Source organism: Pan troglodytes, chromosome 14, assembly GCF_028858775.2.
Source record: "Pan troglodytes isolate AG18354 chromosome 14, NHGRI_mPanTro3-v2.0_pri, whole genome shotgun sequence".
In the NCBI taxonomy this organism is placed as follows: Eukaryota; Metazoa; Chordata; class Mammalia; order Primates; family Hominidae; genus Pan; species Pan troglodytes.
In genome coordinates, this window is record NC_072412.2 from 50,826,744 (window position 1) to 50,898,832 (window position 72,089).

Genomic DNA, 72,089 nt, shown 5'->3' on the forward strand with positions numbered 1-72,089 from the left:
TTTTAGAAACCTCCATACCATATTCCGTAATGGCTGCACAATTCACATTTGCACCAACAGTATGAGTACTCTTTTCTCCACGCTCTTACTAAAATGTGTTACGCTTTTTTTTTTTATTATAGCTATCCTAATTGATATAAGGAGGTATCTAAAAGAGTTTTGGATTTGTATTTCCCTGATGATTAATGCCAATGAAATGTGGAATATCTGTTCATATACCAGTTGATTATTTTTATGTCTTCTGTGGAGAAATGTCTATTCAGGGCCTTTGCCCATTTTTTAATCTATTTATCTATTTCTGAGTTGTATAAAATCTTCATAAATTTTGAATATTAACCCCTTATCAGATATATGGTTTGCAAATATTTTTCCCGATATGCAGGTTGCTATTTTATTTTGCTGAGTGTTTCCTTTACTGTGCAGAAGCTTTTTAGTTTGAGGTAATCCCATTATTTATTTCTGCTTTTGTAGCCAGAGCATTTGGTGTGATATTAAAAAACCATTGCCAACTCTAATGTCAAGGAGTTTTTCCCCATGTTCTCTTCTAGGAGTTTAATGATTTCAGGTCTTAAATTTAGGACTTTCTTACATTTTGAATTTATTTAAGTGTACGGTGTAAGACAAAGGTCCAATTTCATTCTTTCGCATGAGAACGACCAGATTTTCTGGCACCATTTATTGACGAGACTATTTTTTCCCTACTGTGTCCTCTTGGTGCCTTTGTCAAAACTTATTTGGTCTTTTATGCTTAGATTTATTTCTGAGCTCTCTGTAATAGATTATGTTTCTCGAGGGAAATGATCACACTTTCTTCTTACCAAATCTCTTGGTATAGAAAAGATGCTCATAAGGTTTTTTGTGGGTCGCAGCATGGCTGCTTGCCAATGTATTAGCAATCAGCAATGGCCCTGATTTTTCTCGTCATTCTCATGTACGTTTTGAATGCAGAGGAAAGAGTCTCTCCAACTCTTTGTGGCACCACACTTCTGAAAAATGTCTGTGTTCCTCCACTGTCTTGACTCAAAACCACCTTGGTTTTCACCTCGGGTATGAGTAATCAATAAAATGGGATGCTTCTCTTGCCTTTCCTCTTGCCTTTTTTTATTGTGTTCAATAGCACAGTTATTAAAATACTTTTGGAAAAGCTTATCCACCAACAGACAACCTTCTTTTTTTTTCTTCTTCTGTATTACTTTTTCAGGGGTGCTAGGATAGTTTTAGAATCATTTAAGTAGAATGCAGAAAGAATGGAGGCATTGCCCTGGAAAAGGACAAACTGAAAGGAGACTCTTAAAGGTGGAAAAATATATAGATTAGGCAGGATCTATAGTTTTATGACCATAGAACTATTTATTGATACACTATCATTTGAAATAACATTTGTAAGCAGTATAAAGTCTTCTACTGCTAGTTGTACTGAAATAGCAACTGCTTACGATAATAAGAATACTATGATGTTAAAAATAATTTAACAAATAAATGTTTATAATACATATATTGTGGTAAGAAAATATAAGATCTACCCTCTTTTTTAGGGGGGCGTGGCAGACAGGGTCTCTCTCTGTCACCCAGGCTGTAATGCAGTGGTGTGATCTCAGCTCACTGCAACCTGCACCTCCTGAGTAGCTGGGATTACAGGTGTGTGCCACCATGCCCTGATAATTTTTATATTTTTAGTAGAGATGGGGTTTTGTGATGTTGGCCAGGCTGGTCTTGAACTCCTGGCCTCAAGTGATCCACCTGCCTCAGCCTCCCAAAGTGCTGGGATTACAGGCTTGAGCCACTGCATCCAGCCAGATCTACCCCCACAACACATTTTTAAGTGTACAATACATTGTCATTGACTTTAGATACCATGTTATACAGCAGATGTCTAGAGCTTATTCATCTTGTTTGACTGAAAATGTATGCCTGTTGATTAGTAATTTTCCACTTCCTCTCCTCCCAGAACCTGGTTACCACAATTTTACTCTGATTCTACAAATATGACTACATGGATACCTCATATAAGTGGTGTCATGTGTTACTTATTTTTCTACGACTGGCTAGATACATCCTTGCTCTTGTGTTTTGAGCGCTATCCTGCATATATTTCAAATGTTATTCTCCAACAGGGCAAAACTGAAAGTTAGCAGGACGTTTTCATTCATCGCCTCTAGTTTAAAGAGAATCTGGTTTGTTCTCACCGGCAAGTCATTTCCATCATGCAGAGGTCTCTGTTCTGACTGTCTTCATCATACAATGCTCACTTGAGTAGTGTGCACTTTACGTTCAGAGAGTAAATATGTACATATAAATATCTGCTGAAGGAGTCAGTAATGCACTCACAGCAATTAGTTTCATGTGCTCCCTTTGGGCACACAGTTGGAAAATCGCGTATCTTCCTGGATGAAATACAACCTGCATCCTCACCAGGCACAAATCTGGCTTCAAAATTGAGATTAAGAGCGTAAAACAGGCTCTCTCCCTTTAACAAATAAACAGAATGTAAAATTATTTCATCAACAGTAGCTTTTAAATATTCTGAAGGAGAAGAAGCTTGATTAAAGGCCAAATCAAAGTAGCACTTGTGATTTTCATCACGCGGACTGTGAGCAGAAAACTACAGCTCTAAGATTGCTTTGAAGTGGTGCAGCCGTTTGCATGCCTATTAAAGATTTCAAAACTTCAAGTCCTGTACAGGGTCCGGGTAGTCTGGGTAAACCTTTGGCCATTCTGCTCCATACATATAACAATTTACTGTCAATGGAGCATGGCACGTTTTTAAATATTCCTTTCAGTTTCTCTCCATAAACTTCTGCCCATTACTAATACTGAACTCCACAAATGAGATCCTATAATTGTCTACTGGACATATTTGCAAAAACAATAAGAAACGCCTTTTTTTCCCTTTGTGTACATCCATTGATCTTTCAGGAATCATTCATGTAATTGTCCTAATTAGATATATTACCTATCCAACTGATCTGGTGTTCAGATGGATGCACATATCCATGAATCCTGAGTGAATTTAAGAAAAGAATTCTCCGTAAGCAAGATCAAGTGTCTCAAAAACTTTTGCTAAGGTTAACTTTAGTAATGATTTAAAACCTTTAACCACACTTTTGCCTCGGTAAGAGCTCAGGAAAGGCTGCCCCAAAGTACTTTGAACTGAAGGAGATTGGGAGGTACCCCAGGAGCAAGGTCACTCTGATCTTCCCTGACCTTTCTTTGTGAGCGCTGGTCATAAAGAAATTATCTGGCTTATCTTGCCTGAAATTAGGTCACAAGATCCTCATTCTAGAGGGGTCCTTTCCTGTTCCCAGGGGTGAAGAAATTCTACACAAAGGAGTCAAGGAGACTCTGAACACAGAGGCTTTGCTAAGTTTCCCTGCTCAGTCTGTTACCATTGGATCATACCCTTTTGTCCGATCACATTTCAAAATGGCTGTTTGTTCTTCACCAAAACTAAGCAGAAAAATACACAGTTTTCTATATAGGAAAAGGGGCTGAAAAACAAATAAAAACGAAAAAATAAAATAAAGCACATGCTTTTCTCTGGGTCTTTGCATCTTCATTTCTGAAGGCTCCTGTGTCAAGTAAAACTTTGATAAACAAATTTGTTATGCTTTTCTCTCATTAAACTGTCTTTCATTCTCGGAGTGTCAGCTGTGACCCTTATGATGGGTGAGGAAAGGTTTTTGTCACACCTTTCTGCCCCTATACCTCCAAATACTACATTACAAGAGAATGCTCTTCAATGTCAACTTTAATGCTTTTCAGCTATTATGATTCTGGTGATGTGGTATTTAATTAGGAGAAAGAAAATCTTTAATTAAACAACAAAACTAAGGTAATCCTGTTTAACCCTTAAAAACTCGTGAATCTTTTTTTTTTTTTTTTTTTTTTTTGAGAGGAATCTTGCTCTGTCACCCAGGCTTGAGTGCAGTGGCGCGATCTCGGCTCACTGCAAGCTCCGCCTCCTGGGTTCACGCCATTCTCCTGCCTCAGCCTCCCGAGTAGCTGGGACTACAGGTGCCCGCCACCATGCCCTGGCTAATTTTTTTGTATTTTTAGTAGAGACAGGGTTTCACCATGTTGGCCAGGCAGGTCTTGAACTCCTGACCTCAAGTGATCCTTCCGGCTTAGCCTCCCAAAGTGCTAGGATTGCAGGTGTGAGCCACCGCGCCTGGCCAAACTCATGAATCTTTAAATGAATCATTAAATCTGCTGCTCTGCACTCCTCGGTGTCTATCAGAATCATACACACATGTGCACAGACAAGCATGCGCACACGCATGCACACGCACACACACATGCACACATGCACGCACACACACGGACACACAGGCATGCACACACACATATGCAGACACACAGGCAGACACGCGCACAGATGCACACAAACACACACTTGCATGAACACATGCGCAGAGCTTAGAATGGTCTATTATGCATGCAGGATACACATTCTGAACAAAGTAAATACTCGTTAACCCAATATAAGTTAGCACCCAGAAATATACACTCTCTCGAATGAAAAATATCTTTAATAAAGGACCTTTAATTAAAAGTTCTTTAATCGTCTCAATCCAGAATCATGTGACCCAAATTTTTCTTGATTAGTCCATTCAGCTCCTGTAAGAATACAACTGTTGCACTCACTAAATATGTTGTTTAAGTAAATATAACTTAGGAATATACAGTATGTCTGATTTTCATATGCAAATCTTTTCCATAGATACAGATTAAGAAAAATAAAGTGTGACACTTTTCAGAAAACATTTTTAATATTGTCAGATTCATTGAGATCTGAGGGTAGGAGTGGTCAGAGAGAAACATCAATTAGTACTAGAAAGAGAAAGTAACTGAAGGTATAGTGTAAATTCTTTCAATGTGTACATGATCCCAGAATCTAAATAATGATTAGGTTTTAAAATACATAGTTGACTATATGAGATCCATTTTTATGGCAACATTTCTGGCCTGTAATTGATATTCTCTCCAAAAAATTTAGTCAAAGAATTAGACAAACTCCATCTGTGATTTGAAAATATTAAATTTTGAATAGAAACACAGAATTTTAAGGTCCAGTTTTAAATTTTGGTTGGCCTTACATCATTTTCCCAAACACAACCTTTTTGCTTTTTTTGAACTCCTGGGTGATCCTGAAATAAGAATATTATTACATGCTCATTTGAAGTTCTGAATAAAATTAATGGAGAAGTGAATATTTATAAAAGTGTATTTAAAATATGCAAAATAATTATAATTTTTTCATAATATTTATAATTAAAATATTTGGATGCAATAATTTCAGCTGCAAGCATAGAATATTTTCCATATTACTGGAAGAGAGGCCTAAGGACTAGACCAGTTGTTTACCTTTTAAAATATATATATATATATATATATTTTTTAGGTTTCAAGAACAGGTGATATAATCCACACCCTGTATTAGGTATTCGTGACTCTAATACATTTTATATTTTGATACTGAGAAGAGCTTAATTCAATGTTTAAAACAGCAACAACGACAAGGGAAAACTTACACTTGCTTTGTGTGCTGCTCCTTGGTAGTGATTTATAGGAAATTTCACATTCCTGGGACACACTGATGTCATCTAGAGCAACGGTAGCATTTGATGACAAAACAGTAGCTTCCAAAATTAACTATAATTACAGAAAGATAAAACTGTTAAAAACACATCACAAAAGTAATGTCTTACAATCATATTTCTTTGTGTAGAGGAACCCTATTTACATCTGTCCCATTCTCCAATCTAATTTTAGAAAACTGTTCTGACCAGAACATCCTAATTTAAATTTATAAAACCATAACTGCTTTGACAGCGTCTTTCGTACCTTAATGCCAAAGGTAACCTTGTTTCAATTAAAGTGGTAACATTCATCACGAGTGAAGGGCTCTCTTCTCATTGGAGCCATTAAGAGTCATATGCATTTATAATGAGCTCTTTGGGGCAATCAACTGTGTGACTTACAACTCAATTTAATTGAGATATGAATTGATTTGTAATCAGTGTGCTGAAGGCAATGATTTATTTCCATATTAAAATATTTAAATATTATATACATTCATACAAACATAATATATATTATATACATACACAGAAACATACTCACTGTAGTAAAGCACACATCAATAACCACATACAGTGGTTGATAATATTCATATGCTGAAGCACTCAGAGACATCTATTTAATTTTAGTTTATTCTAAGGCTGAATAATGACTGATATAATTTGTTTTCTTTCTTGTTAATTACTCATATTATGTTGTTATTCCAAGAAGAAAAAAAGAGAGAGAGAGAGAGAAAGGAGGAAAAGGAAGAAGTAATTTATGCCAGGAATCTTATGAACCTGCATAGTGGACCACCAGTCCAGGACACAGACAGAAGGTACATTTCTATCCTATCAAGGAGGGTCTCCAATCTCAAGGATCATTAAATTTACTTGTGCCAGGGCTCAGAACATGCTATCTCAAAATACAACACCTTGGAGTCAGAACATGCTCTCCCAAAATATAGCACCTTGGAGTCCCTCTCTGCCTTCCCCTCTCTTTCCTTTGTGAGAGCCAGCCATAAAGGAATTATCCGGCTTACTTCTCCTCAAAATAGGTCATAAGAACCTCATTTAACTGGTGTCCTACCCTATCTATACCTGGATGAAAGAAACACTACACAGAGAGGCCCATAAAGATCTTTGCTGAGTTCTCTCCAAGTTTTTACAATGAGATCATATTCTTTCTGTCCATTTGTATTTCTTCATGATTGTCCATTCATTGTTGAACTTAAGCATAAACATAGAGAGTTTTCCCTGGTCTTCAGGCCTTTGTTTTTGAAGGCCCCTATGTCACATAAAATGCTAATAAATTTGTTATTTTTTTTCTTTTTAACCTCTCTTTTGTTATAGGGGTTCCAGCCATATCCCTTGTGATGAGTGAGGAAACGGTATTACTTTTCCTCTCCTACACTTCGTATGATACATTCACTACCCTACATCATAAATGCTGTATAAGAAATAAGTATAAGATACTAGGAGACTCAAAGAAGACACTTCATTATTTCTGCCAATAATGAGAGTTTGGGAAAACATTTGGTGGAGAAGTAATAGTAAGCCTCCATGATACCAAATTTTGTTGGGCAAAACATTTTACCTCGAGAAACTGAGGCAGCAATCGCAGCAAAAACACAGAGATGAGAAAGTGTATGGTGTGTTTAGAAAATGTTGATGGGTGTTAACGGAGTATAAGATTTTAAGAGAACAACAAATTAATCAGATAATAGATGGAGAGGAAAATTCCATGAGTTGGTACAGCTCAATTGGAGAGAAACTAGATAGCATTTGTTAAAAAGAAAAATTGCATAGACTATAAAAATTGAGTTAATTTCTTGGCATTTATCCTAGTGAGACACTCAAAGGTATACACATGAAGGCTTGTGCAGGAATGTTTATTTCAGTGCTGGTTTTGATGACAAATGACAGGAAAGAACTTACATGTGAATGAATCAATCAACAGTGAGAAATACTATACCAGTTAAAAATAATATCTGTCGCCATGTGTCATTATGGAAAGAAATTCAACATGTGTTTTGGAGTAAAAAAATTAAGTTACAGAAAAATGTTATAGTATAATATTACTTAGGCTGAAAACATACAATGGTTTAGATTTCCAAGTATATGTGGTACATTTATACATATTAAGTAAATAGAAAATGGACTGGACGTAAAAATAAACTGGTATCTAAAGATACTCAAGATAAAATCTATAGTGGGTGATGAGGGTGGTCAGCAGGGACTGTTGCTTTATTTGCAATTTTTGATATTTTAATGTGATGTACATAATACTTTTTTAAGATTCTGATTAGAGATGATTTCTGTAGAATCTTAAACTAAGAAATTTAGCCTTCATTCCAGAGGCAGAAAATAACATAGGTTTTGAAGAAGGATCTTGGTAAAATATACACAAGTATTGTACTTTAGAAATATATTGTGTTTAATACCATTAAGTGACTGTGATTTTTTTGGACAGCTTAACTTTTGAAAGAGTTTTTCTATATTCATTATTATAATACATCTTGCATTGATGTCAATTAAAATAGATGTTTAATTCTTCAGACTCATTAGACAAGCATTTGTTGACCATCATATTTGAAGGTCTGTGCTACTCAGAGAAAACTGGAGAAAAAAAAAACGACAGTTTGAGGCACTTCTCTATGCTCCTAAAGAGGTACACGCTCACATTATTTGAATGGAATGGGTGGGCCCTGGGATGAGGTGAAGTAAAATCCTGAGGTAGTCTTTAAAATGTGGTTACATTATTTTACCTGAAGGGACCCACCAGGTTCCTTTAGATATTCATATTAAAATGGAAGGATAAATCCAACTTCAAAAGCCAAACAAAAGTAATATTAGGTCATCTATATTTTGCTTGCTTACTTCTACATAGTTAAATTCATAATTATACAATTAGAAATTGTAATTCTACCATTAATTAAAATCATACGAATTTTAAAATACAAGCAATTACTTCCTTCAAAAAATGTCTGTTACACCTGTAAATAATGACCATCTCATGGTTTCAAAATCACCTTGGCTGTTCCTATTTTTTATTGCTGGTTTTAACCAAACTGATATATACATATACATATACATATATATATGTATATATGTGTATATATGTATATGTATGTATGTGTATATATGTGTATATATGTATATACATAACCAAACTGATATATATACACATACATGTATATATGATATATATACATATATGTGTAAATATATATGATATATATATCACATATATGTATATATCATATATTATGATATATATCATATATATCCGTATATACGTGTATATATGTATATATGTGTATATATGTATATATGTAACCAAACTGATATATATATACATATATGTATATATGATATATATATCACACATATGTGTATATATATCATATATTATATGATATATACGTATATACACGTATACATACGTATATACGTGTATATATGTATATATACACACATACACACATATATGTGTGTATATATATACACACATAGACATATATGTGTGTGTATTTATATACACACATAGACACATATATATGTGTGTGTGTGTATATATGTGTGTGTGTGTGTATATATATACATATATATATGTATATATATACATATATATATAAATATAAAATGTTGTGACCAATTCCCTTTCGGAACTACAGTCAGCATCAATTAGTAATCAGTAAGTGAGAAAGAGGTCACTCAGAAGAGCTGTTTCAACCACAGATGGAGGAAGAGTGAAAACCTCATTTGATAAGATTCTCAAGGTAATTGAATAATTTACATTTTAAATTGAATTAGATGACTCACTCTTCTAAAACTATTTTTTGGGATCTTGTTGATTTTTGTTTTATTCAATTATATTATTCCTTCTATGAACAAAATAATTTCTTGCTTTTAGGAACCACAAAAATTCATAAATGTTCATAATCAAGTGATTACTTTTTACAAGTGCAAAACTCAGGTGCTTTTCCAGACAAATACGCAATTAACATAGAAATATTGTTTTCAAAAAAAATAACAGGAGCAAAAAATGAATATGAATCCAAGAGAAAATAGAGATATAGTAAGAAGGAGTAGAGAGTAGTAGGAATATATTAATTTTTGAAGAATGATGATGGTATCAATAATAGGAGCAGCAGCCACCTTTTATTTAGCACTTACTATATGCCAGTCACATTCACTTGTTTTAATCCTGTGAAGATGATGCTATTTTCATCTTATTTTAAGGTGAAAGAAACAGAAGATTAGAGAATAGAAGTAATTGGTTGAATGTCACATGTCAAGTAAGAAAAATATGTAAGCTGAGCCATTAATGATTATACTATCCTGCATCTCTCTAATGAAATAAAGAGATAACTGGGCTTTAGTGGATGCTGCAGAATAGGGCTGTCTGGAGAAACAAGATTTCATGCAGCTCTAGATTAAGCAGGCCAAGGACACAGCAACTTTACGGAGACTCGATCACCTTTTACTTTTGTGTTATGAATCTTACCCTTCACTGAATCGTCAAATAATGTCAGGAAATTGTTATTGATTTATATCATTGACTCCGATAAAGAGCGAACATGGTATCCATCATTGTGTGAAATTTCACAAAAGGTTCATTTCAAAATGAAATCTAAAATATGATACAATTACATTTTAATAGGAAGCTCGAAGAAAGTAGAGCAACTTGAAATCAATGGACTACTCAGAAAAAGTGCCACCTTGAGATACTAAAACAGCACAACAGTTGGGGGGAAAAGAAATATTAAAAGAATCTATTTGTGTGAAAAGCTGAACATAGCAAGTGAGCAGGTCAAGTTAAAACAGATTTGAAAAATACTATTAACTCTTTGACCTAAATTTTTCCAATAAACTCTCACAAGAAATAGAGGGAATATTGAAATGTCATTAATTTGCTGTTCTTACAGAGAAAACAGTAAACCTAATTCTTTGCCAGCAGGAAGAGCAAATGCCCTACCTAACTAGGGGTGCTTATTTGCTATGAAACCCAAAGCAATCTGTATTCTGTTATACTGTCTACAATTGACATCAAAAGAACCACACTGAATCAGAATTTCATGGCTAAAAGGGAACACAGAGGTCACGTGATTTGATGTCTTTCTTCTTTCCAATATTTGGACTGGATTACACTGTACTGTATAAATATGTTCAGAGCTTAGTCACGTAGAACTGAAAGCTAGACAATGACTAAGGTCACCCTTAAATGATTCAGGCTACTAATCTTAAATCCTAACCTATATCCAAGAAGACAAACTTTAAATATTTGAATATTTAAAAAGCTAGATTAACTATTTGTAGGTAGAATATCTTTTTCATTTGTTGTCGATAAAAGAACAAAGTAGAACTGTACCTAGCTAGAATCCTCATGTATATTTTCATATCTTTAAAAATACACTCAGAGAAATCAGGTTAAAGCCAGCATAATATCAGCATCTTTTTTTTTTCTGCAGAGGATAAGAAATGGGATGGAGAGAGATACAAGGAAGACAAAAGTTGCATCTTCATAAGCAAACAAACTTTAACATTATAAGCAAACAAAATGTTAACATTAGTTAATCCTGAGCTGTATTTAGGTATTTGTTTCTCTCTGTTTTAACTACTAGTTAGAAATATTTAATAGTAAATATATGCAATACTCATGGATTTAATATTACCATGTATGTATCTGTGCAAGTGTATCTATTTTTATATATTGTGTATGTATAAAATCCAGACTGATTCACAGCAGAACATCAATGCAAGTCCACAGTTCCTTATCTAAAGTCTTTGGGGCCAGATGAGTTTTGAAATGTGAATAGCTCAGAGCTGAGAATGGTAACATAACACCGAGAGTGTTTATTACATGACACCCTCTGGGAGATTGGGGGCAGCACTGTTTAATCAAACCTATCATGAAATCAGCTGTCTAAAGGCCTCACAGTGGTTCAGGGCAGCTTGGGTTTTGCCTCTAAACTCATTTTTAAAAAGCTTATTGCTTTCCAAACTTAATTTTCTAAATTGCTGATTGGATATTATAGGGCTGTCATGGGCTTCTTGAGAGTGAAATGTGAGGGGATGTTTTTTTCTTATTTTTCTTTTACTCATCTCTAGTTTCCAAAATAAATGTGTGCTATAGCCAACTCATAGGCAGATTAAGTGGGGAGGCACAGAGGAAAAGTCTTAGCTTCTCTGGGGTGAATTCAATGTGACCGAGGCCTCGAAAGAACTCAGCATTGAGGCTGATTGGAGAGAAAAAGCAACACAAGGTGCTGAGCCACCAGCAGGGGGATGAAGGGAGAGGGAGGAGCAGGGCTGAGTTAGAAACCCTCACACATCCATTGCAGCCAAATCACAGAATCTAACCAAACCACTGCCCATCTACAAACTAGTTAATATGCCCCCAGATAATAAGGGATTGTCTCCATTTGCACTGCAAAGCAAAACCATTACTATATCCAAAAAGGAGAACATTAAAGAGAAAACAAAAATTGCATTCACTGAAACTCTTCAGTAATGCTGATGGGTCCATGAGAGCTTCCAGCTGTAGACAGAAATGGCATGTGTTTCAACTCATATTTCTAAATTACTTACTGCTAGAAAGGACATTCTATTTTCTTCTCAATATGTCAATTAATGACAAACTCTGAACGATCTTCTTGGTGAGTTTCATTCTAACTAAAAGCAAACCGAATGAAAACAATTTTCTATAGAATGTAGAATATAAATGCAGGAGGCAAAAGATCAAATTGTTCTGATTTCATTGCCCTGCTACTTGCAATGGAGATTGACACCAAAATGATTCCATGACCAGCCTTTGTGTCAAATGCTTCCCAATTAAGAGCTGCTAGTATTCATGATGTCTTTGTCCATTAAATATGAGAATAGAATAAATTGATCTTTGAGAAGGGACGTTGGGGACCTTCACTGAGTAAAGAAGCCTTTAATGATCAAGCCTAGAGTTCTGATCAAGCGGGAATTCCCTTTATAAAACAGAGAACACTAAGATTTATTGAGTGTCTACTATTTCCAGACAATATCCAAGGAATAACTACAGCAATAAAAACAGCTGAATTCTGTGTTTGTGCCAGATTTGCTTCCATGTGCTTTACAAGTATACACCATATAATCCTCACAATAACTGTATAAAGTAGAGAACAGTAATTGATTACAGTTGATGCTTATGCCCTAGTCTTCCTGCTTTCATGGGGAGGTGGTTCACTGTAGTAACATTGCTGTTACTTACCCCTCACTCCGTGGGAGGAGGAAGATTTACCCGACTGTGAAGTTAGAAGAGTAACCTGGGGGAGCTCGATTCATCCTCTTCTCCCATTCAACACCCACTATTGGGAGCCAGCCTGTCCTCAGGAGGCATGCACACTGATATTATCTCTGGCTAAAGGTAAGAGACTTCGCCTAGAGTATGAGCTCTATATTTCTCCAGCACAGTCAATTGTCCTCTGGGTAATTCTATTTATTCTAAGATCAAGCATTATTTTAAATAAGTGACTCTACATTCTAAAGCCATCTGCTCCAAAATATGTATTCTCTACCTGTTTAACCTCTATATTTATCTCAATTTGTTCAGAAATGAGGATGAGATGACCTTAAATCCCCAACTATTATCCTCACACCCTACTAATGAAAGAGGCATAGAGGGCTTCGGTAACTTCCCTATAATCATACACTTTTTTGTTTTTGTTTTTTAAAGATGGAGTCTCACTCTGTTGCCCAGGCTGCAGTGCAGTGGCGCCATGTCGGCTCACTGCAACTTCCACCTCCCAGGTTCAAGTGCTTCTCCTGCTTCAGCCTCCAGAGTAGCTGGGACTACAAGCACGTGCCACCATGCCCGGCTAATTTTTTGTATTTTTTGTAGAGGTGGGGTTTCACCGTGTTACTCAGGATTGTCTCGATCTCCTGATCTCGTGATCCACCCGCCTCAGCCTCCCAAAGCGATGGGATTACAGGCATGAGCCACCACCCCCAACCCTTTAACTTGAACCCAAGTTTCCAGAGCCCATGTTCATGGCTGCCATTTTAGCTATATTATCTTTAATATTCAGACTCCCCTGGAATATTGTTTTTATCATCACTGGTTTTCACACATTAGGAAATTTGATGCACAAAGACAATATTTACACAGTCACTTAGCAACCAATGAGCAGAGCAGAGACTAAAACTCAGACCACTGACTCCAAAACAGTGTGCTTTCCACCATATTCCACTCCATCCAATCTAGTTTCCAAAATAGCTCTTTTCAAATGTCATCCAGAAGACTTATATACAGGAAGGTAGAAAGTAGAACACCCATTTGACAAGATACAATTGCCTTCTTTTATTATTATATTTTATTAATACATAGTAGTTGTACATATTTATGGGGTAAATGTGATATTTTGATACATGCATATAATGTGTCACTATCAAATAAAGGTAATTGGGATACCATCTCCTCACACACTTCTCATTTCTTTGTGTTGGGAACGCTCCAAATCTTATCCCCTAAATATTTTGAAATACACAATAACTTGTTATAATTGCCCTACTGTGCTATCAAACACTACAGCTTATTTCTTCTATCTAACTAACTACATTTTTTAACCATTAACAAATCTCCCTTCCTAACCTCCTCCTCCCCACCTTTCTCAGCCTCTAGTAACCACCATTCTCCTCTCTACCTCCATGAGATCAACTTTTTAGTTCCCACACATGAGTGAGAACCTGCCATATTTGTCCTTCTGTGCCTGGCTTATTTCACTTTGTATAATGTCCTCCAGTTCCCAAAGGTGGATAACATTCTCAATGTTACCAGGCAGCAGAAAGTGAGGCAATAGGATTAAAATATTACAGCCCACGTCAGACTTTTTTTCACTAGATCATATAATCCAATGTCTTCACTTAGAAATGATTTTAAGTTACTCTTCTCTCTGCCATCTTATTCATTTCTTATCTCCATTTTTGCTACTATTCTACACATGTCTTGAGTGCATAGTCAAAACAACCTCTCTACTCATCACAGATCATGTGTTTGATCTCTGAATGTGTTTGCTTCATTAATATTGAATAAATTCATGAGCTGCGTGTGTTATTTTGTTATCTGAAAGGATTAGCATTAAATAAGTGTCTTCTGTTGCATTGTATTAATTTCATATGTGCTCACCTGAAAAGGTATGAGCTATGTGTGTTATATTGTTATCTGAAAGGATTAGCATTAAATAAGTGTCTTCTGTTGAGTTGTATTAATTTCGTATGTGCTTACCTGAAAAGGTAGAGTAGATTCTCCCGCTTCTGCAATGAGATCAATTTTTGCGTGGCTCCACTGAGATTCGGAGAATCTGATTATTTTGCCTTGCTTTTGCAAGTTTCCATCTAGAGACGTTCTTGTAAAAACTGAGAGATTTGAATGTTGAGACAAATGATACCAAAACTGCACCTGTTGAAAACATGTTTTCAATGATATAAATATTCCATTGACCTGTCTCTGGTAGTTTTTCCTATAATTTGAAATATTCCTCACCTCAGGTGATCTGCCTGCCTCGGCCTCCCAAAGTGCTGGGATTACAGTCATGAAACACCATCTCTACTAATAATACAAAAAAATTAGCCGGGTGTGGTATTGCATGCGTGTAATCCCAGCTATTCGGAAGGCTGAGGTAGAAGAATCACTTGAACCCAGAAGGCGGGGAGGTTGCAGTGAGCTGAGATCACGCCATTGCACTCCAGCCTGGGCAACAAGAGCGAGACGCCATCTCAAAAAACAAAACAAAACAAAACAACAACAACAACAAACAACAACAACAACAAAACAACAACAACAAAATATATATATATATATATATATATATATTCCAAACAACTTCTGTGTTGAATATAATCTTCTCAATTCTCCTTTCCCGCAGATGTGTAACCCAGTCATGGGCAGTACCACTGTTTCCATGGAAGTTTCCAGAATCCTTCTCTCTGGCTTCTTACAAATATGAGAGGTACACGTTGAGACTCAACGTTACAAAATCAAGTATTACTATACAAACTTGATGTTTCAAACAAGAAAAACTTTCCTTAAAAATTATTTTCTTAGGTTAATTTTACAAACTGTAATTAATACTTTATATCAATTTAGTCTCTGTGGTAGCATTAACAAATAATGGGGAAGCTCACAGGATACTCTTCATCAATAATTGAGCCAAGTAAGACAACATTCTTTGAGGGTAGGGAGGCTTAATCATTTCACTTCCTATTCACCATCAATAATGACACCATCTAAAGGTTTGATGGCTTAACTACATAGTGAAGAGAATAGAGAGGATTATGCCAGGTGCTGATAGCAGTAGCCCTAACATGAAATTGCGTACTGTTATTGATTCAACCAAAATTTACTGACCACTTTCTAAGTACCTGGAGCTGTGTGAGGCAAAAATTAATTCCCTCAATGTTGTCTGGATGATTCATTCTGTAAAATATGCCCACAAAACCTCCATTAAAACAAGTTCAGGTACGCTGCAGTCAAATTTTTTTGCTTCTTCTCATTATCATATAACAGGTCCTAAGGCTGTATGTTTTAAAGAAAAACCCAACATTTAAAGATGAGGTCCCACAAAAGTGGAATACTTCTCTTTAGATTCAGTGACATTTTTTCAGGTCCATTATATTTTAAATTCTTTTTTAAAAATGTTTTCCCATTCATCATTGTGCTTTTATACTGATACATGGACAGATACTAGTGTATGTATAGGCAAGCCATGTATTTCACTGTTGGGACCCAATTCCAGTGATGAATGTTGACCAAAAAAATGTTTTAAATGCTTTTTTAAAAAAATTGTTCATTTTAAAACACCAAGCATCTATTTGGTACACATTTTTATCAATGTCTACTTAATTGTGACCACCTGATTTAAAAATTCTGATTGTTTATTTCATTTCAGATTTTATTACTGTGCTTACCTTAATTCACACCTTGACAGGTGAGTTAGAAACAAAAATAATGGAAAGGTTTAATTAAATTCCATGGAAAGAGAGGATTCATGTTTCTCAACTGCGATTACATTTTAGATCCCTGCTGTAAGTTTCACTGTGTCCCAAGCTTGTAAATATGCAAAACAGAGCTTTAAACCTAGTTGTACAAGAGATGTGCATGTCCCATCAGAATTTTGAGCTGTCAAACTGTCACTCAGTACATCACCAGTGTGAAGTTATTTTAATAGTGTATTAAGTATAAATGCCAACGGGATCCATAGTCAATGGGATAAGAGCTCAGAACTTATATTTAATTTACTTTTTTTTATAGAATTTGCATTATGCAGACTTAAATTCTTAAGTTATTAAATACCAAGGAATGTTCCATTATATTTTGAATTTTTGAGGGTGAAATCACTGAACAAAATTTATTGATACAGCCCACAAATTTTTTTAATTCATTGTTTTCCCTTTTTACTTTTATTTTAGGTTCGGGGTACATGTGAAGATTTGTTACATAGGCAAACACGTGTCACGGGGACTTGTACAGATTATTTCGTCACCCAGGTACTAAGCATTGTACCCAATAGTTATCTTTTCTGCTCCTCTCCCTCCTCCACCCTCCCCCCTAAAGTAGACCCCCGTGTCTGTTGTTTCCTTCTTTGTGTTCATTGTTTTTATTATTTAGCTCCCAACTTGTAAGTGAGAACATTCGGTATTTGGTTTCCTTTTCCTGTGTTAGTTTGCTAAGGATAATGGCCTCCAGCTCCATCCATGTTCCCACAAAAGACATGATCTTGTTCTTTTTTTATGGCTGCATATTCCGCAGTACATATGTACCACTCTTTCTTTATCCAATCTGTCATTGATGGGCATCTAGGTTGATTCCATATCCTTGCTATTGTAAATAGCGCTGCAATGACCATTCACATACATGTGAATGTATCTTTATGATAGAATGATGTCTTTTTTTTTTTTTTTTTTTTTTTTTTTTTTTTTTTAGACAGGGTTTCACTCCAGTTGTTCAGGCTGGAGTGCAGTGGCATGATCACGGCTCACTGCAGCCTCAAACTCCTGAGCTCAGGTAATTCTCCCACCTCAGCCTTCTCAGTAATTGGGACTACAGGCTTGCACCACCACACCCAACTAATTTTTTAAAAAATTTTTAGTAGAGATGAGGGTTTCACCATGTTACCCAGACTGGTCTTAAACTCCTGGACTCAAGCACTCCACCCACCTCAGCTGCCCAAAGTACTGGGATTACAGGCGTGAGCCACTGCACCTGACCTACAGTAGAAAAATTTCTAGTACTGTAGGTATATGTACCCAGTAATGGGATTGCTGGGTGGAATAGTAGCTCTGCTTTTAGCTCTTTGCGGAGTTGCCATACTGCTTTCTGCAATGGTTGAACTAATCTACACTCCTATCAACAGTGTATAAGCATACTTTTTTCTCCACAACCTTGCCGGCATGTTATTTTTTGACATTTTAATAATGGCCATTCTGACTGGTGTGAGATGATATCTCATTGTGGTTTTGATTTGAATTTCTCTAATGATCAATTTTAAGTTATTGATACAAGCTGTGACTTCACATAAGTAGTACTCAAGTATGGAAACTCTGTGCCTCTCAACCTGGTACATGCCAGTAGCAGAACACTAAACTTTAAACTCCAAATCATGAAACGTGTCATAAATTCCTCACAGAACTTATTATAGTAATTTGTATTTTCTAAGTATTCAGTTAATTGCATTAAAAAAAGAAGAAAGAAATGAGAAGACTGTCAGTAAATGCTTATAAACATTCAGAAATATATATAGAGAAAGTAACAGAGAGAGAGAGAGAGAGGAAAGAGAGAAAGAAAGATAATCTATTCTATGTCAAAAAAAATGTATAAGGCATTACAGGTCCTTAGGGACCTTTGAGTCTTTTGGAGGAAGAGTGGCAAAAGAAAATGAACATTTAATTATAATGAGCATAACTACAAAATTGTGAAAATAGTGTGGCTGTTAAATTTAAATTAATTAAAATTAAACAAAGTGAAAAATTCATTTTCTCAGTTATGGTTTTGTTTTTGTTGTTGTTGTTGTTGTTCTTGAGACAGAGTTTCACTCTGTTGCCCAGGCTGGAGTGCAGTGGTGTGATCACGGCTCACTGCAGCCTCCACTTCCTGGGTTCAAGTGATTCTCCTGCCTCAGCCTCCAGAGTAGCTGGGACTACAGGCACGTGCCACCACACCCAGCTAATTTTTGTATTTTTAGTAGCGATGGGGTTTTACCATGTTGGCCAGGATGATCTCGATCTCCTGACCTTGTGATCCGCCTGCCTCAGCCTCCCAAAGTGCTGGGATTACAGGCCAGAGCCACTGCGCCCGGCCTCTCAGTTGTTTAAAATGCTCAATAGCTCTATGTAGCTAGTAGCTACTATACTTAACATAGGGAACATTGTCCATCATCCCAGAATGTTGCATGAAACAGGTCTGCAAAGCATGTAAGTGAAAATTACACCAAACATTCAAATTTTATTTACTACTTGATCATTTTTAAAGGAAATTTTCTTGATGCATGCCTGCTCCATTCAAAACAAGTTAAGTAAAATGTTAATAAAAAGGGCTTGCTTTTATTTTTATTGGGTCTCCACTAAGGCAGATTTTATATATAGTATGACTATTCAAGACTTTGAATCACTGCATTCAAGAGAATTTCATGTGGTTAAAAAAGTTTCCAACAAACAGTTCTTTCTGAATATTGAAGACAAAAATGGAAGCTCCAATTATTTCATTTTTAATTGTATCCTTATGATTTTAAATTATTTCTATTTTTAAAAAATATATATGTATACATTAAATTATATATTTTACTACCAAAGGAAAGAACATCTGGTGATTTACACCAGTTACTGCATATGGATGAGTACCTAAGCTGGAGAGGGGGTGATAGTCTTAGTTCCATTGGCTCTCGTGTCTGTACAGTGCCTCTGGGACCTTGGGCTCTCTGATACTTCAGTCTGGGACACCCAAGATCATGATTCAGAGGTTCAAAATGAATTCTTCCTTATTATTCTGTTTTCTTTCTTTCTTTTTTTTTTTAATTTTGATCATCTCCTGTTGAAACCCTCCTCTTCAAATTTTCTGCCAATTTTCTCAACTTCCCTATGGACTTTGTTCTAATTCCTTCTCAATCTCAGAGCTCCTTGGTCAGATCTTCATGGCCATTCTCGATTTTACTCCAAACCCTCAGCCACCTCTGCCTTCTCTGCTTCACATCAGACCCTTTATGCCTTCCTCAGTCTGCTTATTGCCACACTTGCTGCACCTTTATCAGATCTAGAATACGAAGATACAGAAGGACAAGAATAGCCAAAAAAGCAAAATAAATAAATGGGAGAAAAGAAAAAAAAACAAGCTAAGATATCTATAGCTCCTCAAAATTCAGCTGGGAATAAGTATATATTGAAAGAGGGGATCATTCACCACATACATAAACACACAGACACACACACACATCCCTCACCATTACCATAGTGATTTTTATGGCTCCTAGTCAGTTATGCTTTTTCCTGGGCATTCTTTTCCTGAACAAGCTTATGTTGAGGTTTAGAATCTTCAATAAAACAGAATCTGTTTTTCCCGTTTAAATGATTAATCTTTATGTGCTTTGATATACAGATTGGAGAGAGCACCTGCTCGCCCTTTCCTCTGTAGACTGTTGCTTCCTCTAGAATCCATCAGCTATTCTAACATTGATCTTTGGATTAAACACAATGACCAGGGAATAGAGCACAACTGCACCATTGCAGGACATGATCCAAAATTACTTTTTTTCTAAATTCTTCTTTGACTCCAGTTCATTGTCCTACTTTGGGGACATTGTAAGACATGGCCTTTTAAAACTCTTTGAGAGAGATTTGTAGAGTGTTATTATTATACTGGACTCACCCTCTTGTAGTTTGCAGCATTTCACACTGAATTGCTGTCAGTATCCCCCACTAAACAACATTTTGTTAGAGCAAGCATGTGTTTAGGTTGTTGTCATTATATTCCCTGCATTGAGGACTGTGATCAACACACAGTAGATAAGCAATATATATGTGTTGAATCGTAGGTATAATGTTTACTTTGTAATATAGCAAGCACTCGGGAGAAGTCTCAGAAGAACTATTTTCAGTTTTGTTTATTTCTCTTTACTTCCTTGAATCTGAACCACATGTGGCCCTCTCTGCATTGGCAGACTCAAATGTGTAGGCTGGCCCTCATAAACTTTACTTTGGGATCCAACCTATCTCTGGTTTCAACTACCTTTGTCCTGACTTTCTCATTCATATTTGTAAAACAATCTATGAATTATTTTTAATTAAGGAATATTAATGTACTTGCAAAACAAGTTGGAGAATTAAAAACAAAAGAAAGATCAATAGATGAACATACAAACTAACTTTGAAAGCAAAAGCTTCATATTATCCATCTTTCTGTATTTAATTGTGAAGTCCTAAAAGTAAGAGATTATGTTACTTACACAGTAACTCAAATATGAAAACTCAGAAAATATTAGTACCCACATTAATCCCCTTCATACTTTACATTTCCTAGTTAATTGTAAACAGTAACAGCATTTCAACAGCAGTAAGATAGAATAGCTTTGGGCTCCCTCGTGTTCTGTTTGTCCTATCTTGTATTTCAAAGAAAAATGCCAATTTTCCACTAGTGGCTGAAAGGACTTTTGAAGCATAAATTAAAGTCCGCATCTTGAACAATGATTAGCTGCAAGAACAATTGTCCATGCTGATGGCATGTGTTGGCCACATATAAAGTACAAGGTAATCCATGCAAAATGGCCCTAAAATCGTGCTGTTAGAAATGGCAACTCACGAGAAAGCTCAAGTTGCTTTAAATTCCTTTCAAAAAAATAAAAGAGTCTTAACTGTATTAGTCTGCTAGGATTATGTAGTAAAAACAAAAAACCATATAATTTCAGAAAATGAAGGCTTTAATCATATCAAAGTACCCCACACTGGTTATCTCACTGCTTGACTCTACTACCTTATAATGAAGAACATTGGTTCCATGAAAGCACTATTATTAATACGTTCCAATTCAGAGGATTGGCTAGATTTTCCAGTTACCCAAGAAGGTAAGAATTTGTTTTGTTTGCTTATTCTGTAACTTTTATGTAAGAAAATATCGACCGGGTGCGGTGGCTCACGCCTGTAATCCCAACACTTTGGGAGGCCAAGGCAGGTGAATCACGAGGTCAGGAGATCGAGACCATCCTGGCTAACATGGTGAAACCCCGACTCTACTAAAAACACAAAAAATTAGCCAGGAGTGGTGGTGGGCACCTGTAGTCCCAGCTACTCAGGAGGCTGAGGCAGGAGCGTGCAGTGAGCCCAGATTGCGCCACTGCACTCCAGCCTGGGCGACAGAGTGAGACTCTGTCTCAGGAAAAAAAAAAAAAAAGAAGAAAGAAAGAAAAAGAAAATATCACATATTGCCACAAACTTATTTAAAAAATTCATATTATAGTCTTAGAAAAATCCTGAGAACCATAGCTATGTGTATCTCAGACTATCAATAACATTCTCCTACCGTCTACTCCTACTTCCTAAACTGGAAAGCATTACAAAGTAACTCAAATATCCTTCCTGCTAACTCAAAGACTCCTAAAATTCAAGCACATAGAGAAAGGCGTGAAAAACAAATATCTATTCTGGCAGTCTGCAGTGGCGCCTTGAAGCAGTCTCAGTTTTTCAAAAACCAAGGCAAACCATTAAGTCAGTATCCATAGCCTTTAGAGATCGAAGCCTTGGTTTTGAGATAAACTACCAAGCACCCAAAATGTCCATGACAGCATTTTCACTGAGACCCCACCTAAATAACACCCCAACCCCAACTAAGTTACCAACTTAAGCAAAAATTAAGTGTCCTCAAGTGGAAACAATGATAAACTGAAACTCAATCCCAGTGACCACAAATCAATGGCTATCGGGAAGCATACAATGATGGGAAAGGTAGATTACATTTTAATATCATATACATGCATATGATTTCTCAGTGACTCTAGGTGAGTCATAGGAATTTCTAATACACTCTTAGTATCTTCAAATTTCTGTAAAGCAGGCAGAATTAACACATCATATTCCTTTACATTCAATTTTTTCTATATATCTAACATTTGTGATCTCATCACTTTAATGTATGACCTTGAATTAAATCTAAGTTAGCTTGTACTTTCAAAGAAGAAGTGCTTCTGGAGTTTCCCCTCAAAAAAAAAAAAAACACTCTATATTTATCTTTCTCTTTTTCTGTCTATCTTATAGGGTTTAATTAAAATAAAGAGATGGGAATGGGTAAAAGGCATTTGGATAAAATGGAAATGGAGACCAGGCATTTGCTTTAATTCTTATTCTCACAAAGAAATGGGAAGAAAAAAAAAACAAAAGAAAGGAAAAGAAAGTATCTTTAGGACTTTAAAAGAAAGTATCTATAGACACCACTATTAAGAACTCAGGGCACTCCCACTTAGACTTATACCAAACTGAAAGTATAATTAGGTTTATACCTCGGAATAATATGTCATTTATCACCAGGAATGCCCAAGTAAACTGCTCTAACACTACACTTACAGGCAATGAATTTACTGTGTGGCACTATTGATCTCTTCATTATTTTCTGATAAGTAAAGACGAAAAAATTAGCTGAAATCCTAAGGGCCGAGAGGCATGTTGGAGCTCTCAAAAGGACTGAAAATAAGACAAGCTGAATACAGACCTCTGATTTAGGTGTTACTTTTATGGAAAGCAAAGGAATTATGTTTACTGAATTAACATTATATTTGGTACATATATACCAATGTTTGGTACAAACATTGTTTACCTACTATGTACCAAATATTTTGCCAGGTGCTTTATTTAATCACATTTTAATCCTTGACATTATTCCATATAATCGTGTATGCTTCCAATGTAAACGCTGACATTTAATCCATACAATCATGTATGTTTCTGGTGTAGACACTGAGTCTCAAAAGGAATATACAATTTGTCTGAGCCACAGTTAGAAAGTGGCAAAAGAGACTTGAACCAAATCTAACTAGTCCATCCTCTCTAATATGCTGCTGAAATAAAATGGATATTTCACTCCTTAGTTTGTGTTTGCCTGGCACCAGAGGACTCATTTAAAAAACTCAAATTTCAGTAAATATAATCATTTCCATTTGTCTTTCTTTCAACAAACACTTATTTAACTGATTTTACTTTTCTCAATGTACATTGTTGGCCAAAAATTTTGGCAACACGTATCCACAGCTTTAGATTATTGAAATGACTGTGTGAAAAGAATATAAAATAACAGAAAGCTTTAATAGCCCTCAAAAGAATGGTGCCAGTTATGTGTTACAAATGGTCTTCTAGAAGGACATAGCATTTTGTGTTGAAATAGCGCATGTAAATCTCTTAATTCATTATTAAAGTGCTAGTAAAACATGGCGGGCATTTACTAGCAGAGTAACCCAAGCTCAGCGATTTACAACCACAGAATGGCCAGTGGAAATTCAGAACAGTTGATTACCTGACATGGGGTAGAGGCAGTGAGCAATTTTGTAAGAACAGGACTTCCAAGCTTGGCCACCCCGGGGGAGCGCTGTGCCTCCAAATAAATAAACGATCCTGCAAAAACAAAGGGAAAGTCATACGGATGCAAGTTCTCTTACACACTTAGCTGTTCTTTGCTCCACAATCTTATCCTTGCACATGCTAAACTATCAATTAGATAAAGAAAAGTACATTTTTTACATATTTACTATTATGGTTTGTAGATAACAAATAGCATTTATACCGGTATAACATTAAATACCTAAAATAACATTTAATCAATTAAAACAAGCTGTTGATCCAAATCACCTAAACAAACATTTCTGTTGGCTTCATTTATGTCATAGAGTTTGACATCAAATTAAATGAAGCTTCTAAGCTGACAATTAGATATTCAACACGCCCTTATGAAATACCCACAAGAGCTTTATTTTTTAGTTTCTTCACAAAGTACCGAAGGATATGAGCTTATGGAATGAATTTTAGTTTCTCCCGGGTCTTACGTGTTTGACATTGTTGTCTGTGCTAGAGGGGATCAAAGCTTAATTAAAGATCTAATCTGAACATTAACAAAATCACCACTTTTAGATTTTAACTACGACGGATGTGCTCATGGCAAATGTGCAGGGGATAACATCTCTCAGCAGCTTAAAAGATCACAGGTTCAGAGCTGCTGTCTGGGGTAGTTTCATTGAATATTGAAGACTTACAAGGAAGGCTATACCCAACAATGTCAAGGTCTGATACTGCCCTTTGATAATCACAGTGATAGGCAATTTGGAAAACCAACTATTTTCATTGGAAAATACCGTATTCAGAGAGTAGTTTTCCTAGATACAAGTCAATGCCGACTGCACACAAAGGAAAGGATTTAGAATTAGAATGTATTATTTTATAGACTCCATCACATGTTTAACCAAACAACCAAGGATGTGAGTCAGCAGTGTCATCTTTGAGTGGGAAAAATAGAACCCAGTTTATATTGTTTTTAAATCTCAAAACCTACTTGGAAAGATAAAGTTTACTGTCCTCAAATTCCAAATTACAGGTAATGGAAACAGTGCATGCGAGCAAGTTCATTAAATTCTCTATGCTTCACCTAAAAAGGAAAAGAATGGGAAAAGTTGATTTTGAAAAATTCTTCCACCTAAAAATGCTCAGGTTTAGGTAAAATTCAAATGAATATTTTTAAAAAGATGATCAAAATTCTAAAAACAAATGAACCGATATTCAAAGACCTTACTCCTCCAGTCATTCAACAGAATATACACAATTTCAAACAAGCTGGTTAATGAAGGTGAGAACATGTACACATTAAGACGCCAAAATCTAAATGAAGCAAAAGGCCTGAATAAATCGTTTAGACAACAAAAGTAACTGAAAAAGTAATGAAAAGAAAATCTAGAGAGAAATGTATGGTCCCACATCTGAGTTAAATTTAATTTTCTTTTCTTTTTTTTTTCCTGAGACAGGGTCTGGCTCTGTCACCTAGGCTAGAGTGCAGCAGCATGATTGTGGCTCACTGCTGCCTGGAACTCCTGGGTTCAAACAATCCTCCAGCTTCAGCCTCCCACTGGGTGTACAGGAGCACACTACCACATACATTTTAAATTTTTTTGTAGGGGCAGAGTCTCAAACTCCCGGCCTCAAGCAATCCTCCTGCCTTGGGCCTTCAAAGTGCTGGGATTTCAGGCATGAGCCACTGCATCTGGCTCCCTATTTAATTTTTAAAAAACAAATATTTGCAACATTATTCGAGAAACCTCAGATCTTAGAAAAATATGGAGAGCTCCCTGATTCATATTAGGTTGCCAGAATATCTTTAATTTTTAATAAAATGGATGAAAATAGGACAAAATTTAAAACTCTAGAGAGCAATCTCACTTGTGAGCATAGGAACAAATATTCTAATTAAAATGATGTCGAATAAATTTGAAATTGTTATCCAAAAATAGTGTGTCTTGATTAATCTGAGCCTTCCAAGAATGTAGGTTTGGTTTAATTTAGGAGCTCGGTCTCCATATTCAGTTACAACAACAAATGAAAGTGTCAAGTCATCGAATCCTATCTAAATGTTGAAAAGACTATGAAAAACCAGTGAACAATTTCAAGTCACAAATCTTAATAAAATAAAAGGAAATAATTAAATAAAGACTAGCGAACAACCTCAAAATAAATAGCATTCTAAATGGCAAATGATAAAACAATATTAATTAAAATGGGAAATGACATATTTCTATCACAACTATAAATTAGAGATAATATTAGGCAATATTTATAATCTTAGACTAATATTATCTTAAAGGTCTGGTGAGTGTAGAAGTCAAGGAAATAAAATATCTAGTAGACATTATAGAAAAAGAGAAGTAAATTTCCCATGTTTTACCAATAATATAATTGTAAAAATAGAAAGCCAAAGTATTCCATTTTTTATAATTATAGTATCATTTAGAAAATTTGGTAAGCTAAATGGAAACAGATATATTACACAATTACTTATCTTATCTTAGCAGTAAGTTTCCAGATACATAAACAGCAAGAAATGTCCAACTCCTGATAGCAAAATTAATTTTTTTAATGTAGGAAGAAATTTAACAGAAAAGGGACACGATTTATATGAAGAACATTATAAACTTTGTGAAAGACTGCAAACTCTCTGGTTAGATGAAAAGAGATAACATGTTTCTAGATGGAAAGATAATAGAATTAAAATATGAAGTTACTGACCATTGATTTGGAAGCTAAATGCTATCCTATGATAATTTTAACCAAATATTTATAAAGTTGTCAATATTGCATCAAAATTAATATGTGCAGGTAAGGGGTATAGAGAGTCTAAACTCTGACCACGGGCCCAGGGACTTCTAGGAACACATCCCTTGATTTATCTTCCTATCAGCCTGCTCTAAACAATGAGCCAAGTTAGAGAAATGTGGAATTTACCAGTTTTATTCCTGGTCATGGCAAGGAGTTTACTTCTGGTAATCAGAATTGTTTATTGTAAAACTCTTACACACCCACATACCCCAGAGTGGCTATGTGACCAGCACAATATAAAAATTAAAGGACAGAGTGAATAGTCTCCCTGGGTTAAAGTGTTCACATCTGGCTCGACCTCACCTTCTGCAAAACAGGTACCTTGTTAATGCACTGGCCTAGAAGTAACACCTTACATGTCTTAAGAACGTTAGAGGCCAGTCTCTATAACTTTCACAAATGCAAAAGTTATAAACAAGCATTACCATATTGAATAAAGAAATGAATAATAAATAAAATTACTCCAGTTAGGTTTGGTTCAGGAGTGCAAGAGGGGTTTAATATTTAAAAAATCAATTTACCTTATAGACAAAAAAGATAATCTGACAATCATATCATAATAGATGCTGAAAAATACTGAAAACTTTCAACATACATTCAATTTCTTAATTTTTTTAAAAAGCACGCTCTTGAATAGAAGGGAACATTTTTATCTGATAAAGAATACAATTTTTCAGTAAGCATGGCACTTAAGGTTTAACTATTGACAGCTTTTCCTCTGAGAGAGAAATAAGACAAGTCTAGCAGCTACCACCAGTTCTATTCAACACATTCTAGAAATTCTGTCCAGTACATAAAACAACAAAAGGAAGATAGAACTGTTAATATTTAGAAAAAAGGAAATAAAATTGCCATTATTTGCAGACAAAATAATTGTGATCCTAGAAAATAAAATATATATGTATAAGTTCCTAGCTATGATAAATAAAATTAGCAAGGCCACTGGATACAAGGTCAATATTTTCTATAAAAATGCATTTCTATATGTCAGCAATAATCAAAATCAGAAGTTCTTTAAAAGTAACACAAAAACCTAGGAAAATACTAGCAAAAGATTTTCAAAATCTCTACCCCGAAAGCTGTAAAATATTACTTAGTAAAATTAAAGAACCCAAATAAATTGAGACATTGGAAACATTTGAAAAAAATATTTTTCAGTGAAATGCAAATAAATATTACATATGAGAAATCATTGTACACCCATTAATTGGAAATTTTTATAGAGAATTATAATGCCTCTTGCTGGTAGGAAAATAGGAAAAAGTAGTCCCATTTTGTCACTAAAAATTGAAGTACTAAAGTTTTAGGGTAAATGAATCTATAAATGTTTATTGAAAATATAAATACATATCTTGCTTAAAAAATATAGAAGTCTCACTCCTAGTTATTATCTATTGCATAAAATCGAAAGTATCCTACAGGAGGAAATGTGTACAAGAATAAATTTGAAACATCGTCATGATATTGATGTCACTGGATAGGGGAATAGCTAGATACATTATGGTATATCCAAATCAAATAAATTTAGCTAAATAAACAAACATGAATCCAGTATCACAGACTGGATTTTATCTTCTGTCTTAAACGAGCAAAAGAAAAATATTAGAAAAAAAGCATATTTAGCATGGACTGTCAAATATAGGACAATGGGAATGTAAGATAGTGATAGATCACAGGATAGTGATCTCTGAGAGAGGGGAAACAAATGAGTTAAGTCCTGTAATTCCCACAGCTTACTGCCTAGACAGAGTTTCCAGGTGCCTGTGCAGAGGGGAAACACAGGAGTGTGGTAGTCTCCTCAAGTTGAAACAGATAGAGTCGGTGCTTTGGGGAGACCCACATGGGTAGAATTCATAAGACAGAGTGCCAGCTGCCCCTTTCAGGTACTGGAGCTTTGAAAAGACAGCAAGCTCCCGAGATCTGCAGACAGTCCCCCCTAAATTGCCATGTAAGGACCGATCGTGTGCATGGATTGGAGAAAACTACCTGAGTCTGGGGGTGAAAACACCTGAAATGAATAGCTGGAACATTTCCCGAAGGTCACAGAAAGTCAGGAATGGTAGAGTTCTCTCACCAACCAGAGTGCAAAACAAAAACAAAAACAAAAACAAAAACAGACATAGGCATTGGATAGAGAACTCAAACCAAATAAACACTTATGTCCAGACAAAAACACGTATGCAAATTTAATGGTGTTTTTACTCATATTTGACAATATTTGGAAACAATCTAAGTGTCCTTCAGCTGGTTAGTGGATAAATGAAGTGTGGCTCATCCACACAATGGACCCAACGATTCAGCAGTGAAAAAGGAAGGAATTGTGGCTGAAGCCAGCGACATGGATGAGTCTCAAGTCCTATATGCTAATTGAAAGAAGGCAGAATCAAAATGCTACATATGATATGATTCCATTTTCAAGACATTCTGGAACAGGCATACACTAGGGCTAGAAATCAGATCATTGGTGTCAGTGGTGGGAGGTGGGAGAATTATTGAGTACATAATGGCACAGAACAATGTGTTGGGCAGGAATAGTATTGTTTTATATCTTCATTTTTGTGATGGTTACACAATTGTGTATGTATGTCAGAACTCAGTGAACTGTACACTAAAATGGTTGAATTTTACATTTAACCAATACTTTATCATAAAAAATGAAAAAAAAATAGATAGTATTTGATGACTTGGGGCAACTGCCATAAGCTATCTTTAGTAAGAAGATAGGGACAATAGTTACAAGATAATATATTTCTTAAAAAACAATCACAGAAACACATATAATTTTGAATATGTATGTATCTACTATATATATATATCTGTGTGTGACTATATGAACATAGATAAAAGTGGAACATAATTAACATGAGTTGCCTATTTCAATGGAAATTTAACAGAGTAGGAATAGGAAGGTAGAAACGAAGCAAAAAAGGCAGGAAGGAAATTCGAGGCTTAATTACACACATACACACAAAAACTACATAATATCAACATATCCAGCCTGGTGAACACGGTGAAACCTCTGGCTCTACTAAAAATACAAAAACAAAAAACCAGCTGGGTGTGGTGGTGTGCACCTGTAGTCCCAGCTACTTGGGAGGAAAAGGCAGGAGAATTGCTTGAACCTGGGAGGTGGAGTTTGCAGTGAGCATGGATCACACCACTGCACTCCAGCCTGAGCAACTAAGTGAGACTCTGTCTCAGCTAGTTAGATAGATAGATAGATGATAGATAGATAGATAGATAGATAGATAGATAGATAGATAGATAGATAGACAGATAGACAGATTTAAAAGCTGCAATCTATATGTTTAAGGCTGTAAGAACAAAATGAACTAGAACTCCACTTTCTTAGATATCGGAACTATTAGGCTGCCTCTGACTCTACCAGAAATTTCCATTTCACTTTCCTTTCCCTTCCCGGTCCTTTTTCATTTTTTTTAAATTCTCCTCCACACTTGCAATTTAAAACCACTACTGATTCTCTTTAAGGTTTGATCATGGCAATCATGGGTAAAGAGATGTTGACTCCGTGATCCAGATATATATATATATATATATATATATATATATATATATTTTTTATTGGCCCTTTCTAAAATGAGAAAGACTGCGTTTTTGTCCCTCACACTCTGGGTGAGACCAGCTGCCCCTAGTTTTATCAGTCATATTGTTATCTTTCACTATTCTTCAACTCACCGGAAAAGAATGGGTCTTTCAACATCTAACACAGGGGCTCTATTAGAATCTTTTTAATGCAAATCATAGTTATGTAGTAATTATAAGATGGCAAAAGACTAAAGGTGATTTACAAACATATTTTCTAATTGTCTTATCTGGTGTTTTTCCTAGTCTTCTTATTAGAATGGACAACAAATATCTATTAATGTTTATGGAGTTCTTACTACATGGAAAAACCTTCGCAGGTGTTATTTCATTTAATCCTCATGACAACTCCACAGGGAAGCTACTTTTCTTTTCTCTATTTTCTATCTAATAAAACTGAAGCACCCTAATATTTAGACATGGGTGCAGTGTCAACATCGTGTCGGAACCCTGGGCAGCCCGTGCTCTTCCCTAACTGGTTATGGTATGCTCACATCAGACCACCATGACACACTGCCCGCACAGCTTCCCTTTGAGAATCACTGCCTTGGCTTAGGACTTCATCATCTCTCACTGATATTTCTTCAGCACATCCATGTTTTTTTGACTCCAGCCTTTCACCCTCTCCATTCTCCTCGTCTCAGACAGAACAGCCCTTTAGAGCAAATTTGATCGGTCACATGCTTTAACATGACTACCTGGGTCACCATCATCCTGCAGACACATTTCCAATTCCTCAGCACTCTCTAGAGTCCCCTTCCTTCCTCTCCTGTTTCATCAATTCTCTTCTCCCTGTCCAATCACACACGTCTTTCATCCCTAACTACTCCCATCTTTCTGCCCTCTTTGGGGATTCTTCCCTCCAATTAGGACATGATCCCTCCCACCTCTCTTTGGTTCCGTCTTCTCTCAGTAATTCCTTACTTCTGGCTTCCTGACTACTTTTCATTTCCCTTCAGTGCTCAGTTCAGGAGTCATCTCCTTCAACAAGGCATCTCGAATCCATCTGAATCACCTTCCATCCCTCTTAAAGCATCCTTCATAACCGATTGCAATTCCTTGCTTATCTACTTAAGCTACCAGACTGAGACCACCTCAAAGGCAGGGATCGTGGCATCCATCTTTGTGCATCCAGGTATCGTCTATGCTGTGTATTTAATAATTGGCTTGAACAGAGAAAAAGAAGTAAAATATTATATGAGTTTAGAGAAAATGTGTTGTTAATACATAGTTCCAATGATTTATAGTCCCCTTTCTATTTTAAACTTTAAACTTAACTTTGTCTTCTACAAAATGTTAAAGAAATGAGTCATGGCACAAAAGCAAAAATTAAGAACTTACCACACTGTTAAACAATTAACTAGGTTTATGGCTGTAGCCAACAGATGGATGGTTGAATTTTCCCACCCCATCCCCTAGCACCCTCACCCACTACCACCAACCCCAATTTCCAATGGCTGTAATTAAAAATATGATCAATACTTATTTTTGGTATAATTCTTTGGAAGTCTGAAAGAAGAAACAAATAGGATAATGTTCAATAAGGTTGAAAGATGATCTATAGTACAAGTACAGTTGTGCTATTGTAAGGTTTGCCAGGTGTGGTGGCTCCCTCTTGTAATCCCAGCACTTTTGGGAGGCTGAGGTGAGAGGATTGCTTGAGGCCAGGAGTTTGAGATCAACCTGGGCAACATGGCGAGACACTCTTTACTTAAAACATATACATTTAAAAAGTAAAGTTAACACGATGCTAACGTATATGGGGAATGACATCCGATGATAAATGTGAACAAAACAAAAGAGAAAAGAGAACAAACCCTTTCTGTTTTATTGGAGTTTCACAGACACTTATTGGAATACCACAGGTAGTTATGGTTCCTCTATTTTAAGATGATATGTAAACACTGGAATGATGGTTAAAAATATATATGTGGAAGAATAAGACTGTTTATTATAAAGAAGCCCGAAGACTGATTAAATTGCATTCAAGTATTTGTAAATTTATTTCACAGATAGTGCTAAATCTCTGTTCTCAGTTCCCAGAAACAAGATTAGACTATTTTTCTTCCTGTTTTGAAAAAATTGGATTGCTCTAAAAAGAAGGCAAGCCTACTGTACTTGATTCTGGGCAACTTGAGAAAATGATCAGAAAACTTTTCCACCTCTTTATGCCTTTAACCCAACTTATAAAAATTGCAACAACAAACGTGTTGGTGATTAAAACAATGCTCCTTTCAGGGAACTCAATTACCCGCCAATTATTAACTTGGTCAGGAGGTTTTAAAGCAAGACAAACCAGAGTTCCATGTATACAGTCTACAGAATAGAAATGAAAATACACAGTATCATCATTCCACAACATGCAAGAAAGAAAACTATTTTTTTTAAAGAGGAAAATGTCCTACCATGATTTATGTTTGCTGTGTGATCAGCTGCAGGAAAGTGGTGCTCTCCATTATTCAATCCTTTCATCAGCTTCCAGTGTGAATCTTCTGTGAGAAATGGCTCCCAACCGCAGAAACCGGACTCAAAGTCACAGGCGAGATGCTTTGCTGTTACACGTAGAAGAGAAAACAGGTGAGGAGAAATGAAGAGCATGCAGGCAAACACTGCTCTACGCTAGCTAATCATCTTAGGAGGCCTGCAAAATTATTCTGCTTGGCAGTGAATATTCTCTAGTGATCGGAATAGCTTTCCTTTATCTAGTCACACACAATATCTCAGGTGCTGTGTGAGGCATGACCCTTCCACATGCTTCCATCTGTAAGTCTGGTACATTTCATTCTGGTTGGCCATCTCCATTTTATTTAATGATACAAGGTGGAACTCCAAAGTTTTTCAGGGAGTAACTAATTTGCTTGCCCAGTATAAACCTGCTGAGATGGTAGTTTAAATGAAAAAAATCCACTGGGAAAGGGGAAGTTTAAATTAATTCTGGACACACAAATAACTTGAGGTCAGCATCTCAGTATGCATTTTATTATTCTATCCTAACACTTTCTCAAAAAAAAAAAATACCTAGCCATTTTGGAATTGCAGGTAAATTAGATATTCGGAACTGAGCTGGTGTTATCTTTTGTCTTTTTTTTTTTTTTTTTTTTTTTTTTTTTTAAGGCAGAGTCTCGCTCTGAGGCCCAGGCTGGAGTGCAGTGGTGCAATCTTGGCTCACTGCAAGCTCCACCTCCCGGGTTCACGCCATTCTCCTGCCTCAGCCTCCCGAGTAGCTGGGACTACAGGCGCCCACCACAACGCCCGGCTAATTTTTTATATTTTTAGTAGAGATGGGGTTTCACTGTGTTAGCAAGGATGGTCTCGATCTCCTGACCTCGTGATCCACCTGCCTCAGCCTCCCAAAATGCTGGGATTACAGGCGTGAGCCACCGCACCCGGCCCAACTTTTTTTTTTACATGAAAGACATCTGGAGACAATATCACAGTAAAAATTAATGCATCATACAAGATCCTTGGTTTAAATTTCTTTCATTTGACTATTATACCAATGTCCCCTGTGAAGGTACACAATTCATATTAGCATTTAAAATTGTTTTTAAAGTCCTATAATTAAAAAAACCCCTTTTTCATGGAATTTCCTGAACTATTTTGATTTGAAGATATATCTATCATGCCAACTTTTTTGGAACACAGTGAAGTAGATTCTATATATATATATTTTTTCCTATATGAGTTATTGAAATTTTATATATAAATACAAATGTGTATTTTATTGTGGTAAAATATACATGACATAAATGTAACATTTTAACAATTTTTAATGTAAGCTTCTATGGTATTAGGTACATTCCCATTGTTGTACAACCATTACCACCATCCATCTCCAGAACTTTTTCATTCCCAAACTGAATCTCCACCCCCATTAAGCAATACTTTCCATATCCCCTCCCCTCAAACCCTGGCAACCACCATTTTACTATCTGTCTCTATGAGTTTGCCTACTTTAGGTACTTCATATAACTGGGACCAAACAATACGTGTCCTTTTGTCTCTGGCTTATTTCAAGGTTCATCCATGTTGTAGCGTGTGTCTGAAAATTAGATCTATTTCATGTATAAACTGTTCAGGGATCCAATGTGTATCTTTGGACATGTTTGGCATGTTGTATTTTAATTATTTTGATAGAGATTTTTAAAACATATTGCATATATATGTATTAATTTTTTAAGCTTTATTGATGTATAAGTGACAAACAAAATTGTAACTAAGGTACGCAATGTAATGTTTTGATATACATATACATAGAGAAAGGATTACCACAGTAAAGCTAATTAGCATCATTTCATCATATAGTTACCTTTTGTGTGAGTGATCAGAACATTTCAGATCTACTCTCAGCAAATTTCAAGTATACAATACTGTGTTATTAACTATAGTCACCAGGCTGTACACTAGACTCCCAGAACTTATTTATCTTGTAAGTGAAAATTTGTATCTTTTGACCAACACCTCCCCATTTCGGCCAGGCCTCAGCGCTGGACAACTGCCATTCTACTCTCTGTTTCTACAAATTCAACTTTTTTAGGTTCCATGTATAAGTGAGATCGTGCTGTATTTGTCTTTCTCTGTCTGGGTTATTTCATTTTGCATAATCCCCTCCAGGCTCATCATTGTCACAAATAGCAAGTTTTTTCTTCATTATTGCTGAATAATATTTCATTGTGAACACATATACATTTTATACACACACACACACACACACATACACACACACACACACACCCCACTTGTTTGATCCATTCTCAGAGACTTCAGTTGTTTTGGCTGGATATTTTGAATAATGCTGCAATGAACATGAGGGTGCAGATATATTTTAATCTTAACTGCCCTCATTTAATACAGGATTATGTTAATAAACATCAAAAATCTATTGTTTGGTTTTAGAGAAATTTTACTCAGAGTTCATCAGTTAAAGTAATATTTTAAGATCATGACAAAGCTTTCTCTTGCATATTTAACCACTACAGCATATGAGCAGACAAGAAAGAATTTCATTGTGCAGCTGGGAAAAATTCTGGATCATGAAAAGTAAAATATTTTATGAATCCTCCAGAAGTTAATCAGCTCTCTGTGAAATAAGAAAGAAAGCTATGTATGGGAAATGAATGGGGAATATTTCATTTAATGAGAATATATTAGATTCTAACAGGATTATATTATAAATATTGTGTTAATATACATTACAAATACACATTATAAATATTTTATTAATATTGATGCTCTTAAGGACTAGCAAAGTAAAGAGAGTTTTTGCTTCTACCCTGAGAGAACTCTGACTTGTTTGCCTTTAGTTTTAATCAGTTTTTTTAGATGCCATCTGTTTCTTCCCCTAGCTGTCTTCCTTCCTGAAGCCTCTTTGGTACAGTGGTTCTCAAAGTTTCATATGCAGACAAATCACCTGGGACCTTGTTCCATGTAGCTTTTGGTTCCGTAAGGCTGGGCCAGGGCCTGAGGTTCTGCATTTCCACTAAGTTCCCAGGTAATGCTGATGCTCTGGTCCATGGAGTCTGCTGTTGCAGCAAAACCCACAGGCCATTTTCATTAACTGATTTTGAAAAGCCACCGGTCTGGAGGCTATGTTATGCCATATATTAAAATAATACCTAAAAGTAAGAGCAACTTGATAATGAGAGAAGACCTGAGTGAGTCTGCCTTTGGGGAAAAGCACACTGGCTGTGGAATACCAACTGACAATCCTCACGAGTTCATATTTACTCATTCTCCAGAATTTGGTAAGTATTCCTGGTGCTATTCAAACTGCCTGCACAAGCTATACCCTCCTAGAGATTCATTCTAAAGTGCAATAAAAAAATATATATAAAGATATTTTTCTTGTGCTTCATGAACATGGAAGAATCGTTTATGAAAAAAACTTGATATTACAAATTCAAATTTGTAAAACACAAATGTTTTCGTATGTGTAAAATGTTTCAATATGGTTTTAAATTTCAAAGGAAAGCCTCTTTTATTTTGTAAGAATATACATATGCACGTGTCTATATGCCAAAATATATTAAATACTTTAGTGCAGCAAATAGTGTAAATTTATATCAATTCTAATAATCCAAATCTATATAATTTCACAGCATAAATAATTGTATATATATTTACATGAAACACTCATTTTGGTATCGAGATACATGAATACACATATATACTGTATGCAATATGGCTATATTTTTATGACATATTCCCTATATCAAGTCAATCTCAATCATGCAAACATGACAGGTTTTCTTTGGACAAATGAGGTTACACTATTTAAAAACTTAAAAGACTAATAAGTAACACTGTTTTTGTTGAGAAACACAATTACCCATTCCTGCATTCACCCAAAGAAAATAGCAGAATATGGCATCAAGAGCTACTGAACTGGAAAAATGTCATATACATAATCAATGAAACTTCAATAAATGAGAAAATATGTCGAAAATCAAATGCTAAACAATTTTTTAAAGGTGAACATAAAGTATGATTTACTACGGGGAAAATAATGGAGGGGAAAAAGCTAAGCTTCCAAATATACAAGTGCCCAGGTGCAGTGGCTCATGCCTGTAATCCCAGCACTTTGGGAGGCTGAGGCCGGTGGATCACCTGAGATCAGGAGTTCAAGACCAGCCTGGCCAACATGATGAAACCTGTCACTACTAAAAATACAAAAATTATCTGGGTGTGGTGGCACATGCTTGTAATCCCAGCTACTCTGGAGGCCGAGACAGGAGAATCACTTGAACCCGGGAAGTGGAGGTTGTAGTGAGCCGAGATCATGCCATTGCACTCCAGCCTGGGTGACAGAGCAAGACTCTGTCTCAAAAAAAAAAAAAATTATATACGTGGAAAGAAAGGAAATATATTTTCCTTCAGTTATTGACATTAAGAATTATAGAAACTGTTAGAAAGAAATATTTCCCCAACAGAAATGAAGCAAATTGTCTGTAAAAAATTTAAATAAAACATAGAAAGAAATTTCACATACATTGGAGTAAATAAATTGCTCTTACATCGCTTGTTTTGAACAAAAGAAGAGAGCAGCCCAAAAGCTCCGTTGAGCTCACACTGGTTAGCCGATTACTTGGTTTAAAGCTAGGAGTCTGAAGTATTAACTGGATTGCTGTTGATGAACATGGCAGAAGGGGATTTTAGCCTTACTTTCTCATCTCCTCTCTCCTGTGTCCCTCCGCATTGCTCTTAATAAAATCCAAGCTTCCCAAGAGAAACCAATTATACAGAGCTTTTCTCTTAAAAGGTGGCATTTATGTTATTACAATATTTTCACCTCTGCTCAACAAAACATCTCACTAAAATAAGACACTGCAGTAAAATAAACGTCAAATTTTTAATATCTTTTAAAAACCACCTGTTTGTGATACAGAAATTGGATTCATATCCTTGGAATTCATGTTTTCTAAAGAGACACAGGGATCTCAGTTGCTAAGTTACCTCATATGAGAATCATCCTGTGGGTTGTAAATTAAATTATATTTTTGATGAACTATGACTATGCTTGAATAGCAATGGGATCTCTTGTCATCACTTCTATCAAAGACTCTTCAGAAAAGGCCTGAAAGACAGGTGTTGGGGCACTTTGGCCCTCCCAAACGCCAGTCATGGCTGAAGTGATTTCTTTTTCTTTTTTTTTTTTTTCAGACGGAGTCTCACACTGTCGCCTGGGCTGGAGTGCAATGGCGTGATCTCAGCTCACGGCAACCTCCACCTCCCATGTTCAGGCAGTTCTCCTACCTCAGCCTCCCAAGTAGCTGTGATTACAGGTGCCCACCACCACGCCTGGCTAATTTTTTGTATTTTTAGTAGAGACGGGGGTTTCACTATGTTGGCCAGGCTGGTCTTGAACTCCTGACCTCGTGATCTGCCTGCCTCGGCCTCCCAGAGTGCTGCGATTACAGGTGTGAGCCATTGCACCCGGTTGGTTGAAGTGTTTTCTAGGCAAGTAAGAGGAGAGCGGCCCTTCCTCTAGGGCAGCCATGATGGCTGAAGTGATTTCTACAATCATGGTAGCTGCCCTGGAGGAAGGGCCACCCTCCTCCTACTCATCCCTCCCAGCTACAGCTTCCAAGATGATTGACTAGAGAGGAAAAAAGCATACACAATAAAAGTTAGCAACCCATACTATATGCCTCCAAGGCAAAGGTACAAAAATTTCCTTCTACCACCCATCTTCTATTTAATCAAAGCACACACATTCGCACACCCAGCCAACAATAATCACAACTATTCATTTGTAGAATAAATTGAGAGATGTTGCAGACTTTGCAACAAGCACCAAAACATTAACTTAAAATAGAGATCCCTGAAGGCATAGTACTAATAGTTTCAGAGCGATAATTCATATTTATCACATTTCATACATATGACTTACCTTTGCCTTGATAGAAACAAAGACTGTTTTAAATCCAACTAACAGTCTTGAATTAGAGCATGTAAACTAGTAAGCCATTCACTCACTTACAGCAAGTTGCTGGGTCTTCATCACTCTCATCGGAGCAGTCCTGCCGAGAGTCACAGACAGATTCTTTGGCGATGCACTGGCCACTAGTGCAAGGGAATTCGTCTGCAGAGCAAAGCTTTCTGGATTGGGTCTGTCCACAGACATAGACCCAGAGGTGATCAAGGGCAATAAAACTTCTCTGGCTCTAAAGAGTCCCTTCAAAAGTAATCTTTAGGAAGAAAAAGATTAATTTATGAGTTTGCAATCTCCTTAATAAGACAAAAAACTAAAGAAGATTGATAAAGACAAAGTAGTTATTGAGAAAAAGTGTTTAAAGCAACCAAGGCAATATATAACAAAGTTCCTGTTTGATAAGCTCAACCCATGCTCATACGACTGATGTAACAAACCTGCACGTTGTGCACATGTGCCCTAAAACTTAAAGTATTAAAAAAAAAAAAACTGATGGAAACATTTGCTCCACTAAAGGCTCAGAGAAACCTCCCAGGATCAGGCAAAACACAAGCATCCCACTTAACTATCAAAAATGTCCCTGACTGCAAACTTGTTACTTGGTCATCATCTTTACAGCTCTCTTTCTTTCATTTTCAAGGAAAATAAGAAGTATTGTCATTACTTATAGAACAAGAGCTGTAACTGCATCTGACTTATTTTTTAACTAGTGAAATTAGTATTTGAATACATGAAGAAAAATATCAGGCAAACGGAAACAGACACAATATAGGAATAAAAAATGTAAGGGAATAAACATAAAACTCTATTCAACTTACATAAAAGAGTAATTTCTTTAATGAGAAAAGAAGTGTCAATTAAAGTAAATAAATTTTGTTGTCACCAATTGAATTGCTAGCTTTTCTGGAGATAAGCAATATTAGCAAATGAAACAACCACACATTGCTGGTCAAGTGTAAGATAATGTCAAAGTATTAGCATTCCCTGAGTTTCTACCAAGAGCAATTATTACTTAACACCAAAAGTGCAGAAGTATAAATAGCTGACTGTATCACAGATAAGTAATTATTTGCTGTCCAGAACATTAGCCATGAGCTACAGAGGACTATTTCAATTCAAATTAATGAAAATAAAATAAAATTTAGTTCCCTCAGTCATGGTAGCCAAATTTCAATTGTTCAATAGCCTCATGTGATGAGTGGCTACCATACTGGACATCAGATATAAAGCATTTCCATTAGGCAGAAAGTTCTATTAAACAGCACTAAATGTGGTTAAAATTCCAGCCAGATACTAAGAATTAAAATTGACTTCCTTCAGTTTCATCCAGCTTAAAGTTTCTGAATAGATTTTCTTTTCAAAACACGAGGGATAGGTCAGGTGCAGTGACTCACACCTGTAATCCCAGCACTTTGTGAGGCCAAGGAGGTGGATCACTTGAGGTCAGGAATTCGAGACCAGCCTGGCCAATATGATAAAACCCATCTCTACTAAAAATACAAAAAATTAGCTGGGCATGGTGGCACATGCCTGTAGTCCCAGCTGCTTGGGAGGCTAACGCAAGAGAATTGCTTGAGACTAGGAGGTGGAAGCTGCAGTGAGACAAAATCCCATCACTGCACTCCAGCCTGGGTGACAGAGCAAGAGTCCATTTCAAACAAACAAAATACGAGGGATATATATTGGTTTGTTCATTAATAATTACTTAAGGCCAGATTTTCAGTTTGCAAATATGTCTAATAATTTGGTTTAGAAAATAATATTAAATTTAAATCATATCCAACAATAAGAAAACTTTGTATGCTGCTACATACTTTTCCCATAATGAATATCATACATGTAAAAATTATTAATGTATAGCTGTATATTTTCATAGCAGCAAGAGATCAGAAATGCAGAAATGATATCAATTTGAGGTTCAAAAATTGATGGTTTTAAACTTAGATCTCAAAGGCCTATAATTATTGAACAGCTAATTACATTACATATCCACTTGAGAACCTGGAATAACTCTCAAATTCATTTTCTTTACATTTTACTTTGTTTCATCTTTGAGTTAAAACAAAATTTAATCTTCAGTTTATAAAAAAAGAAACTTGTTTAGTACCTGAGAAGTTATAAAAACAGATATCAGCCTATGAAAATTAAATAGTGTCAAAATGTTAACTCAATAGGCTGTGATAGGATGTATAAATGGAATATCACTATAAAGAAATGAAATTGGCTTCATAACCCACACATATAATCAGTATCATCATTTTATACTCACACTCCAGCATAAATAAACTTACACATTCCGTATATCATGTTGGTGCAAAAATAATTGAGGTTTTGGCCATTAAAAGCAATGGCAAAAGCCACAATGGCAAAAGCTGCAATTACATTTGCACCAACCTAATACAACACAAAATATCAATTTAATTTTTTAAGAGACAGCATTCCTATTTAGCCTATGTATGTTTCATATGTTTCTTGGTGTACATAGAGCTTTCCATGTGTTATAAAGGTATGAATTATTGCATTCAAAACATTTGCCTATACTCTACGAAGTTTCAATACCAGTTTACTATTTACCTACTTCATAATGCAATTTGTTTCCCTGGGGCAAAGCATGGTGCTGGGGAGCAAGAAAGGAAGGCTGTGGAGAATGAGGAAGCTGTGAACAAGAGTGGATACACTCTATTTCCCCCGCCATGGGAAATTTGGTCTCAGAAGGAAAAGGTACAATTTAAAAAGTAAGCAATCACTCTCCCCAAATATACAAGCACGCATCCCTAACTTAAATGCTAATTTAACTTTAGCAGTGCATGATCAATTTATTGCTGCAAAGCTAAAACTTAAACCATGATAAAAAAAAATACTTTTTTTTTCTTTCATACCTTAAGTGTCTTCAGATCTTCTGGTATTAACACATCTGCTTTCACCCATTGGCTGTGAGTTGATATGTTGTATGTCCAAAATATTTCTTCTTCCTTTGATTTGAAGAGAAAGACATCACTCATTACCTATATTCTAATCTTCACATTTACATACATGCTCTTTTAATTACATTGTAGTAGGTATTACCTTACCTGTATGATATAAGGTACTAGGAAATCTGAAGTCTTGGTAGTCAAATTGAAAAAGCTGAATATCATTAAAAAACAAGAAAATGAAGCATGTTTATGTAGTAAAGCTGCTTTTTGTAGATAAACAGTATTAGGATGGAACAAAAATTTGGATGAAATCTTTTAAAAAAACAGTACTGCATTTCAAAAATAAAATTCTAAATAACAGTTAATAAGATCAGCAATTTAAATGTTGATCTCAATAACATTATTACATTTTGTAATATTGCCATGATACTAGAAAAGAAAAAGATTACAGGCAAACAATATAAAGGTTAAAAATGTTGTCAGATGCATTTTCTGCACAATTTCAATTTATACTAAATATTTTTTCCTGTGGAAACATTTGGTCCAAGTTCCAAACAATACAGTTACATTCTGAAAATTATATTCTTAATTTGGTCATTCTATCAAAGGCCTATTTACATCTTTTAGGAAATCTATGTTATGTACCTGTACAATGATCATTTTTCAGATTGCAAAATCTATGTAAAATTGTTACTACATGCTATGAGTGTAGTAACAAGCCTTTACTGCATTCAAAACATGTATTGAATGTAAGAAGCTCAATAAAAGTCTATGGTGAAACTCCATCTCTACTAAAAATACAAAAATTAGCCAGGCGTGGTGGTGGGTGCCTGTAATCCCAGCTACTCAGGAGGCTGAGGCAGGAGAATAACTTGAACCTGGGAGGCGCAGGTTGCAGTGAGCCAAGATGCCACCACTACATTCCAGCCTGGGCGACAGAGCATGAATCCGTCTCAAAAAAACTAAATAAAATAAAAAAGTCTATAAGGTACTCAAAATTTTGTCTACGGCATGTATGGCATTGGTCGTTATGATTTATGTTGATGCTTTTATGCTCTGAAATCTTATTTTTATTTACATTTTATTAGACATTCAAATTCACATTTCTTCCCAAAAATAGACCAAATTGTTCATAATGTTTACATATAGAATGCATGAATTTTTAGGTAACAATATGGTAAAAATGTGAAGATTGACATAATTATGTCTCAGTTTGAGCTCTGAGCCTGGCTCTGTCCCACTTTCTAGCATGAGATAGAAAACGGCCCTGAAAGGCAACATCTTGTTTTAATCCAAATGATAAGTGATATCAATATTTGTGTCCTCACTCAGCCTCACATATTTTATGCATGCCCAAGATTTTCTAAAAATGAATCTACTTTCAACTTAGTCCTGCACCCTCAGAGGCCTACTCCAAATTTCCAAGACCTAAATATTTCAGAAGATAGTCTAAATCCATTACAATTTGCTTCATTACTTATTCATATCAACTGTGAAGATTTCCACAAGACAATGAAGCACATGGCGTGGACATATTTTCGGCTGATAGCTTTCATGGCGGATCAGGATGAACTGGAGTTATAAAAAGTTGAGACAAGCAACTAATTTTTCTTCTGCTTATTTCTTACACAACTTCAGTTATTTAGCATCAAAACACTTACACCCTACACAGATGCTTTTAGTGACACCTCTTGGCAAATTGCATTCACCACCTTCCCCCGTTTTCATTTTATGAAAATAATTTAGAGCTATTGTGCTCTTTTTTCACAGTGACTAATTGATTCCCCTCTGCTCCGCCTGAAGATGGGTGCACTTACATTTTTGAAAAGTGAGCAGTGTTCTTTCCAAACTTAAATAGTTTTCCATAAGCCAAGTTCATAGTACACAGTGAATGAGATCTATATTTTTCTATACATTTTCCAGTCTGATGGCACTAGCAATGTTTTGTAAAAAGAATTTATTCTTAGTGAAATCAGGTTTCATGTTATTTCTGTTCTTACTCTTCCACTTTCTAGTTACTTTTCACAGGTGTTAATGTAAAAAAGAAATCTCCAACTCAGCAAAGCTTTTCAAGTGATGTTCTACTTTTATCTTAAAATCAGTAAATAATTTTTTAAAAAATATATCTTTGCTCCGCCGGTCCAGGATCAATAATTCCGATTTACCTTTCAAGAAAAATATTTAACATATTTATTAACACTCTATCTCTTAGAGATGCCAGTCTATGCTTTTCTCTTCCAGTGAAGAAATCAAGGGTACCAAAGTCAATGTTGTTGAGTTTCACTACTTTTGATCGCATCTAGGAATAAGACCATGTAATTTGGTAAAGAATTACAAGTAAATTTGGTTGTAAAGAAAAATTACATGTAAATTTCTTGGTAAATAATTACATGGAAACCCTACACAGAACAAAAGTAGTCTGTTGCTATGAGTATTATTTTATAGATCATGGACGCAGATCTAACCCAAGAATGGTTAGATGGTACAAACTAGAATTGCTACACACTTGAGCTGATTCTAAAGAGTGAACTCTTTATTTAACAACTTGCCTTCACCTGAGTTTTTCACTTCTCAAGTTCTAATGTCCTCTGGAAATAAAGAAAACAACCTTCAGCATTCTTGCTAGATATTTCTTGGCTTATCTCCTCACATTTATAGAGTAATAGATGTTCGCAACATACAACAGCATTCTGTTCATGGAAAGATGTAAATCATCATTTTCATCAAGAGCTACTTTTTTAAATGATAGGTTTGTTTGGAGTCATTTTAAGTGTGTGATAAAACATTGTCTTGGGACTTAAATGTACTTTGATGCAGATTTTGCATCAGTGAGTAACATATGTATAGAGGATAGCAAATAGTGTCAGAAAAGACAGGACACCTCACAGGATACTAACAAATCAAACATCAGTCAACAATCTCTAAGATGTACATTCATTTGGTTCTGGTTAATACACTAGATCATTTCCCTATGATTAACTTCTTTTCTTATAATATGAGAGACAGAATCTTGATAACTGTATTACTGATTAATAGAGTTAATGATGTGTGGTATCTAACGTCATTTTTATATGATGTAACACTTGAAGCCAATTTGTTTTCACTCTTTTCTTGTATGGTTCTAAAGCCACCAGAAGAATGGCATGGCTCATTTTCAGTAATTCCAATCTATATACATTCATAATTACATACATACTAAATACACACATTCATAATTACATAATACATATACACATTCATAATTACATACACAGTACATACTCACATTCATAATTAAATACACAATTCCATTCTACATGCATTGAAACTTTTAAAATACATCACTCATTTTCAGAGCAGATTAAAATAATCCTCAGGATTAGACCATATTATAATACAAATTTCCACTTAAATTTAGGCTAAAAATTCATTCAATTTTCATGAAATAATTAATTATCTGTCATCTGAAAAGCATTACCATAGGCCCACATATATAATTTAACCATTTTAACTATAATTTAAACTCATCGAAATTATTCAAGAATTTCTCTACTATGCCTTTATTGAAGAAGGAGTTGGAAATTATAGAATGTTGTAGATTGCATGGAGGCTTGCTGGGATTGGTTCAAACAGCACAGGTGACAGCAACTGAAATATTGAGGCATGAATGGTGGAACATACATGGATACAGTTAAATTTTTTCTCTCTTCCTTTTTGGTAAAATTGATCCCACGTATATGGACAGTTTGTAATGCTGCAGGAAGGATAGGGAGATGTTGTCCCCTTTTCTTCCTCCCCCCACACCTTACCAAATGGAGTGAAATATATTAAATAGATTGCAGGGCAGTGACTACAAAGTACTATTGCAAAAAACACAAAAACATAACAAGTTCCAGAATGCCAGGAAAATTATATCTCATTCAATTAAAAAAGAATTTATATACATATGTATATTATTTTATATATCTATATGTGTGTATATGGATGTGTGGGGAGATATATATATATATATATATAATCACATCCATATATCTACAGATATGTGATATATATATGACATCCATATTTATCTATCTATATATTTATATCTATATTGATGTGTAGAGATATATATCTATAGATATCTCACATACATATAGATGTAATTATGTGAATCATATAAATCTGGATACATAAAATAATAAATATATTATTTGTTATATATTATATTACATATAATTATACATTATATATTATTTATTATGAATATATTTATTCATCTCCAGTTTCTGGCAGATAGTTCCCAAAAACCTGTTAATTTCCTAATCAGTAGGGATGTTAATAGAATCTTATGGGACTCATCACCAGAAAGATCAAGCTATGATTAGAAGCTTGGAACTTTCAGCCCCACCTCTTTGGGGAAGAAGAGAGGGGCTGGAGATTGAGCTAATAAATGATCATACCTATGTGACAAATCCTCTATACAAATTCCTGAAGTACAGGTTTCAGAGAGCTTCTAGATTGCTGAACGCATTTTGGTTCCTAGAGGGTGCACACCCGGGAATGCATGGAAGACAAGCACCACCCCTCTTCCCACATACTTTGCCCTATTCATCTCTTCCATATGGTTGTTCATCTACATTTTTAATAATAAATGGGTAACATGAGTAAAGTGTTTTCCTGAATTCTGTGAGCCATCCTAGCAAATTATCAAACCTAAGAAGGGGGTCATGGGAACTCCAATTTATAGCTGGTAGGTAAGAGGCACAATAGGAAGCTTGTGATTGACATCTGAAGTAGGGGTAGTCTTGTGGGCCTGAGACCTCAACCTGTGGAATCTGTACTATCTTCACGTAGCAGTGTCAGAATTGAGGCAAATCAAAGGACACTCAGTTGGTGTCCACTAGAGAACTGAATTGCTGTGTTGGAAAAAAAAAACATGCATCTGGTGTCAGAAGTGAGATATTGGGAGTGCTGAGTGCGTAAGAGTAGAAAAAGCAGGGTGTTTTCCTATACTATGGAATCAGCTGTCAGTTTGTTTTTATCTGTTATACTAATTGGAGTACTCACCCAGCTTTACACTTTAGAACTCATTGAGCATATTGGACAAGGAGAGAGAAGAAGAATGGACTCACTCTACCCAGTGTGCCATTGTTCAATATTTAATCAATAATTACCAGTCTTAAAAATTATGTCTACTGCTACCCAAACAAGTAAGTTTTAACCATTATATTTATAGTTCTAATGATATATAGATGTAATGTCCAAAACAGATCACATCAGAGCTTCAATACAGAGCTCACAATACAGAATCTCAGCTATCCCATTTTTATTAGATCTATAGTTTCTTTAATATACTTCCATGAATTTTGAAAACTTTATGAAATAATATTGGGCAAGTTATCACATTAACTTTTGTACATGAGAGTGTCCCCTATGCTAGTTTCTTAATCATTCTTTTTAAAAGTACACCAAATAAAGTCAAGTTAAAGAATAAAAGCCTATGCGCAACTGAGAAATCGAAACACAAGTTGCCAAGAGTTAGAAACTTCATTGATTCAATGAATTTGAAATAAATGCAACTTTCTTCTTACCTTATTATTATACAGTCTTACTCTCAGGACACTGCTTTCCATTGCATAATAGAATTGAAGATGACAGCTCTTGCACAGGCAATGACACACAGAGCTATTTAGGTAAGCCCTGCTGTCTAAATGGTTAAAAGTGAAAGCATGCTTAGCGCCTACCCATACATAATAACCTGAAAGATAAAAGAAAAAAGAAGCAATTTAGGAAAACATTAGCTTCTTTCTGTCTGACTAAAACTATCACATTTCTGAAGCTTTCAAAACCAGACTTAAAACACAAATATTTTACTTAAAAGGATAGAGTGTTTTCAAATGATTACATCAACCACAAATAACAAGTTTTCATTTTTATATATCATTTCCAATATGTAGAGAAATCTCCTAATTTCTATAATCAAAATTTGATAACACCCTTTTGTAAAAATTCAAGATTCCTGTAAAAGAAACCTACATATACAAATTGCTATACCACCAAATTATTGTCATTTTCTTTTAAATATCACAATTCAATCCTTTTTTAATCAAGAATTTCTCTTCATCCTTCCCAGAATTCTTGCCCCTCTGGATGACTTTTTGATTTACTTTTTGTAGAAAATCCTTTATAGTTTTAGGAAATACAACTTAAAATGTCTTCTTTCTTACCAAGCCACATAGAGGTATGAGATATCTACAGTCCTTTTAAAGGTCACCTATGGATTTTGTTTTACATAAAGATATTGTATATAAATTTTTCCCCATCTGATATTTAAAACCAGTTGGAGCTGTTCTTGAACTTAATAACAATGCCAACACAGATTTATAACGAGATTTCTATAATTTTACAACTTCATTTTCAAAAATAAAGTCTGAAATGCTTCTTCATGCTACTGAAACTGCTGCACGTCTCTGACATTTATTTAAAAAGAAGTCTCTAAGGAAACCCAAATACAACAAGAAAGACAAAAACAAGAACATGAGACCAAATTTTAGCCTCACATATTTACAGCTACAGCAAATACTAAGCATAATATGATCCTTAACTGGATAAACGTAATGTAAAAGCTTACACTATTTACATTAATGTCTTTTGCACAGTAAATCATGTCTGACTTTCAACAAAAAATTACAAGGCACCTGCAAGGCAAAAAGCAGTTTGAAAAGAGTAATTCTAAAAAGTAAAGTCTATTAATCTTTTTAAAAATAGTCTGTACACTATTCACAATAGCAAAGACATGGAATCAACCCAAATGCCCATCAATGATAGACTGGATAAAGGAAATGTGGTACATATACACCATGGAATACTATGCATCCATAAAAAGGAATGAGATCATGTCCTTTGCAGGAGCATGGATGGGGCTGGAAGCCATTATCCTGAGCAAACTAATGCTGGAACAGAAAGCCAAGCACCACATGTTCTCACTTATATGTGGGAGCTGAACAACTTGAACACAGACGCAGGGAAGGGGAACAACACACACTGGGGCCTGTTGAGGGGTGAGGGGAGGGAGATCATTGGGATAAATAGCTAATGCACGCTGGTCTTAATACCTAGGTAATGGGTTGACAGGTGCAGCCAACCACCACAGCACATGTTTACTTATGTAACAAACCTGCACATCCTGCACACGTAGCCTGGAACTTAAATAAAATAAATAACCATAATAATAATATTACTGCTACCCCCAAAAAATAAAAAAATAAAAAATAATAATCTGCACAGTAAAATATATAAATATAATGCTAAAGACAGCAAAAACGAATTACATTTATAAATTGTACAAAAAAGAAATTAAATTTCATGCAATTCTAATACATTCTATTAAAAACATATTAAGATACACTAGGAAATAAATAAGAAAATATTAGCAAGTATACACTTAAAACAAAAATAAAGACTTTAAATTAAATGCCCAATAGGCAGAATATAACCTAGACTGGCCATAGTGTCAAAGAGAAAATTCATGTACCAGAAGCCCTGAAATGTAACTCAAACTAGAGTAAATTATATAGAAAATAAAAAGGAGGAGTCAGGTTATGGAGTGTGAAAATTAGTTGTGTTTAATAGAAACTCAAGATGAAAAGATTAGAGGGAGTAAGAGAGAATTACTTGAATAGAATAACATAATTTCTGCAAGTGATGATATATGTGCATTCTGAGCATTAAAAATTAAACATATACTCATTCCTGCACTCATCATACTGAAATTTTCAAATAACAAAGATAAAGAAACATTTTTAAAATCTGCATTAAACTAAAAACCATTACATGCACTCAGACTTCTCCGTCACTACAGCACATATCAGGAGCTAAAGAGGGAAAATCACCCTGTACTTAGAAATTAAAAAAAAAATTCTAAAATTGTATGACCAGATAAATTATTATTTCGAAGTGAGAACAATTTTAAAACATTTTAAGTTTACAGGTACTATGGGAGCTCATCACCACAGATCTTTTCTAAATAAAAGAAAAATTGATTAAAGAGTCAACCTTTGCAAGGGGATAAGGGAACCAAGAAGGAAAGCATGAAATCTAAAAAACAATGGTGAGTAAGAAAAATAATGAACTATATAAACTTACTAATTACAAGTATCATAACAAGATATTGACTTTAAAACTCTTTAAAATGTTCAACTGTAACTCAGGACCAAAAAATAATTAAATGATAGTTTGGTCTTTCTCATGTTCAAGAAGGCAGAAATACTAGAGCACTTTAGGTTTTGTTAAAGAAATTTCATATAAAGAATATACCCTAAAAATTAAGAATAGTCATAACAATAAGATATACAAATTAAAGCTTCCAGATCAGTGAAAAAAATAAAAATAAAAATGTAACAATACTCACCCCTCCAAGAAAAGGAAGAAAGAAAAAAAAGCAAAAAGAATAAAAGTAAACAGAAAATACAAATTAATATGTTAGCAAGAGGAAGAAACACATTGACAACAGAGCAGTGTTGAAAGAAAGAGAGAAAGAAAGAAAGAAGGAAGGAAGGAAGCATGGATGGAAGGAAGGAAGGAAGGAAGCATGGATGGAAGGAAGGAAGGAAGGAAGCATGGATGGAAGGAAGGAAAGAAAGAAAGAAAGAAAGAGAAAGAAAGAAAGAAAGAAAGAAAGAAAGAAAGAAAGAAAGAAAGAAAGAAAAAGAAAGAGAGAAAGAAAGAGCTGGCTGACTTGGCTGGGCATGATGGCTCACACCTGTAATCTCAGCACTTCAGGAGGCTAAGGTGGGTGGATCACTTGAGGTCAGGAGTTTGATACCAGTCTGGCCAACATGGTGAATTCCTGTCTCTACTAAAAATTCAAAAATTAGCCAGGCATGGTAGCACATGCCTGTAGTCCCAGCTACTTGGGAGGCTGAGACAGGAGAATCACTTGAACCCAGGAGGCGGGGGTTGCAGTGAGCCGAGATCTCACCACTGCATTCCAGCCTGGGTGACAGAGTGAGACTCTGTCTCAAAAAAAAAAAAAAAAAAAAAAAAAAAAAGCCTTTTAATACTTTTTGTTCACACGATAATAAATCCTGAAGGAAATAATAAAACTTAAAAAATATTGTTAACCTAGTATAATTCTTGTTTTACACTGTTGGAAACATAATTGTTATTTTCACCTTCAGCTCCTATGGCAGAATGTATTTTCAATAAAATATACTCAGTATATTCACCAAGGCCTCCTATGTAATGTCTTATAACTAGTCACCATAAAGCAGAATTCTGAAAGTAATACATAAAAGATATTATTTTTTTTCTACCTTCATCATCACCTCCTTGATCCTGCTGAGGTGTGGATTCGAATGCAGGGATCTCTCTTGCTTTTGTGCGCATCCAGGAAATTTGGCCAGCAGATGCTTCTGACGTCCACTCACACATGTCAAATTCAAACCCACAGGCCTGACACACTAAACGGGAGAAAAAGATCTTGGTGGACTATTAGTCTGCTAGAGTGGCTGCTTAACCAAGTTATGTGTTGTAATCAACCAAAAGGCTTATATACACACATACACATCAGCACACACTAATTTATATCTGGAAGTTGGGATTCAATAAGCCTTAGAGTGTACCAGCAACTCCATTTTGCAAAAATTTCTCAGTTGATCCACATGTACAATATCCTCTCAAATGTGACCCATTGCCATAAAAAAGGAGATTCCTAGTTTTTGTTGTATGTGTCACCACTTCAGTCACAATATGTTTTAATTTTTTTAAGAGACAGGGTCTTGTTCTGCCACCCAGGCCAAATGCAGTGTTGCAATCATAGCCCACTGTAGCCTCAAACTCCTGGGCTCAAGCAATCTTCCAGCCTCAGCCTCCCAAGTAGCTAGGACCACAGGTGCATGCCACCATGCTCAGGTAATTCTTTTTTTTTTTTTTTTTTTGGTAGAGATGACATCTTGCTATATTGCCCAGGCTAATTTTGAGCTCTTGGCCTCAAGCAATCCTCTCATCCCGGCCTCCCAAAGTGCTGGGATTACAGGCATGAGCCACCATACCCAGTCAACAATTTTTAAAATGGCTTTATATTTTACCTTACCTACTTTATGGGATTAGATTAGTTAGTTTAAATTATTTACTATTCATAATCACACTGAAATTTTATAGAAGAAACATTGCATATCATTCCACAATGGCTTCAGTTTGTTTCACAAAATGACATCGCCTTAAATTGATGTATTTAGTATAAACCACCACAGCCTCCCAATAACACTCCAGCTAAAACTAGGACATTAATGTCAACAAAGGTTGGCGTGTGCACTTTCCTGTGAGTGGTCTCTGAGTCTCACATATTGCATATATACCAGAAAAGTGAATATCTCAATTTAACACTTACATCTCAACTCTTCATCTGTAGCATCAAATCTGCAGAGATCTGTATCTGGATGACATAGCTCCCGCTCAGCATTCAATGCTTCTTGACACAGTAAAATTCCATCTGTTAAATTTAAAGATTGGCAAGAAGTGAAATGCAGGTGCAACTGGAAAGACTCAAGTATTTTGCTTTAATGTTAATATTCATTCTACAAAGCACTCTGTAACCAATTTCTCTTTATGGTATCATCACCCTTTAGGTAACCCTATCTCTCTCTCTCTCTCTCTCTCTCTCTCTCTCTCTCTCTCTCACACACACACACACACACACCACTCAAATAGAGACAGAGAAAAACAAAACAAAACAACTATGCCAATGTTTCAGAATTTTAATCATTTCTCCATAATGACAGGCAAGCCCCAAAGCCAATCCTTCATAGGAGTAAAAAAATTGCCCTAATGTTGGAACTCAGAGTCTACTATTTGAAGGACAGTTGTACATGTGGAAGGTGGATCTTCCCTGGAACTGCTTTCTCTGGAGCCTTCCCAAATTGTGCCTGTTGGCCGGCCATGGTGGCTCACACCTGTAATCCCAGGCATGGGCTGGCCTTTGGGAGGCCAAGGAGGGTGGATCACCTGAGGTCAGGAGTTCAAGATGAGCCTGGCCAACATGGTGAAACCCCGTCTCTATTAAAAATACAAAAATTATCTGGGCGTGGTGGCATGCATCCATAATCCCAGTTACTAGGGAGGCTGAGGCAGGAGAATTGCTTGAACCCAGGAGGTGGAGGTTGCAGTGAGCAAAGGTCACGCCACTTCACTCCACCCTGGGTGACAGAGCAAGACTCCATCTCAAAAAAAAAAATTGTGCCTGTGTTTTTGTTTTCTTTTCCCCAAGCCCCCCAATATAAGACTTGAAGGTAGACTAGGAGTCCTTTCTGCCCATACCACTTGCAGACAATTCTCCCTCTGACCTTCCTAAATACCCAAGCTTTGACTCTCATGTCAAATGTCACCCCTCACTGTTCCAGCTTGTTACAATCACCTACAAACACTGTAGGTGAGCCCTGAGGATGCCCTGCCCCTCAACCCCTGAAGATTCTAGCTCTGAGCTCACTGTCATTCTGTCATGTAAATATTCACTTTTATTTGCTTCTCAGTTTCTTGATCTCTTCTTATTGATGACTTTGAAGGAGAACTTCGATGAAAAACAACCTTTGCCACCACTCTTCAAAAGAAGTATTACCATTACTAATGATGATAACGTTTCCTTGTCTTCATTTCAAGTGGTCCACTCACCAACCATCATCCCTATCTGTCCAGCTCACTTCTTTTCATATCTCTACTCTAACAGTATTTCAGCTGTGCCAGCTTCTACAAGCCCAGGATCCTAAATTATTTTCAGTTATTTCCCTCACCTATCTTGTCTTCATTTCCTTTATTAGAGATGTCAGACAAGCAATCACTCCCTGGCCATGCTCATACTTCTCCATACTCTCATGGCAAAAACTCTAGAAAATAAATCCCTTCACTTACTCTAGCCTGTATCTGTGCAGCTGAATGAGTGAAGAAATCATGCAGATTTCACTTTGTCCACAATCATGCAGACTGAAATGACTTCGTATTCATGACTACTCACTCCATTGGCATCAGGGTGACCCTCATTCTTTCCTTTTCCGCATTCCTAGACAACTATTCAAAGCTTTCTATTCCCTCTTTTAACTTCCAGCTGTTCCTTCCCTATTGTCATTCTCAGCTCACCACCTTGCTTCACATTTCATTGGGAAAATGAGAGAAATCAGAAGAAAACTTTACTAGTCGCATCATCAATCTCACTGGCCAGCTGTCCACACGCTTTGCCCCTTGTAGGAGCGGGTCAACTCTCCATGCCCTTCTCTGGATGACGTCTTCCATTTAGACAGAAATTTCATCTCTGCTCGGCTATTTAAGGAATCATGCTGCCAATTTCCTCTCCTCTCATTTACAACGATGTGTTCTCTTTCTCTACAAGATCATTTCCTTCAGGACCTAAATGGCCAAAACTTCATCCATCTTAGAAAAACATTCTCCTGATCCGACAACCTTCTCCAACTAACTTCTCAAAGTTCTGCCTATTCTCACACTGACTCAAACACCAGTTCTTTCCCCTCCTATTCTCTCTTGAATCTATGTCAATAACAGTTTTTTTAATTGAGATACACTTCACAAAACATATCATTAACCATTTCCATTTTATCTATTTTAAAGTGTACAAGTAGGCTGGGCACAGTGGCTCACAACTGTAATCCCAGCACTTGGGAGGCCGAGGCAGGTGGATCACTTGAGTTCAGGAGTTCGAGACCAGCCTGGCCAACATGGTGAAACCCCATCTCTACTAAAAATACAAAAATTAGCAAGGCATGGTGGCACACGCGTGTAATCCCAGCTAGGAAATCTGAGGCAGGAGAATTGCTTGAACCCAGGAGGCGGAGGTTGCAGTGAGCCGAGATCGCACCACTGCACTTTAGCCTGGGCAACAGAGTGAGAGTCCAACTCAAAAAAAAAAAAAAAAAAAAAAAAAAAAAAAAAAAAAAAGCCGGGCACAGTGGCTCATGCCTGTAATCCCAGCATTTTGGGAGGCTGAGGCAGATGGATCACCTGAGGTCAGGAGTTCAAGATCAGCCTGGCCAACATGGCGAAACTCCGTCTCTACTAAAAATACAAAAATTAGCCAGGTGTGGTGTTGCATGCCTGTAGTCCCAGCTACTCAGGAGGCTGAGACAGGAGAATCAATTGAACCCAGGAGGCAGGGTTGCAGTGAACTGAGATCGTGCCACTGCACTCCACCTTGGGCAACAAGAGCGAAACTCTGCTTCAACAACTACAACAAAAAAGTGTACAAGTCAGTGGCTTTTATCAAATTTGAAATGTTGTGCAATCATCAAACTACCTAATTCCAAGACATTTTCATCACTTGTACCCATCAGTCACTTCACCATTCTCTCTTCTCCCCCCTACCCTGGCAGCCACTACATCTGCTTTCTATCTCTATGGATTTGCCGACTCTGCTATTTCACATAAATGGAATCAGGCAGGCTGTAGCCTTTGTGCTTGGTTCCTTTCACTCAGCAAAATGTTTTTGAGGTTCATCCATGTTGTAGCATGGATCAGTATTTTATTCCTTATTTGTTTGTTTGTTTTTTCATCACCTTTACCGCTCCCCTGAAACTGCATATATCAAGATTGACCTCTATATCGCTAAATCTCATATTTAATTTTTTTCATCAACATATTTGACATATCAGTAATATTGGACAGAGCTGATCCCTCCCTTTTTCTTGAAATATTTTCTTCACCAGGCTTTTGCATAAAACTCTTTTCTGGTTTTCTGATTGTGTTACCACCTATTTTTTTTCTCAGTCTCTCTTGTGGTTTTCCCTCATCTGCTCAACATGAGACTGCCTGGAAGCTCAGTCCCTCCATCTCTTCTCCTCTCTACACACCCACAACCTTGTTAATATCACCTAGTAACATGCTATTAAACCCTTTCCTAAATGCTGGGGACTCATAAAATTATACCTCAGGCCCAAAATTTTTGTGGACTCCAACTCTACACTCCAGCAGTATCCTGATACTGACTTAAGCCTCTTCCCTCGGGTCACAGAAATAGGTGTAAATCTTGAAACCACCTTTGCAAAAGTATGACTGAGACAGTGAAAGAGATCTAATTTAATCGACTCCATCTTGCTTCTAACTTCCAAGCTGTCCTTGCTCATTCCTGGGTGGAGACTGGACTAACTTTGGGAGGAACTTAGTTTATAGTTTAAACAAGGACGGAAACAGCCCTTTCCCAGAGCAGACCTCTTTCTTGTCTGGGGACTAGATTGCCTTTGTAGGACTAACATTAGCCACAAGAATAGAAATTATAGTTTAGAAGTCATGCAGCTGGAGGCTACAAGATTCTGACCCTCCCTAAACTGCTTCTAAGATCAGTGCTTGACATATTTCACAGAACCTGCACTTGATGGATCAACTGGCACCATCCAGGTCAATAAATTGGCTCATCTGATCTTGTGGCCTCAACCCAGGAACCGACTGAGCACAAGAAGACAGCTCCGACTTCCTATGATTTCATCTCTGACCAGTCAGCACTCCTGGCTCACTGGCTTCCCCCCACCCACCAAGTTATCCTTAAAAACTCTGATCCCTGAATGCTCAGCGAGACTGATTTGCGGGATAATATAACTCCAGTCTCCCACATAGCCGGCTCTGCATGAATTACTCTTTCTCTATTGCAATTCCCATCTTGATGAATTGGCTCTGCCCAGGCAGCTGGCAAGGTGAACCCCTTGGGCGGTTACTATCTCAATAAACTTCTGATTTTTCTCAACGTAAACTTTCTCTTCCCACAGCCTTTCTTATCCCAGTTAATGAAACTCCATCCTTCTAGTTAAGGCGAGAAATTTGGGGTCTTCCAAGACTCATCTCTTTCTCTCTCTCTCACCAAATATGCAATCCATCAGCAAATTTCTGCATTATCAATAAACCACATCCAGAATCCAACTACATCTTACGACCTCCACTACTACTACCAACTCTGGCTCAGGAAACATCATCTCTTTCCTGATCATCTTAGTAACTTCTTAATTTGTCTTTCTGTTCTTGTCCCTGCTCCACTATAATCTTGAGGGTCAGATCATGTCTCCTCTGCTTAAAGCCTTTCAATGGGTTTTCATCCTACATGAAGTAAACATCAATGCCTTACTATGACCTTCCTCATATAAACCAAAGCCTCTTTCCTCAAGGCCTCTGCATTTATAGCTGGATATATAAATAAAAAAATTAAATCCTAAGCCCCCAACCATCTGAATGGACTCCTCCTCTCATCTACAGACATTCCGAAGTTAACCTGTAAAACTAGTTCAGGCCATGATGGGAAAGTGAAGCCAGACATGCCTCATTATACCCTCCTCCCTTTTGCAATTACTGGTAGAACAAACTAAGTATGATAAGAAACATCTACAGTCTATTTTCTCTGAAGCTTGCTATCTGGAGGCTTCATCTACATGGTAAAACCTTGGTCTCTACGAGCTCTTATTGTAACCTAGACATTACTTTCTATTGATTCCAGGTCTTCAGATAATAACTCAACCAATGGTCAACCAGAAAATCTATGAATCTACCTATGACCTGGAAGCCCCCTCTTCCAGTTGTTCTGCATTTCTAAACTCAACCAATGTACATCTTGCATTCATTGATTGATATTTTATGTCTCCTCAAATTGTGTAAAACCAACTTGTAGCCCAACTACCTTGGGCACCTGTTCTCAGGATCTCCTGAGGACTGTGTCATGAGCCATTTATCACTCATGTTTGGCTCAGAATAAATCTCTTTTAATATTTTACAAAGCTTGACTCTTTTTGTCAACATATGTAATATTCACATGGCTTATTTCCTCTATTGTTTGGCTATTTTTCTCAGATTATATGTTTTAATGTGACCATACTGACTATTTAAACATCACCATCTCATCCTCATTTCTAGAACTTCTTATCACAGTTTTTTGTTTTACTGTTCTCCATAGCAAATATCACCACTTGACATAAACTATATTTTTTATTTATTTGCTTAGTATCATTTTTCTCCCTGACTAAATTGTAAGCTTGGTGAACGCAATGATTACTATTTGCCTTTTCACTGCTATCACACGACTATCTAAAAAACTTATTGGCATAATAGGTGCTCAATGTATACTTGTTTGATAAATGAATAAATGGCCTAAGAACAACCTGATGAAAAATTTTAAAACATTGTAGACTCAATATACATCATGTTCACTTTTATTTGTGATAAAACTGAAGCAATTGGTTATGGAAATGATTTATGAATGCATCCACAATCTGGTTTCTCATAATGGGAGTTTACAAATGATGAATATGCAAATCCTCTTGAATGTAAGATGCATTGAAAACAAAGCTGCATATGCAATTAAGGGAATGTTGGCAATAAATGAAGCTAAGATTGCACAATAACGATTACCATGAAACAATTAAAACTGTAATTTTTGTAGATTCCTATAATAGATACAAATCTTCTGTCCCTAGAGCTACATAACTAAATATTGGCCATAGTTCAGTTAAATGTTGCATATTATCTCTAATTCATCACTATTTACACAAGACAAAAAAAACCCCAGAAGCACTATAAACAAAAATAGCAAAACAGTTGAGTACAAATTGCATGGAATTAAAAACGTAGCTTTTGTCAAAAGTGTTACATTTCTTTCACCAGTGTCTACCACTTTAACTACCTTTGGCCTGAAAACTGGAATTTACAACCATAAAACCAGTGGTATATGAGTAAGTATTTTGGCCTGGTATGCATAAATTGTCAATTAATAAATCTGGACAGCTATTTTTATTTTAGTGCATTCAATCCCAGAGCTCAAAGCTATTTAAAGATGTCAGTTATTTATACTTATATTAATTCTCCCTTCTTCCCTCTCTCCTCTCACTCTTTCTTTCTTTCTTTCTTTTTTTTTTTTTTGAGACAGAGTCTCACTCTGTTTCCCAGGCTGGAGTGCAGTGGCACAATCTCGGCTCACTGCAACCTCTGCCTCTAAGGTTCAAGCGATTCTCCTGCCTCAGCCTCCCCAGTAGCTGGGACTACAGGGGCCCACGACCACGCCTGGCTAATTTTTGTATTTTTAGTAGAGATAGGGTTTTGTCATGCTGGCCAGGTTGAGGCTGGTCTCGAACTCCTGACCTCAGGTGATCTGCCCACCTCAGCCTCCCAAAGTGCTGAGATTACAGGTGTGAGCCACTGTGCCCAACTCTCTTTCTCTTATTCTTACATTGTACCACAATCTGGCAGTACAATATTAGTTTAGGGGTTTTCAAATCCTCCATCAATGATACATGATTAGTGGAATAAGGCTTTGCCAACCATTTCAAGGTGTCTGTACCACTGAAGTCACATGTCTAGGGCCTGCCATCCTTCCAATCTTATCTTGCACAAACAGATTAAATGAAATTGTCCAGACACTCTCAGAGGGTAGAAAATGAAGTCCAAGTCTCAAGGCCATTGTGGTAAAAGTTATAATTGACATCCAGTTTTTACTCCAGAGGTTTTAGACAATGTGTCAGTTATCCTTATTTGTAGTGGATTTCAAGGAAGGAACAGTTACTGTCTCTTAAAAGAGAACTGGAAGCTACTAAAATAAAAAAAGGTCCTTAGTTATTTAACTGGATAATATATATGCATCATTCAGATTCTAATAAAGGGATGATTGGTATATTTGAGGGCTTTACAAATGAGACTTAGGCAAAGTCCTGAAAAACCAATCTAAAAATATTCACAGAATATTCAAAATATTCTGATTGTGAGCCACAGCATGAAATCGTTATACAAAATTATAATCAGCTGTTTCTTTAAGAATCAGTGTTATTCAAGAATCAGTGATTAAACATGTTCTTATTTAATCACAATAGCAAGGCTTGATTTTTTTTTTTCATACTAGCTACTTTGGTAAAATCTAAAGTGATCCTCTTTTCAATAAATGTACAATAAAATTTCATATCTTGGAAGGGGCAGAGGTTAGAACGGTATTGTTTGAAAATCTGGAAATAGGCTAAACAATTTCTTTCATATTAAAAATTAGTTTTATTGTCCAATTTGCAAAGTGTTCAGAAACTGTGAACATACCTAATACTAAGCAGTTTTATAAATAAAATAGCTTATATGTATTTTTTTCTTTTTTCTTTTGTTTGAGATGGGATCTCACCATGTCACCCAGGCTGGAGTGCAGTGCCGTGATCTCAGCTCACTGCAACCTCTGCCTCCTGAGTTCAAGCGATTCTCCCATCTCAGCCTCCCCAGTAGCTGGGATTACAGGTATGTGCCACCACACCTGGCTAATTTTTATATTTTTAGTAGATACAGGGTTTCACCATGTTGCCCGGGTTGGTCTCGAACTCCTGACTTCATGATATATTTTTAGAGTAAAGAGAAATATATATGGTAAAATAATAGTTTCATTTTCATAAATAACGGTATAATAAATAAGCCATATATTATAAACTTCCTCATCTCAGAATTTTTCAACTTTAAAAGTTGGTCATTTCATTTTCAAATTTATTTATAAATTTACATATGGTAAAGTTCCTATTTTCCAGTATTCAGCTCTATGGGTTGTTTTTTACTTTAAAAAAAAAAGCTTTTATTTTAACTTCGGGGTACATATGTGGGTTTGTTATATAGGTAAATTCGTGTCATGGGAGTCTGTTATACAGATTATTTGGTCACCCAGAGTATAGACCTCCTCTTGGGTGTCTCTAGACACCTCCTCTCCAAGAAGAGGGAGCACGTGGGAAAGTCCCAGCGTCAGTCAGGAGGCAGAGGAAGAGGAGTGAAATGTGGGTAAGAAATTTTCTTCTGGTTTCTAGGAGAAGAAGCAGGGGAGGCAGGGTAAGCAAGGCTAGGACTGGCTAGTTTTAATGATGTCAGCAGGCCCTAGAACATAGAAGCTGTTTCTAGTTGTCTGGAACTTGGTTATTATGGGCTAAATCATGCCTCCCAAAATTCCTATGTTGAAGTGTTAACCCAAAGTACTACTGAAAGTGACTGTATTGGAAATACAGCATTTATAGAGCTAACTAAGGTAAAATGAGGTAACCAGGGTGCCCCTAATCCAATATGGCTGGTGTACTTAAACTAGAGTTTAGGTCATAATCAGGTATAGAATGACCATGTGAAGACACAGGGAGAAAACAGCCATCTATAAGCCAAGAAGAAAGGACACAAAACTCAATCAATCCTGCTGACATTTTGAACTTGGATGTCTGGCCTCAATAATCAAGAAAAAATAAATTTCTATTGTTTGAGTAACACAGTCTGAGGTACTTTGTTATGGCAGCCATAATAGACTAATATACTAGCCCTGGGGTGTGTAGGGCAGGTGCATAGTGGCCCACATATGTGAAAAGAAGTCTTTTTAGGAAATCTAAATATCATTTTTTTTCCAGGACAGAGTCTTTTTTTGTCACCCAGGCTGGAGTGCAGTGGTGCCATCTCAGCTCACTGCAACCTCCACCTCCCAGGTTCAACCCTCTGGAGTAGCTGGGATTACAGTGGCACGCCATCATTCCCAGCTAATTTTTGTATTTTTAGTAGAGATGGGGTTTCACCATGTTGGCCAGGCTGGTCTTGAACTCCTGACCTCAAGTGATCTGTCCACCTCAGCCTCCTAAACAATCATTTCTATAAACCAAAAAGACTTACCACAAGACGGCTATGTTACAACTTAAGTCCACTCATTTTCTTTAAGTCCACTCATTTCTAAAAACAATATTTCTGTTATAATATGGCAAAAGTACCTGTATGTCTATTAAAATATGGGAAATGCTTGGCCCAGATTAATTCTTCTTCAATAAAGCCTCATTATATAGTTTGAGGACTTAGCTTCATTTCTCATACTAAAACAAAAACCTAGAAATAATATAATATACTTAGCACAAATGTAAGTACTGTTAAAAACATCTTCCCTTGATATTTTATTTAAATCTGCTTTTTTTATGGAATAGAGCATATGTATCTCACAAGGAAGAAGAAATAATCCAAAATCTCAAATATTTGGCATTTGAATAACTGCACATGTTCTTTGTTCAATCATTTGGTCAATCTATATTTATTAAGTGCTTGTTCTGTTCTAGGGTCCACAAATGAATTAGACAGGGTAGGAACTATGCGTCAAGGCACTTAGAATTTAGTCATGGAGATAAATCAATACACATGTGTCTGTGTGTGTGTGTCTGTGTGTGTGAGTGTGTGTGTGTGTAGGGGGTGGTAGTGGCAATGTGGAGGGATAGTCTATAAGGGAAAATTAGCTGCACAAGAAACCTCAACTCACAAGAAACTTTTGCTCAGAAACCTGAGCATAAATGGTGGAAGGACATATCAAAAAAAAAAGAAAAGAAAGAAAGAAAGAAAGAAAGAAAAGGAAGGAACAAAGAAGGCAGAAGGGAGAAGAAGGAAGAAAAAGGAAAGGAGAGGAAGAAGGCAAGGGAGGTGGAGGAAGGAGGGAGGAGAAATGTAGGAGGAGGACAGAGGGGAGAGGAATGGGGAGAAAAGAGGGAAGAGAAGGTGGGGAGGATAGGGAGAGGATGAAGGAGAGGAAAAATGAGAAGAAGAAGAAAAAGAAAAGTCATGGAATGAGGCTTTCGGGCAGAGGAAAAGAGGTTTGCATAATACCCAAGAATTAGAGGACACTGTGTTGCTGAACTCACAAGTAATTTGTTTTGACCAGAGTATGGGATTCCTGGGGGAATTGTGAAGGAGGACATTGGACTACTGAAAAAGAGCAGTATCGTGAGGAGCTAATATGATGATAAAATATTTGAATTCTGTCCTGGAGGCAGTAAGACTAATTGATGGATCTATGAGAAGTGGAGACCTGGCCATAGGAGTCTGTTAAAAAGTATAATCTGTTGGAAGTAGATTGTTGAGTAGAATACATTAAAATTGGAAGAAAAAAAATATCCCATTGGGGGAAAAAATGTGGGCTGGAACAAAGTCAGGGTTGGATAAATAGTAGTAATAAATGAGAGGAGAAAATTTAAGAAATAAGGTAGGACATTCCCTCCATAATATTTTTTAGCCAAATTGATATAAAGGTGAAAAAAAGAGAAGAATATGTAAAAATTACTCTGAACTTTTTGAGTGAGAAAAAACAACTGCCAATGACTAAAACAGGGAATGAACGAGAGGAAACAGATTTTCAAAAAAAGTTGGAGTTTACTTCTAAATATTGTTGACTTCCAGTTTCTGTAGCAAATATATTTGCTTATTCCACTCATAAGTCTGTTCTCCTTACTTACCTCTATTCCAAAGGCTAAAAGCTAAATATTCAGTTTTGTTAGCCTGCCTAGCAAATAAAGTTACCCAGATGAAATAGTCAAGCCAATGATAAGGCCAAAAACATTGCCCCTTCTTATTTCTACCTTCTTCCTGCCCAAAATCAACGTGGAAATATCTACAGCGCTATCTGTATAAACGTGGAAATATGTACACTGCTGTCTGTATAAACGTGGAAATATCTACACCGCTATCTGTATAAACGTGGAAACATCTACAACGCTGTCTGTATAAACGTGGAAATATCTACACCGCTGTCTGTATAAACGAGGAAACATCTACACCGCTATCTGCATAAACGTGGAAATATCTACACCGCTGTCTGTATAAACGTGGAAATATCGATACTGCTATCTGTATAAACGTGGAAATATCTACACTGCTGTCTCTATAAACGTGGAAATATCTACATCGCTATCTCTATAAACGTGGAAATATCTACAACGCTATCTCTATAAACGTGGAAATATCTACACCACTGTCTCTATAAACTTGGAAATATCTACACCGCTATCAGTATAAACGTGGAAATATCTACACCGCAGCCTCTATAAACGTGGAAATATCTACACCGCTATCTCTATTAATGTGGAAATATCTACACTGCTGTCTCTATAAAAGTGGAAATATCTACACCGCTATCTGTATAAACGTGGAAATATCTACACCGCTGTCTCTATAAACGTGGAAATATCTACACCGCTATCTGTATAAACTTGGAAATATCTACAACGCTGTCTCTATAAACGTGGAAATATCCACACCGCTATCTGTATAAACATGGAAATATCTACACCGATGTCTCTATAAATGAGGAAATATCTACGCTGCTATCTGTATAAACGTGGAAATATCTACACTGCTATCTGTAAAAACGTAGAAATATCTACACCGCTATCTGTATAAACATGGAAATATCTACACCGCTATCTCTATATACGTGGCAATATCAACACCACTATCTGTATAAACATGGAAATATCTACACCGCTATCTGTATAAAAGTGGAAATATCTACACCGCTATCTCTATTAGCGTGGAAATATCTACACCGATATCTGTATAAACGTGGAAATAACTACACCGCTATCTCTGTAAACGTGGAAATATCTACACCGCTGATTCTATAAACATGTAAATATCTACACCGCTATCTGTATAAACATGGAAATATCTACAACGCTGCCTCTATAAACACGGAAATATCTTCACCGCTTTCTGCATAACCGTGGAAATATCTACACTGCTATCTCTATAAACATGGAAATATCTACACCGCTATCTGTATAAACATGGAAATATCGTCATCGCTGTCTGTGTAAACATGAAAATGTCTACAAGACTATCTGTATAAAGATGGAAATATCTACACCGCTGTCTCCATAAACATGGAAATATCTACACTGCTATCTGTATAAACATGGAAATATCTACACCTCTGTCTCTAAAAACATGGAAATATCTACACTGCTATCTCTATAAACATGCAAATATCTACACCGCTGTCTCTCTAAACATGGAGATGTCTACACCGCTATCCCTATAAACATGCAAATATCTACCCTGCTGTCTCTATAAACATGGAAATATCTACACCGCTATCTCTATGAAGGTGGAAATATCTACACAGGTGTCTCTGTAAACATGGAATTATCTACACCGCTATCTCTGTAAATGTGGAAATTTCTACACCACTATCTTTATAAATGTGGAAATATCTACACCGCTATCAGTATAAACGTGGAAATATCAACACCGCTATCTGTATAAACGTAAAAATACCTACACCGCTGTCTCTATAAAAGTGGAAATATCTACACTGGTATCTATAAAAACGTGGAAATATCTACACCGCCATCTGTATAAACGTGGAAATATCTACACCGCTATCTCTGTAAACGTGGAAATATCTACACCACTTTCTGTATAAACGTGGAAATATCTACACCGCTATCTCTATAAACATGGAAATATCTACACTGATGTCTCTTTAAACATGTAGATATCTCCATCGCTATCTCTATAAAAGTGGAAAAATCAACACTGCTGTCTCGATGAACATGGAAATATCTACACCGCTATCTCTATAAACGTGGAAATATCTTCACCGCTGTCTCTACAAACGTGGAAATACCTACACCGCTATCTGTATGAACGTGGAAATATCTACACCGCTATCTGTATAAACGTGGAAATATCTACAACGCTATGTCTACAAATGTGGAAATATATAGACTGCTATCTGTATAAACGTGGAAATATCTACACCGCTATCTCTGTAAACGTGGAAATATCTACACCACTTTCTATATAAACGTGGAAATATCTACACCGTAATCTCTATAAACGTGGAAATACCTCCACCGCTTTCTCCATAAACATGGAGATATCTACATCACTATCTCTATAAACGTGGAAATATCTACATTGCTGTCTCTATAAACATGGAAATATCTACACCGCTATCTCTATAAACGTGGATATATCTAAACCGCTGTCTCTACAAACGTGGAAATATCTACACCGCTATCTTTATAAACGTGGAAATATCTAAACGCCTATGTGTATAAACGTGGAAATATCTACATCGCTATCTCTATAAACGTGGAAATATCTACACCGCTATCTGTATAAACATGGAAATATCTACACTGCTGTCTCTATAAACATGGAAATATCTACACCGCTGTCTGTATAAACGTGGAAATATCTACACCGCTATCTCTATGAACATTAAAATATTTACACCGCTTTGTGTATAAACATGGAAATATTTATACCACTAACTCTATAAACATGGAAATATGTACACCGCTATCTCTATAAACATGGAAATATCTACACCGCTATATCTATAAACATGGAAATACCTACACCGGTATCTGTATAAACATGAAAATATTTACACCATTATCTGAATAAATATGGAAATGTTTACACTGCTATCTCTATAAACATGGAAATATATACACCGCTGTCTCTAAAAACATGGAAATATCTACATCGCTATCTCTATAAACATGGAAATATCGACACCGCTATCTCTGTAAACATGGAAATATCTACACCGCTGTCTGTATCAACAGGAAAATATCTGCACCGCTATCTCTATAAACATAGAAATATCTACACCGCTGTCTGTATAAACATGGAAATATCTACACCGCTATCTGTATAAACATGCAAATAGCTACACCGCAGTCTCTATAAACATGGAAATATCTCCACCGCTGTCTCTATAAACATGCAAATATGTACACTGCTGTCCGTATAAACATGGAAATATCTAAAACACTATCTCTATAAACATGAAAATCTTTACACCGCTATCTGTATAAACATGGAAATATTTACACCGCTATCTTTATAAACATGGAAATATTTACACCTGTATCTCTAAAAACATAGAAATATATACACCGATATCTCTATAAACATGGAAATATCTACACCGCTATCTCTAAAAACATGGAAATATCCACACCGCAGTCTGTGTAAACATGAATATATCTGCACCGCTATCTCTATAAACATAGAAATATCTACACCGCTGTCTGTATAAACATGGAAATATCTACACTGCTGTCTCTATAAACATGGAAATATCTACACCGCTATCTCTATAAACGTGGAAATATCTACACCACAATCTAAACGTGGAAATATCTACACCGCTATCCGTATAAACGTGGAAATACCAACACCGCTATCTCTATAAGCGTGAAAATATCTACACCGCAAACTGCATGAACGTGGAAATATCTACACCGCTATCTCTGTAAACGTAGAAGTATCTACATGGCTATCTGTATAAACGCGGAAATGTCTACACCGTTATCTCTGTAAACGTGTAAACATTTCCACTGCTCTCTGTATAAACATGGAAATATTTACACAGCCATCTTTATAAACATGGAAATATCTACACTGCTCTCTCAATAAACATGGAAATATCTACACCACTATCTCTATAAACATGGAAATATCTACACCACAATCGGTATAAACATGGAAATATCTACACAGCTATCTGAATAAACATAGAAATATCTACACCGCTATCTCTACAAGCGTGAAAATATCTACACCGCAAACTGTATGAACGTGGAAATATATACACCGCTATCTCTGTAAACGTAGAAATATCTACACCGCTATCTGTATAAACTTGGAAATGTCTACACCGCTATCTCTGTAAACGTGTAAACATTTACACTTCTCTCTTTATAAACATGGAAATATTTACACAGCCATCTTTATAAACATGGAAATATCTACACTGCTATCTCTATAAACATGGAAATATCCACACCACAATCTGTATAAACATGGAAATATCTACACAGCTATCTGAATAAACATGGAAATATCTACACCGCTGACTGTATAAACATGGAAATATCTACACAGGTATCTGTTTAAACATGTAAATATCTACACCGCTATCTCTATAAACATGGAAATAACTACACTGGTATCTCTTTAAACATGGAAATATCTACACCGCAATCTCTATAAACATGGAAATATCTACAACGCTGCCTCTATAAACATGGAAATAACTTCACTGCTATCTGCATAACCATGGAAATATCTACACCGATATCTCTATAAACATGGAAATGTCTACACCGCTATCTGTATGAACATGGAAATATCTTCACCGCTTTCTGTATTAACATGGAAATATCTTCACCGCTATCTGTAAAAACATGGAAATATCTACACCGCTATCTGTATAAACATGGAAGTATCTTCACTGCTATCTGTATAAACATGGAAATAACTTCACCGCTATCTGTATAAACATGAAAATATCTACACCGCTATCTCTATAAACACGGAAATTTCTACAGCGCAATCTGTAGGAACATGGAAATATCTACACCGCTATCTCTATAAACATGGAAATATCTACACCGCCATTTGTATAAACATGGAAATAGCTACAGTTCTATCAGTATAAACGTGGAAATATCTACACCGCTATCTCTAAAATCCTGTAAATATTTACACGGCTATCTTTATAAACATGGAAATATTTACACCGCTATCTCTTTAAACATGGAAATATTTACACTGATATCTGCATAAACATGGAAATACTTATACCGCTATCTCTATAAACATGGAAATATTTACACCGCTATCTCTATAAACATGGAAATATCTACATCGGTATCTCTATAAACATGGTGATATCTATACCGCTATCTCTATAAACATAGAAATATCTTCACCGCTGTCTGTATAAACATGTAAACATCTACACCGCTATCTGTATAAACATGGACATATCTACAATGCAGTCTCCTTAAACATGTAAATATCTACACCATTATCTGTATAAACATGGAAATATCTACACCTCTGTCTCTATAAACATGGAAATATATACACTGCTATCTCTATAAACATGCAAATATCTACACCGCTGTCTCTATAAACTTGGAGATATCGACACCGCTATCCCTATAAACATGAAAATATCTACCCTGCTGTCTCTATAAACATGGAAATACCTACACTGCTATCTCTATAAACGTGGAAATGTCTACACCGGTGTCTCTGTAAACATGGAATTCTCTACACTGCTATCTCTGTAAACGTGGAAATATCTACACCGCTATCTCTATAAACTTGGAAATATCTACACCGCTATCAGTATAAACGTGGAAATATCAACACCGCTATCTGTATAAACGTGGAAATACCTACACTGCTATCTCTATAAAAGTGGAAATATCTACACCGGTATCTATAAAAATGTGGAAATATCTACACCGCTATCTGTATAAACGTGGAAATATCTACACTGATATCTCTGTAAACGTGGAAATATCTTCACCCGTTTCTGTATAAACATGGAAATATCTAAACCGCTATCTCTATAAACGTGGAAATATCTACACCGATGTCTCTTTAAACATGTAAATATCTACATCGCTATCTCCATAAACGTGGAAATATCAACACTGCTGTCTCTATGAACATGGAAATATCTACACCGCAATGTCTATAAACGTGGAAATATGTTCACTGCAGTCTCTACAAACGTGGAAATATCTACACCGCTATGTGTATAAACGTGGAAATATCTACACCGCTATGTGTATAAACGTGGAAATATCTACACCCCTATGTGTATAAACGTGGAAAATCTACATCGCTATCTCTATAAACGTGGAAATATCTACACTGCTATCTGTATAAATGTGGAAATATCTACACCGCTATCTCTATAAACGTGAAAATATTTACACCGCTATCTGTATAAACATGGAAATATTTACAACGCTATCTCTGTAAACATGGCAATATTTACACCTATATCCCTATAAACATGGAAATATCTACACCGCTATCTCTTTAAGAATGGAAATATCTACGCCGTTATCTCTACAAACATGGAAATATCTACACCACTGTCTGTATAAAGATGGAAATATCTACACCACTATCTGTATAAACATGGAAATAGGTACACTGCTGTCTCTATAAACATGAAAATATCTACACCGCTATGTGTATAAACATGGAAATATCTACACCGCTATCTCTATAAACATGGAAATATCTACACCGCTGTCTGTATAAACATGAAAATATGTACACTGCTATCTCTATAAACATAGAAAAATGTACACTGCTGTCTGTATAAACATGGAAATATCTACACTGCTATCTCTATAAACATGCAAATATCTACACCGCTGTCTCTATAAACATGGAAATATCTACACCCCAATCTGTATAAACATGGAAATATCTACACAGCTATCTGTATAAACATGGAAATATCTACACTGCTGACTGTATAAACATGGAAATATCTACACCGCTATCCGTTTAAACATGGAAATATCTACACCGTATCTCTATAAACATGGAAATAACCACACCGGTATCTCTATAAACATGGAAATATGTACACAGCTGTCTGTGCAAAGATGGCAATGTCTACACTGCTATCTGTATAAAGATGGAAATAACTACACCGCCAACGGTATAAACATGGAAATACCTACACCGCCATCTGAATAAACATGGAAACATCTACACCGCAATCTGTATAAACATGGAAATACCTACACAGTCATCTGTATAAACATGAAAATGTCTACAGCACCATCTGCATAAACATGGAAATATCTACACAGCCATCTTTATAGACAGGGAAATATCTACCCCACTGTCAGTATAAACATGGAAAAAGCCACACCGCTATCTGTATAAACATGGAAATATCTACACCGCCATCTGTAAAAACATGGAAATATCTACACAGTCATCTTTATCAACATGGAAATATCTACACCTCCATCTGTATAAACATGGAAATATATTCTCTGCCATCTGTATACACATGGAAATATCTACACAGCCATCTGCATAAGTATGGAAGTATCTACACCACCATCTGTATAAACATTGAAATATCTACACAGCCATCTGTAGAAAGATGGAAATTTCTACACCGCTACCTGTATAAACATGGAAATATCTGCACCGCTATCTGTATAAACAAGGAAATATCTACACGGATATCTGTATAAACACGGAAATATCTACACGGCTATCTCTATAAACCTGGAAATAACTACACCGCCATCTGTATAAACATGGAAATACCTACACAGTCATCTGTATAAAAATGAAAATGTCTACACCACCATCTGTATAAACATGGAAATATCTACACCGACATCTGTATAAAGATGGAAATATCTACACAGCCATCTTTATAGACATGGAAATATCTACACCGCTATCTGTATAAACATGTAAATAGAGACACCGCTATCTGTATAAACATGGAAATATCTAAACCACCATCTGTAAACACATGGAAATATCTACACAGTCATCTTTATAAACATGGGAATATCTACACCTCCATCTGTATAAACATGGAAATATCTACACTGACATCTGTATACACATGGAAATATCTACACCGCTATCTGTATAAACATGGAAATATCTACACGGCTATCTGTGCAAAGATGGAAATATATACACAGCTATCTGTGTAAACATGGAAATATCTACATCGCAATCTGTGCAAAGATGGAAATATCTACACCGCTATCTGTGTAAAGATGGTAATATCTACACCGCTATCTCTATTCACATGGAAATATCTACACCGCTATCTGTATAAACATGGAAATATCTACACCGCCATCTGAAAAAACATGGAAATATCTACACCGCTATCTGTATAAACATGGAAATATCTACACCACTAACTCTATAAACAAGGAAATATCTACACCACCATCTCTATAAACATGGAATTAACTACTCCTCTATCTCTATAAACATAGATATATCTACACCGTCATCTCTATAAACATGGAAATATCTACACCGCCATCTGCATAAGCATGGAAATATCTACACCGCCATCTGTATAAACATGGAAATATCTCCACCGCTATCTGTATAAGCATGGAAAAATCTACACCGCTATCTGTATAAACATGGAAATATCTACACTGCTATGTGTATCAACATGGAAATATCTACAAAACTATCTGTATAAACATGGAAATATCAACATTGCTATCTGCATAAACATGAGAATATATACACCGCTATGTGTAAAAACAAGGAAATATCCACACCAATATCTGTAAAAACATGGAATTATCTACACCGCCATCTGTAAAAACATGGAAATATCTACACAGTCATCTGTATAAACATGGAAATATCTACATCTCCATCTGTATAAACATGGAAATATATACACAGACATCTCTATACACATGGAAATATCTACACAGCCATCTGTAAAAACATGGAAATATCTACACTGCTATCTCTATGAACTTGGAAATACCTACACCGCTATCTGTATACACATGGAAATATCTACACAACCATCAGTATAAACATGGAAATATCTACACTGCTATCTGTATAAACTTGGAAATATCTACACCGCTTTCTGTATAAACATGGAAATACCTACGCTGCCATCTCTATAAGCATGGAAAT

At 36.0% G+C, this 72,089-nt stretch overlaps 1 protein-coding gene across 1 annotated transcript; it reads right to left on the minus strand.

The window, feature by feature from the left end:
• Positions 1-5,390: 5,390 nt before the first annotated feature.
• Positions 5,391-53,499, minus strand: LOC129136826 (MAM and LDL-receptor class A domain-containing protein 1-like). The gene is made up of 12 exons (XM_063792172.1): positions 53,493-53,499; positions 52,216-52,317; positions 51,140-51,286; positions 47,417-47,583; positions 44,030-44,163; positions 42,021-42,075; positions 41,829-41,921; positions 38,998-39,181; positions 32,924-33,070; positions 24,076-24,173; positions 14,818-14,991; positions 5,391-5,652 (listed from the first exon to the last, which is right to left on the minus strand). Exons 1-12 carry the CDS (start codon positions 53,497-53,499, stop codon positions 5,437-5,439), a joined length of 1,524 nt encoding a protein of 507 aa, XP_063648242.1. The 3' UTR covers positions 5,391-5,436.
• Positions 53,500-72,089: the final 18,590 nt, after the last annotated feature.

Coding starts and splice junctions, on each gene's coding strand:
- LOC129136826 (XM_063792172.1), bottom strand. Junction 33,071..38,997: donor TGAAGACCCAGCAACTTGCT/GTAAGTGAGTGA, acceptor TACGTGTAACAG/CAAAGCATCTCGCCTGTGAC. Junction 24,174..32,923: donor CACAGCAAACATAAATCATG/GTAGGACATTTT, acceptor TTGTTTTTGCAG/GATCGTTTATTTATTTGGAG.